At 56.3% G+C, this 69,897-nt stretch overlaps 2 protein-coding genes across 2 annotated transcripts; one reads left to right on the forward strand and one right to left on the reverse strand.

The window, feature by feature from the left end:
* The first annotated feature begins 8,071 nt into the window (after positions 1-8,071).
* LOC140843719 (oxidized purine nucleoside triphosphate hydrolase-like) lies at positions 8,072-17,176 on the forward strand. Its single transcript, XM_073214164.1, has 3 exons — positions 8,072-8,223; positions 16,542-16,687; positions 16,863-17,176. Exons 1-3 carry the CDS (start codon positions 8,072-8,074, stop codon positions 17,033-17,035), a joined length of 471 nt encoding a protein of 156 aa, XP_073070265.1. The 3' UTR covers positions 17,036-17,176.
* Positions 17,177-22,312: 5,136 nt separating this feature from the next.
* LOC140843072 (sorting nexin-8-like) lies at positions 22,313-28,677 on the reverse strand. Its single transcript, XM_073214255.1, has 7 exons — positions 28,613-28,677; positions 28,256-28,374; positions 27,796-27,889; positions 27,156-27,288; positions 24,197-24,265; positions 22,906-23,055; positions 22,313-22,576 (listed from the first exon to the last, which is right to left on the reverse strand). The coding sequence occupies exons 1-7, from the start codon at positions 28,675-28,677 to the stop codon at positions 22,313-22,315; spliced, it is 894 nt and encodes a 297-aa protein (XP_073070356.1).
* Between the last annotated feature and the right edge of the window lie 41,220 nt (positions 28,678-69,897).

The raw sequence follows: 69,897 nt of genomic DNA on the forward strand, positions 1-69,897 counted from the left end.
TGGTCAGTCTTGGGAGGTTGTATTTTTCTAGGAAGTTGTCCATTTCTTCTAGGTTTTCCAGCTTGTTGGCATATAGGTTTTCATAGTAGTCTTTAATAATTCTTTGTATTTCCTTGGGGTCTGTCGTGATTTTTCCATTCTCATTTCTGATTATGTTGATTTGTGTTGACTCTCTTTTTCTCTTAATAAGTTTGGCTAGAGGCTTATCTATTTTGTTGATTTTCTCAAAGAACCAGCTCTTGGTTTCGTTGATTTTTGCTATTGTTTTATTCTTCTCAATTTTGTTTATTTCTTCTCTGATCTTTATTATGTCCCTCCTTCTGCTGACTTTAGGCCTCATTTGTTCTTCTTTTTCCAGTTTTAATAATTGTGATGTTAGACTATTCATTTGGGATTGTTCTTCCTTCTTCAAGTGTGCCTGGATTGCTATATACTTTCCTCTTAAGACTGCTTTTGCTGCATCCCACAGAAGTTGGGGCTTAGTGTTGTTGTTGTCATTTGTTTCTATATATTCCTTGATCTCTATTTTGATTTGTTCATTGATCCATTGATTATTTAGTAGCATGTTGTTAAGCCTCCATGTGTTTGTGAGCCTTTTTGTTTTCTTTGTAGAATTTATTTCTACTTTCATACCTTTGTGGTCTGAAAAATTGGTTGGTAGAATTTCAATATTTTGGAATTTACTGAGGCTCTTTTTGTGAGCTAGTATGTGGTCTATTCTGGAGAATGTTCCATGTGCACTTCAGAAGAATGTATATCCTGTTGCTTTTGGATGTAGAGTTCTATAGATGTCTGTTAGGTCCATCTGTTCTAGTGTGTTGTTCAGTGCCTGTGTGTCTTTACTTATTTTCTGCCTGGTGGATCTATCCTTTGGGGTGAGTGGTGTGTTGAAGTCTCCTACAATGAATGCATTGCAGTCTATTTCCCTCTTTAGTTCTGTTAGTATGTGCTTCACATATGCTGGTGCTCCTGTATTGGGTGCATATATATTTAGAATGGTTATATCCTCTTGTTGGACTGAGCCCTTTATCATTATGTAGTATCCTTCTTTATCTCTTGTTACTTTCTTTGTTTTGAAGTCTATTTTGTCTGATATTAGTACTGCAACCCTTGCTTTCTTCTCACTGTTGTTTGCCTGAAATATGTTTTTCCATCCCTTGACTTTTAGTCTATGCTTATCTTTGGGTTTAAGGTGAGTTTCTTGTAAGCAGCATATAGATGGGTCTTGCTTTTTTATCCCTTCTATTACTCTTTGTCTTTTGATTGGTGCATTAAGTCCATTTACATTTAGAGTGACTATTGAGAGATATGTACTTATTGCCATTGCAGGCTTTAGATTCGTGGTTACCAAAGGTTCAAGGTTAGCTTCTTTAGTATCTTACTGCCTAACTTAGCTCACTTATTGAGCTGTTATATACACTGTCTGGAGATTCTTTTCTTCTCTCCCTTCTTATTCCTCCTCCTCCATTCTTCATATGTTGTGTGTTTTGTTCTGTGCTCTTTTTAGGGGTGCTCCCATCTAGAGCAGTCCCTGTAGGATGTCCTGTAGAGGTGGTTTGTGGGAAGCAAATTCCCTCAGCTTTTGCTTGTCTGGGAATTGTTTAATCCCGCCATCATATTTAAATGATAGTCGTGCTGGATACAGTATCCTTGGTTCAAGGCCCTTCTGTTTCATTGCATTAAGTATATCATGCCATTCTCTTGTGGCCTGTAGGGTTTCTGTCGAGAAGTCTGATGTTAGCCTGATGGGTTTTCCTTTATAGGTGTCCTTTTTCTCTCTAGCTGCCTTTAAAACTCTTTCCTTGTCCTTGATCCTTGCCATTTTAATTACTATGTGTCTTGGTGTTGTCCTCCTTGGATCCTTTCTGTTGGGAGTTCTGTGTATTTCCATGGTCTGTTCGATTATTTCCTCCCCCAGTTTGGGGAAGTTTTCAGGAATTATTTCTTCAAAGAGACTTTCTATCCCTTTTCCTCTTTCTTCTTCTTCTGGTATCCCTATAATACGAATTTTATTCCTTTTGTATTGGTCACATATTTCTCTTAGTGTTGTTTCATTCCTGGAGATCCTTTTATCTCTCTCTATGTCAGCTTCTATATGTTCCTGTTCTCTGGCTTCTATTCCTTCAATGGCCTCTTGCATCTTATCCATTGTGCTTATATCTCCTTCCTGACATCTGTGATCTCCTTCCCGACTTCATCCCACTGCTCTTGCATTTTTCTCTGCATCTCATCCCACTGCTCTTGCATTTTTCTCTGCATCTCATCCCATTGCTCTTGCATTTTTCTCTGCATCTCTGTCAGCATGTTCATGATTTTTACTTTGAATTCTTTTTCAGGAGGACTAGTTAGGTCTGTCTCCCTCTCATGTGTTGTCTCTGTGATCTTTGTCTGCCTGTAGTTTTGCCTTTTCATGGTGATAGAGATAGTTTGCAGAGCTGGTACAAGTGACCGCTGGAAGAGCTTCCCTTCTTTGTTGGTTTGTGGCCTTTTCCTGGGAGAATAGCGACCTCTAGTGGCTTGTGCTGGGCAGCTGTGCGCAGACAGGGCTTCTGCTTCCTGCCCAGTTGCTTTGGGGTTTATCTCCGCTGTTGCTGTGGGCTTGGCCTGGCTGGGGCTGTTCCTCCAAAATGGTGGAGCCCCGTTGGAGGGGGAGCGGCCGGGGGGCTATTTATCTCCGTAAGGGGCCTCTGTGCTCCCTGCTGCCCAGGGGGTTAGAGTGCCCAGAGATCCCCAGATTCCCTGCCTCTGGTCTAAGTGACCTGTCCTGCCCCTTTAAGACTTCCAAAAAGCACTCTCCAAACCAAAACAACAACAGCAACAATGAGAGAGGGAACAGAAAGAAAAAAAAAGGAAAAAACACGTGATTTTTTTTTTTTTTTTTTGTCCTCAGGTGCCAGTCCCAGGCACCCGCTCACTGGTCCCGCTGCCCTGCCTCCCTAGCACCGGGGTCCCTTTCCCTTTAAGGCTTCCAAAAAGAGAGAAAAAAAGGGGAAAAACGCACGATTTCCTCCGTCCTCAGGTGCCGGTCTCAGGCACCCGTCCACAGGGAAAAACGCGCGATATTCTTTGTCCTCAGGCGCCAGTCCCAGGCACCCGCTCACCAGTCCCACCGCCCTGCCTCCCTAGCACCGGGATCCCTGTCCCTTTTAGGCTTCCAAAAAGCACTCGCAAAAAAGAGAGAAAAAAAAGGGGAAAAACGTGCCGGTCTCAGGCACCTGCCCCCCGGTCCCACAGGGAAAAACGTGCGATATTCTTTGTCCTCAGGTGCCGGTCCCAGGCACCCACTCACCAGTCCCGCCACCCTGCCTCCCTAGCACCAGGGTCCCTGTCCCTTTAAGGCTTCCAAAAAGCGCTCACAAAAGAGAAAAAAAAAAGGGGAAAAACGTGCTATTTCCTCCGGTCTCAGGCACCCGCTCGCCGGTCCCGCAGGGAGAAACGCGGGATATTCTTTGTCCTCAGGCGCTGGTCCCAGGCACCTGCTCACCGGTCCCGCCACCCTGCCTCCCTAGCAACGGGGGCCCGTCCCTTTAAGGCTTCCAAAAAGCACTCGCCAAAAAAAACCGCTCCGGTTTCTTTCCACCCGCCAGGAGCCGGGGGGAGGGGCGCTCGGGTCCCACCGGGCCGGGGCTTGTATCTTACCCCCTTCGCAAGGCGCTGGGTTCTTGCAGGTGTGGATGTGGTCTGGATGTTGTCCTGTGTCCTGTGGTCTCTATTTTAGGAAGATTTTTCTTTGTTATATTTTCATAGCTCTATGTGTTTTGGGGAGGAGATTTCCACTGCTCTACTCACGCCGCCATCCTGGCTCCACCTCTACTTTCATATTTTATACTAAGTTCTGAAATCTTGTGTGCATTTTACCCTTGCCACACATCTCAGTTTGGACAAGCTCATTCCAAGTGGTCAAGACCACATGTGGTAAGTGACCACTGTACTGACAGTTTATCTCTGGGGGATAACCAGCCCATTTTCTATGTAGGATCCATGAAAAAGAGGAAAAGAGATTTTGCCACTGTTACTGCTAGTCAGTTACTGGCTTAGGCAAAGCTAAGTGTCTTATTCCTGTACTGCATGGCTAATACAACCCACTAGATGAACTGAAAAGATACTGTATTATCTCAACATATATTTCCACTGATGGAGTAAAAATATATTTTTAAAGATGTGAATTATTTAGCTCAGGATGTGCAGAAAATATGGCAACTGCTTTTGGAAGATACAAAGATATTTTATTTATAGGCAACTAAACACAAAATACCATATCATGAAGAGTTTTTTAGTGATAGATTTTAAATATAACATTTAACACGACACAAAGCCCCAACTTCTGTGGGACGCAGCGAAAGCAGTCTTAAGAGGAAAGTATATAGCGATCCAGGCACACTTGAAGAAGGAAGAACAGTCCCAAATGAATAGTCTGACATCACAATTATCAAAACTGGAAAAAGAAGAACAAATGAGGCCTAACGTCAGAAGAAGGAGGGACATAATAAAGATCAGAGAAGAAATAAACAAAATTGAGAAGAATAAAACAATAGCAAAAATCAACGAAACCAAGAGCTGGTTCTTTGAGAAAATCAACAAAATAGATAAGCCTCTAGCCAAACTTATTAAGAGAAATAGAGAATAAACACACATCAACAGAATCAGAAATGAGAATGGAAAAATCACGACAGACTACACAGAAATACAAAGAATTACTAAACCCTACTATGAAAATGTATATGCTAACAAGCTGGAAAACCTAGAAGAAATGGACAACTTCCTATAAAAATACAACCTTCCAAGACTGACCAAGGAAACACAAAAGATAAACAAACCAATTATGAGCAAAGAAATTGAAACGGTAATCAAAAAACTACCCAAGAACAAAACCCCTGGGCCAGACAGATTTACCTTAGAATTTTATCAGACACAGAGAAGACATAATACCCATTCTCCTTAAAGTTTTCCAAAAAATAGAAGAGGAGGGAATACTCCCAAAGTCATTCTAAGAAGCTAACATCACCCTAATACCAAAACCAGGCAAAGACCCCACCAAAAAAGAAAATTACAGACCAATATCCCTGATGAATGTAGATGCAAAAATACTCAATAAAATATTAGCAAACAGGATTCAACAGCATATCAAAAGGATCATACAACATGACCAAGTGGGATTCATCCCAGGGATGCAAGGATGGTACAACATTCGAAAAACCATCAACATCATCTACCATATCAACAAGAAGGACAAAAACCACATGATGATCTCCATAGATGCTGAAAATGCATTTGACAAAATTCAACATCCATTCATGATAAAAACTCTCAGCAAAATGGGAATAGAGGGCAAGTACCTCAACATAATAAAGGCCATATATGATAAACCCACAGCCAGCATTATACTGAACAGCGAGAAGCTGAAAACATTTCCTCTGAGATCGGGAACCAGACAGGGATGCCCACTCTCCCCACTGTTATTTAACATAGTACTGGAGGTCCTAGCCACGGCAATCAGACAAAACAAAGAAATACAAGGAATCCAGATTGGTAAAGAAGAAGTTAAACTGTCACTATTTGCAGATGATATGATACTGTACATAAAAAACCCTAAAGACTCCACTCCAAAACTACTAGACCTGATATTGGAATACAGCAAAGTTGCAGGATACAAAATTAACACACAGAAATCTGTAGCTTTCCTATACACTAACAACGAATCAATAGAAAGAGAAATCAGGAAAACAATTCCATTCAGCATTGCATCAAAAAGAATAAAATACCTAGGAATAAACCTAACCAAAGAAGTGAAAGACTTATACTCTGAAAACTACAAGTCACTCTGAAGAGAAATTAAAGGGGACACTAATAAATGGAAACTCATCCATTTAATTTTGACGAATTAATATCGTCAAAATGGCCATCCTGCCCAAAGCAATATACAGATTTGATGCAATCCCTCTCAAATTACCAGCAACATTCTTCAATGAATTGGAACAAATAATTCAAAAATTCATATGGAAACACCAAAGACCCCAAATAGCCAAAGCAATCCTGAAAAAGAAGAATAAAGTAGGGGGGATCTCACTCCCCAACTTCAAGCTCTACTACAAAGCCATAGTAATCAAGACAATTTGGTACTGGCACAAGAACAGAGCCACAGACCAGTGGAACAGATTAGAGACCCCAGAAATTAACCCAAACATATATGGTCAATTAATATTTGATAAAGGATCCATGGACATACAATGGCAAAATGACAGTCTCTTCAACAGATGGTGCTGGCAAAACTGGACAGCTACATGTTGGAGAATGAAACTGGACCATTGTCTAACCCCATATACAAAGGTAAACTCAAAATGGATCAAAGACCTGAATGTAAGTCATGAAACCATTAAACTCTTGGAAAAAAACATAGGCAAAAACCTCTTAGACATAAACATGAGTGGCTCTTCAAGCCGAACTTGATCACACGCTTGTCAACGCCCCCAATGTCGCCACAGTATTTACGTTAATAACAAAGCGACTTCCCCCTGGGAAAAGCAAACCACCTTCCTGCTTGGCTGACCTCCCGCGGTCTGTGAGCAGCGGGACCCCTGCAGAGGAAAGGCGCCTCCAAGCCCACTCGCCCGGGCATGGGGAGGGAGGCTGTAGGACCGGATGGTGGCGGGAGCAGGGCCCCTCCCAGGCGACCGCAGCCAGAGACAACAGGGGAAACCGCACTCCCGTCCGGAGCTTCACCAAGGCCTCGGGGCGCTGGACTAAGTGGACCCTGGTGGAGGTTCCCAAGAATCGGTAGTTTATATAAACTGTTTTTTGAGGGAGGAAATGGCCTTAAAGGAACCAATTTATTAAAAAACAAAAGCATGGAAATCCCTTAAATAATGTAATGTACATTTTTTTATAAGGCTGCATCAAATTCCTGGGAGAAGAGTAAAAGGAAATAAATGAGCACACCACACCGCTGCCTGCTGGCAATTAGCTTTACAGTCAGGGCCCTGGCTCTGTGTTTGACCTCAGGTCAGTCTTCACCTCTCTGAGCTTCATTTCCGCCTCTGAATATGGGGAAAGCAGGTCTTTGCGCACAGTTGTTGGGTCTGTGAAGTGGGGTGGATTTTGTAAAGAGGTGCTGAATAAGTGAGTGCTGATGTGCCTCGTATCGGCCTCCCTCTCGCCCTCACAGTTCACTTGGGAAGCCAGGGCCATGGGCATAAACAGTTTGGTGTCAGGACAAAGTCTGCAGGCCTAAAGGGCTTGACCCCCAGAGCCCGCCCCTTCCGCCTGACCTACCCCACCGCCAGGACCCCGCCACAGGTCCCGTTTATCAGAAACCGTAACTAAAATAAAGCATGGGGTCCCAGGCCCTCCACCCTGCATCTCCTCAGGTGTGGTCCCTGGAGCAGGAGACGTGTTCGGTGACCCCAGGCTGGGGTAGGGACGAGCGGGCACGGCACCTGGCCCTGGTCCTCCACTATCTCTCCAGCAGCAGCCCAGACATCATCCAGGCCAGGCAGCGTCTTTCTCTGGATCACTCAAGCTGGAGGCCTCTTGTGGTTCCAGTGCCCTCCCCAAGTGCCAGGTCCCAGAGCAACAATAGCTGTGGGCAAAATATGAACTGTGACAAGAGGGAGGGCCCAGGAGCCGTGCATTTCCTGGGACTCTGGAGGTCTGCTACTGCAGAGAGGCAGACACCAGACCCCAGTAGGCCAGGCCCCCATTCATGAAAGGCCAAGGGCAAGATCTGACCCAAGGACTGATGTATGAACTGCATGGTTTCCTTGGAGCCAGCTGGGCACAGGCTGACAGAGAAGCAAGAACAGCCCTGTGCCGAGGAAGGAAGGGGAAGATAGAGCCATCTCCTGACCTGCTGGCCAGCAAAGGGCCAGGACATTGAGGCCGCTGCGTTCTGAGAGTCAGGCCTCTGTTGTGCTAGATGATCATTTGTTCACTGACAGGCTTCCCCTCCCTGCCTTTCAGAAAATGTTTCTGACTTCCCTGCCCCCAGCCATCGCAACACGCCTATTCCATCCACGTCCTGCTCCCACCCAAACTGACCCAGCCCTCTTCTTTCCTCAAGGGGCCCCCAGGGACCATGGGTACCTCCAAGCTCTACACCCTGGTGCTAGTCCTTCAGCCTCAGCGAGTTCTCCTCGGCATGAAGAAACGAGCCTTCGGGGCCGGCCGGTGGAATGGCTTCGGGGGCAAAGTTGAGGATGGAGAGACCATCGAGGAGGGGGCCAAGAGGTGAGGGAGGTGGGCCTGAGCACAGAACCAGCTGCAGAGCCTGACCCGATTTCCCCACTTAGAGCTTGGGGCCTGGGGTGTGTACTGGGTCTGAGCCTGCAAAATGGGAATCTTAAAAGTCACAGTTCCTCTTAGGGTTGTCAGGAAGATCGAGGACATGACATGAGGACTTGGAAGAGTAGTCAGTGCTGAGGACAGGAGCTGTAGTCGGGGGCGGGAGCAGTTAGGATGCATTTGGGGAGTGTGTGTGGCTTGAGAAGTCCTGGTTTCCTCTCCAGTGAGGGGTGTGCCCAGCCCCTTGGCTCTTGTGCAGGGGAGCTGATGAGTGTTTTGACTGGATGCCTTTGCACGGTGTCAGGTAATCCTCAGCACAATCACAGCCTCCCATGGGAAGGAACCAAGGCCCCGAAGGTCAAGCAGCTTTGCTGAGATACCTCACCCCCCAGACATCATCCTGTGCCTTCCTCTCTCCTCACAGGCATGTGTGAAGGAGACTGGGGTCAACATAGCAAAGCGCTGCACAAACTGTAGCTCCTGTTAATGTCATTCTGGGAGCGTTGGCAGCCCATCAGGCCACCTTCCCGAGAGAAGAGAACAGCTCCCCAAATGCATATTAAGGAAGTTTCTTTAAGACAGGAATGCTGGCAACGTTGCAGCCCAGTGGCTTTCAAGTTTGGGTTTTTTTTTAAAAGTCAGAAGTCACAGTAAAAAATGTTTATACTCTGATAACAGCAAAACCCTTCCTATGTGAAAGTATTCCAGTGTAGTCCCCATGCTTTATTTGAATCACCAGTCACAGTCCACTAAGCGACTTCACAGTGCACAGCAGGCCATGGCCCACAGTTTGAAAGCCCTGCATGGTGTTCCCACCGTGCACCTCAACTCCTCGGCCTGGAACCCAGGGCTGCAGCCATTTATGCCCTTAGTCATCTGTTTTTACAAGTACTGGGACACAGCTGGGAGAAGCCCAGTCTTGTGAGACTCCGGCACTTAGCCCTGTGAGCCATACCTGGGTTGGGACAGGCTGCAGGAGAAACGGAGTGGAGAATGGACAGCAATGGGGGCCCTGGTGGTCACTTTGCCAACCGCAAATGTGTCCTTCCAAGACTGGTCCTTGGGTCACTGGCTTATGTAATGCCCACCACCACTGCTCAGTGTCAGGCACAGAGGAGCAGGTCCCAGCCACTGCCCCTAGTCGCTGCTGGGCCCTGGGGGTGTGCAGAGAGCAGGTCTAGTGGACACCCAGTGGTCCAGGGCATCCGGAGTAGAGGGAGAGCAGGTAAGGGCGCAGAACTCCCAAAGGGCCTGCCATTCGGTCCCAGCAAGTGGAAGGTGGAGGGGCACCATGCCCCAAAGCACCGGGGGCTAAGGAGACTCCTTGGGAGGGGCCGCAGATGTCTTCACCTCAGCCCCTTGCCATGCTGGTGACAAGAAAACCCCCATGGTCCCTGAAGCAGCCCACGGTTATGAACTTTCCCTCCTGTCCTCCCAACAGTGTTCATGCACAGAATGGGAAACGGACAGAAGGACCCTCAGTAAAGAGTACTGAGTGGGCTTGAGGTTAGGTAGGAAACCTCTTTCCACACAAGCATGTGGTTTCTGTCCCTGAATGTATCTTGAATGTATCTGGGTGTCACCCTCTGCTGCGGCATCCAGACCATCCCCTCTCACGTTGACAGGTGGAGGAACCTCCTACCTGGAACCCCAATCCACAGTCTGTTCTCCACATGACTGCCAGGTGACCCTCCTGATTAAGGCTGGGTTGGGGTTGAGCTCTGGGGCTGGGTCCAGGTCTGGAGGTCTGGGTAGGGGTCTGGGGGTGTAGATCTGGGTCCGAGTCTCTCTGACTCATGCATTAAGTGCCTCTATCAGCTCCCAGTGCACTAAACGACCTGTCATTCACTGAGCCCCCAAGTGCAGCGCCCAGCTGCCCCTCATGTTGGCTCCCATCCCCCTCCTCCCGGCTCCCCATGTTGGGCCCCTCCAGGCCTTCCAGTTAGGAAAGCTAAGTGGCCTACACCCCTGTGCAGATCACACTGTGCACTGAACGACTCTCTTCTGTCTCTTCTGTCTGTGTTCCCCCACAAGCACACCCTGAGGCCACGACTGGGGGCTTTTTCTCAGTTTGTTTTGAAGTCAACGTGCCCAAATCATCAGGGGGTTTTCAAGAAATAGGTTGGTCTTTTAGCCTGTACGCGAATCAAGAAACAGAAATGGAGCCAGATGCTGCCCTCTGGTGGGCAGCCTCACTGGGCCGCCGGCACCGCTGGAGAGCCAGCCGCCCGTCCAGAGTGGCATAGGTGGAACCCCGCCACAGGCCCTCCGTGCCTGGCTACTCCCCTCGCGGTGTCTGTGGGCGCCTGGGTGCTCTACCGTGGGGCTGGGAGTGTGTTCTCGTGGTGGATGTCCCCCCTGGGGAATAGAGGGGTCTGGCCTTAATAAGCATTGCTCGTTTAGCAAAGCAGCTGGGCTCTGACTCCGCAGAGCTGAGTGCGCTTCCTCCAGACCCGTGGACGCAATGGACACATTGCATGTGGACCGCCGGCAGCTGTGTATGATGCCTCGCTGAGGCTTGCCCTGCGTTGCCCTGAGGACTCAGATGGCCTCCTGGGTGTCCTCGTTTGTGAAGTGTCTGCTCATCTTTTGCCCATTTTTTTTACCCAGTTGCCTTTTTCTTACTGATCTGTAGTTTCTCATACGTTTTACTATGTCCTTGTTGAGTTTCTGACCTCACAGTTTGATGGTGTTTTTAGGCATATACATGTTAAGTATTGTCTTGGGAACTGGCCCTTTTCCCACCATGGGGTGCCCCCAATCGCTTCCCTTCCTCTGCAGGCGGCTCCATCTGAATGCAGGAGAGCTACTCCTGCCTGCCTGTCAGTGCTGGCCTGGCATGTTTTCTCCATCCATTCACTTTCATCTACATTTTTAACCTTTGTGCTTTTATACTTTTAATCTTTATTTGTAAAGTGGGATCCTCATGGACACCACATAGCCTGGTCTTTTTTTGATCCTGATGATGTCTCCTTTGAGAGCATTTGGGCCCTCGGTGTGCATGACGGTGGATAAAGCCAGGCTGGTGTCAGCACATTCATTGGTTCTCTGTGCCCCTGTTCTTCATAATGTGCTCATGTGGACTTGCAGAACTTCCACTCTTCTCCTGTCTTGTGTGGTTCTCAGTGGGCATTTTACATGATCTATTCTCTCTCCTTATCTTAACTGTTTTTTATCTGTTTTGTTCTGTTTTGATCTGTTTTAGTGGTTGCTCATGTTTGCAGTGAACATCACAGCTAAGCCAGGTCCACCCCCAGACAGCTTGAGAGCACCTTATAAATAAAGGGATCCAACTCCTGCCGCCTGCTCCATCCCCTGGCTGTCACACAAATGCCAGGCAGGATAGACAGCAACCAAGCCCATCATCGCTGTTAAACTGAACAAACCCTTACCTGTTAGGGCAACTAAGAAAACAAACTCTTGACCCTTCCGTCCTCTCCCTTTGATGCTTTCCCTTTCTTTATGCAACCCAGGCTTCTGACCTGCCTGGTCCTTCTCTCTAAAGAACTTCTTTAAATATTTCTGCAGGTTGAGCCCCTCCATTTTTGTTTTGAGAAGTCATTTTGCCATCCGTTTTGAAGGGTGATTTCAGAGACGTGACTGTGGGCTGGTGGTTTTTCTCTCAGCACTTTGCATATTCACTCTAATCCTTGCTTCCATGATTTCTGAGCAGTCAGGGGTGTTCGTTCCATTTGCCCCTCTGTGGGCCATGGACCTTTTCCTCCCACTTCTTTCAGCATGCTTTATCCCTGAGTCTGTAGTTTGGAGACAGTGCACCTGGGTGTTGTTTTTTGAATATTTATCCTGCTTGGTGTCCCCTGAGTTTCCTGAATCTGTGGTTTGGTGCCTGACATTAATTTGGGGAAACTGAGTCATTGTTGTCTGAACATTTCTCTGCTCCTTTCTCTCCCTCGCCTGTGTTCCCACCTGGTGTCTCTCACGGCTATTTCGGTAGTCCCAGAGCCCTCAGTGTTCTGGTTTTTCAGTCTTCCCTCTTTGCTTTTCGTCTTTGAGCATTCCATCAAGAGGGCCTCGTGCCCAGAGGTTTGCTCCTCAGCTGCATGCAGCCTGCTAACAAGCCCCTCAGAGGTGCTGGTCATCTCTGTGGCCGCTTGGGGCTGCAGGACTCCAGGTCCGTCCTTAGGTTACGCCTCTGCACTCACTGCCGGTCTGTTCCCACACCCCATCCACCTCGCCCGCCCTTGGTGGAGCAGCCCTACTTGCTGTAAAGCACGGGTCTGAGGACTCCAGCACCCCTGCCTGCTGCTCTGGCTCTCATGGCTCTCTCTTCACATAACCTTTTCTGGCCATTTAGTGTGCTTGTAATTCTTCCTCTATACCCAGACCCAGTGCACCAGGTGAAAGGAACTGTCAGCTGGCCTCGGGACCACAGTGAGGTGGTGGCATGAGCACTGGCCCCATGGCTAGCAGGTGTGTTCGTGGGTCTGTGTCCCTGGACTGTGACCCTCACAAGTGAGTCTCCATCTCTCTCTCTCCCCTTCAGGGGGACAGAGTGGCTGGGGAGGGCAGGAGCTGACGGTTTTCTTCCCCATGTCAGTCAGGCTGTGGGTGCCTAACATCTCCCAGGGGAGGCCCCTGGCAAGAGCAGAGCCAGGGAGCAGGGGGGTTGGTTCACGGCGGCTTCTGGCCTTGTCGGTCCTGGGGTAGGTCTTCCTCGAGGACACAGCTCCCCTGTGCTCATCCCCCTCGTGGATCCAAGAAGACATGGAAGTTTTTCCAGTCTGTTCAGCTTTACTTTTGTTAGGATGGAGGGGTGATGTGCAGGCTCCTTACAGCTGAAGGAGAAGCCAGAAGCATCTGTAGATGTTCTAGACTGACTTGTTGGATAAATTGCACGTTATCTTCTCTCTCTGGCTTGTCTTTCTACTCTTAGTGATGTTTTGATAAACAGAGAAGCTTGTCATTTTAATGCAGCCCCACATACAGCTTTTCTTCACAGTCACCCTTTTTTACACCCTTTTAAAGAAATATTTGCCTGTGCTGAGTTCTTCTAAGGAGATACTCACCTGTCTTCTCTTCTAAAACTCTCAGGAGCATTACACCTTAAATCTATCAGGAATTGAGTTTCAAGTATGGCATAAGGTCAGGATCCTTCCATTCCATACAGACATCCAGCTGACAGGACCATTTACTGAAAAGACCATGCTTCCCACGGTGCTGCATGGCCACCTTCTAACATGTCAGCAGGGACGTGGAGCCACGAAGCCACTTTCCTCTGACACCGTCTCCAGGGCCTGCACAGGGCCAGCCTTGGGGCATTAGATGGCTCAGTGGAAAAACCCGGTTGGCCCAGTTGCCCAGGCACCACGGGACCCTCCAGGCTCTCCCTGGACAACCAGATGCCACTGGAGCTGCAGTCCCCCGCCCGCACCTCACTCCTTCCTCATGGCCTCATCGCAGATCACAGAGCCATTGTGAAATTGAAGACTTGTGCTCAGATTCAGCTTTCTTGTGGAGGACTCCCTTACCTCCCAGGCTCATGATTCTGCACACTTTAGGGCCCTGCTGTGGCAGACAGCGCAGAGGACGCCTCTCCCAGCTGCACCTTGCTCCTGAGTGACACCCGGGTGTCCACAAGAGCAGGCCCTGACCCTGCAGGCTGCATGCTCCCTGGAGAGCCTGCTCCCTGTGGCCATGGGGCACTCATGGTTCCCACACCGACAAGCAGCAAGCAGGAGCACCAGGTCATCACCCTGACTGTGTTCTTCAGTGGGGCAGGAGAGGCCTCACCCTGACGCGGGGGCAGAGTTTCAGCATCCAGGGCCCCCCTGCCACCCCAGTTTGCCTGTGGACCACATGGCTCCCGTGGCGGCCTCTCCTCTCCCCTGGTGGCAGCCTAGAGTGCAGGGTGTGTAGGACACCCTTTGACAGAGGACTGCCCCTGCCAGCTGATGGAATGCTCTGATGCTGACAAGGAGCAGGCCGAGATGAGGCCCAGGGCCTGCCAGTCTCAGGGATGGCTGCCCGTACGTGTGCATGCAGCTGATCCTTAGGCCCATTGCCCTGGCATCTGATGTGCATGTGACTCACAGTAGCCCCGGAGTCCAGCCTGGTGCATGCTTTACCCACTGCACTGTCCTTTTGCCCTTTGGGCTTCCAAAGCAGGCCCCAATTCAAGAAGAGGTTCACACGCCCACAGGCTCAGAGGGCCATGTCTGGTCATCCCTTCCTCTGTGCCAGTGTCCCTGTCGGGGAGGCCCTCGGAGCTTCAGGGAGATGATTCTCTTGGGGGGAGGGGGACCTGGGAGCCCCCAGAGTTGAGGTTGGGCTGTAGGCGGGTGGAGTGTGCCGACCTTTCTGGCCAGCATCCCTGATGGCCCCCAACGCAGTGGGGATTCAGAGCTCCATGTTCAAAGGACTCCAGGAGGCAGTGCAGGACGAGGACTGGTGGTGGGACCCCCAGGCCACACAGGCCTGGGAATGCAGGTGCCTTGCTCCCAGGTGCTTGGCTGCCCAATTTAGTGTCACGTGTCACTCGTCCTGTCCTCCACCTGCCATGTGGGGACCAGCAGATAGAATCACAGGTTGACAGAGCTGTGTCATCTCCATCTGCCTCGTCATTCCCACCCGAGAAACAGAGCCTCCACTCTGTCACCAAAGAGAGAGATTTCATACACTGCCATGCGCCTAGGAAACATTAACCAAAACTGCTGAAAATGGTAAATCAGTGGGTGAAGCTTGTAAAAATGAGACGAGTCAGCCTGCTGCCAGAGCGCCTCCGTTACGTCTAACTGGGGAGCCACTAGCACCCCCCAAGGGCAACACACATTCGTCTTTTTAGGTCAAGTCTGATTTTAATTAACCATCTCAATGAATAAATCCCAGCTTTCAAAAGAGCAGCTGGCCTGCATCTAAAGGCAGCAGATAAGGGTCCCGACCAGGGCTGAGGAAGGGCAGGGCAGGCCCACACCAGGAAGGCGTCTGTTCATAGAGGCATTTCACCAGCATGATACGTCTAGCGAGCAGAGTGGGGTTCCTGACTCCTCGGTACTGGCACAGAAAGTAATGATGCCTTGTGTTCCTAACAGGTCAAAGCAAAAACACTCCACGCACATCTATAAACGGCCAGACATAATTAGAGCATTTTTATGGAACAAAAATAAACATAAGGCAGTGGGGGAGTGAGGGTCTCTAAAGGGAGGAGATGGAGCCCTGTGGCTGCAGTGGCTCTGGCCCAGAATCCTGAGCACATCCCCTCCAGAGAGCGCTGCTGAGGAGCGGGGAACAGCCTGTGGGCCGAGGACCAAGGGGCCTGGCACCTGTGCATGGTTGGAGCTTCTCAGTATACAACACAAGAGTTGAAAAACTAGTTGAATTCCTTAAGGTGTAGCGTGTCACTCTCCTGCATGAAAAGCACACGACATGCCAGCAGTTGTTCACAGGGAAGCACGGAGGGAACGGGCCCAGAGGGGAGCACCAGAGCTGTCCCCGGGGTCCTGGGCGATGAGGCCATGGGTCTCTGCCAGTCTGTCTCCAGTGAACGTGCCAATTGGAAATGCTTTCAAGAGGCAACAGCATTGGCCTGTGGGGGGCACCCTGGTTCCACTGGTGTGAGCCACACCTGCCTGCTCAGCGGCTGAGACCACAGCCCAGGGAGCCGGTGGGGAGGGGCCCTGAGACGGGGGACACAGCGGGCATGAGCTCTGTCCACTGGGACCACTGCACATCTTGGCCGGGGCGGGGGCGTCTCCTTAGTGGAACAGAAGTTACAGCAACTCCTCCTCCATTAGAGACTGGGGACCTACAGGGCGATCCCGTGCTCTCAGCACGGCTGTGAGGAAGGATGGTGCCTCGGCAGGACGCTTGTGGTTTGTGGTCTGCAGCCCTCATGGGGTGGCAGCCTGCAGGGAGGGCTGGATCTGAAGGACCAGCCAGGCTCTACCCCCAGCCTCCTGGGAGACCTCTGGGCCTGCCGTGGCGCAGTACAGAGGGTGCTGACCAGGTCGGCTTGCGCACCCTGAACTGGCTCCTCACAATCTTGACCCCTTTCCAGAATCTCTGAACCAAATCAGAGTTTTTAAAGTTGTCGGCTGGCTGCCAAGTTCTGCCAGACTGAGAAAAACGCACACACTCCAGATGACGCCCCAGGATTCCAGCCCATGCTTCCCGTCGGCAGCCCCAGGCCCTCGGGGCACCTGCCCAGACATGCTCCTCATGCTCCACCGCTGTCAGCTCTGCGCAAACGTGGGTGCCTTGCTTACTGTCACCTTCTTTCTGTCTGTCTGCCCTCCCTCCGCCCACAGGGAGCTGCAGGAGGAGAGTGGTCTGACGGTGGACACGCTGCAGAAGGTGGGCCAGATCATGTTCGAGTTCGTGGGTGAGCCTGAGCTCATGGACGTGCACATCTTCTGCACAGACAGTGTCCAGGGGACACCCATGGAGAGCGATGGTGAGCCCGGGTGGGCAGGGGAGTCAGGCCAGAGCTGGGGGCAGCCTGCCTCCCTCTGCCTTCAAGGCAGGCACAAGGAGACGGCGTGCGTTCCCACCCAGGACTGCTTAAGTAACTCCTCCTGAAGCTCAGTTTAAGTCTGGCTGGACATCAGTCCTTCCTTTTCACCCTGCAGAAATGTGCCCTCAATGGTTCCAGCTGGACCAAATACCCTTCAACAACATGTGGCCAGATGACAGCTACTGGTTTCCCCTTCTGCTTCAGGGGAAGAAATTCCATGGGTACTTCAAGTTCCAGGGTCCAGACGCCATCCTGGACTACACACTACGTGAGGTGGACAAAGTCTAGGAACCTGCTTGCTCTCCGGCCACGGGAATTGCTGCCCCACAGCGACGACTGGCCCTCTGGGCTGTGGGCAGTTGGAACTTAGGGTTTCTGTTTGCAGAGTGATTGGATGGGAAGGTATAAAATAAATGTCTTTTATGTTTTCACCATTCTCCACAAGCCCAGCAGAGCCAGCCCAGTTGCGTCCTCAGGAAGCCACCAGGCATGTGGGCTGTGGCCCACGCCACAGGACAGAGATGGGAGATGCAGACCTGAGGGGCAGAGGGGACAGCTCTTCTGTCCCCATGGCGGACAGCTGGGGAAGTAGGGCTGGGCACTGGCTGGTGCAGCACCACAGGCTCTTGTTGGGATCAGAAGGGTGGGCTGTATGATGGGTCCTCTCATCAAACACCCTGAAAGTTTCCCTTTCAAGGGGAAACAGGCAACATCAGGGCCCAGGGCTAAAATTCCAGTCTAATGAGTCACAGGCTAGTCACCCTCCCTGACCTAGGAGCACCAGGCCACCTTCATCCTGATTTCTGCCTGCCAGGAAGTTACGGGGTCACTACCACTTACGGAAAGAACACACAATGGTACTATTATCAATAGGTTTAATAGTTTATTGGTAAGAATCCCAGAAGGTAGGTCATTTGTAAACAATTCCAGTTTACTGGGTATAATAACTGATTCCTGCTGCTTATAAAGTGCTTCATACATGAACTGACTTGACTCATGCACAGTGATAGGGAAGCCCTCAGATACTGGCCCATCCTGAACTAAGCCAGACGAGAGGCCCATGTGTCCCCATGCTAGGCTGCCTGATCACATCTTCCCGTAATGAGAACACATCTGTGGGTCTCCACTAAGCAGAATGCAGCGGGGTCCCAGTGAAGGTCTGCTCCCATGGCCAGACCAAAGCAGCACTGGGGACCAGCCTTCCTAGGGCAGGAGGGCCAGGGTTTCTCTGAAAGGCCTCGGGACCGTGGAATGAGATGTCCTTTCAATGGGGCTGTAGCAAGGCAGGCTCCCCAGCCAGCCAGGAAAGCTGAGCTGCAAAGGTGAGCAGGTCCCCCAGGACAATATCGAGCACCAAATCCCAGGCCCCATGCCTGGGTACCCACCAGCAGCCCAGATACAGGGCTGACACGGAAGCTTCATGAGAAGATGGCCCTCTGCTGTCCCACTGCAGGCACTCTGCTGTCCCACTGCAGGCACCAGGGTGAAGGGACCTGCCCTAGGTCACTCCCAGGAAGTCAGCCCAGCAAGCCTCTCTTCCCATCAGCCCCCTACAGTGCCCAGGGCTGGGAGGACACTGAGGGCCAAGCACCCCTCCTAATGAGCCTCCACAAACAAGGAAAGGGCTCCAACCCAGAGCTTCTCATTCCCACCACGGGAATAAGATGCTACCAGGAATAAGGAATCCATGGCAGAAAGTATGCAAGGCTTGTCCTGGAACTCTGCTCAGCGACCTGTGAAAGCACCCAAATGTGCAGTGGGCACAGCCTCCTGCCTGCCTACCACTGGCCCCACGTGCAAGGTGTGTCCACCCCACCCAGCCTGCCTGCATGTGTCCAGCTCCACCATCCTGTGGTCACTCGTCCCTCACCCCACAGGCAGGCCCCTGGTGGTGGGGTGAGCAGCCGCCGCCACAGAGACAGGACAGGAGGCCTGGAGGCTGTGTTCTGCCTTGGGACTGTGTCGGGGGGCCCAGCCCTCCAGGCAGCAAAGTCCTCTAAAAGCAAGGCCCATTTGTACAGAGGGAAGGAGATCAGAAGGCTAAGACAGCCCAGAAACCCAGGCCAGTGGTCCAACAGTCCCCCTTCTCCACACTCGGGGGGATACTGACAGCCCGGGGAAGCGCATCACCATCACCATCTTGGGCCCAGGCTGGGGTGGCATGCAGCATGGCAGACCTTCCCACATCCCCAGGCTGAAGCCACTCACAGTGAGTCTGCAGCCCAGCCAATGCTGCTGTCTGGCCAAACCTGAGACACTTTGCCCTGGACTGAAGTCATGCATCAGCTCATCGGGGTTGCCTGCCAGTCTGCAGGCATCCAAATTTATCCCAAGGCCTCCACCTGCTTCTGGGTCCTGTGCACTGGGTGACGATATGCGTAAGGTGAAATATCAGATCTGAGACAAGGAGAAGTCCATTGCATCAGGCACTCACCCCTGCAAAGCAGGAACCTCAGGATGCCTGGGTGGCTAGGACCCCCACCTACCACCACCCAGGCCTGTGGCACAGTGAACTTGAAGGCGGCCCGAAGGCCAGGGGGCCTGTCTGGCTCCAGGCCTCCATGCGATGACACAAAAGGGATTCTGAACAGGAAACTGCCAGGGCTGGGAACATCATCCCTGCAGAGGGCCAGGAACACGAGCTGGGCTGGCAGTGCACAGGAAGCCTGGGAGGGTTCTGGTTGCCCAGTGGAGAGGTTAGTTTAAGAGGGGGTTGGCTGCAGCAAGGCACAGCCCTCCTCCGGAGTCCAGCTGGAATGCTTCTACCCCCCCCCCTCTGCCCTTCCAGCCTCTGTTGTCTCTGTGCAATGAGGAGAGCAGCCCTTCCTGGTCCGCAGAGCAGAAGCACCAGCCCACCATACCACTGCCAGGCACATGGCATGGTCACACAGCAAGTGTGCACATTTGAACACACATGTGGTGGGACGCAGGACCCTTTACCCTCAAGGCCAGGCCCCAGGGTGCTTGCTCAACTCATCCCCAGAAGTCAACACAACACCCAGCGACCCCCAGTGCCAGCCTTCTCTGCTGGGCCCCGCTGCCGGCTCAAGTGTGCCTGCACCGCCCCTCCACCCCCAAGCCAGGCCATCTGCTAGCTGTGACTGGCTGCCCTCTCGCTGACCAGCTACACATGAGACAGCCACCTCCTTGTCCCGTGGCGGCATGCTGCTGCAGGACAGTCCTGCCCTCTCTGTATTTCAGCTCCTCTCTCCCTGCTCAGCTAATCCAGACCCTTCCTGACCTTTCTAGCAGGTGAGGCCCCCTGCACACAGCCCCAGGTACCATCTGCCGTGAAAACCTTCATTGCTGCCCTCCCCCTGGGCATCCGTTCCAGGGAACCTCAGACTAACAGGCAGAGTGCAGGCGTCAGGGCTGCGGGTGACAGGAACCCATCATGGCTGCACAGGCCCTGTGTGGCCTCAGCCTCCATGGATGCTCAGAGACCTGAAGTGGTGTCCTCGGCCCTGCTCCCCACATGGGGAGGAGAGCCATGCCACCTGGCCCCACTCAAGGGCATCAGCCCAAGGCTAGGGGCCCAGTGGGGTGGGGGGCAGCCGCTGTCTAAGGGAACTGAACAGGGACACAGCATTTGGAAAGAGGCTTTAGTGAGGCCCCGGAAGCACTTGGCACTAGTGAGGAGACACACCGTCCTGCAGGGACCTCAGGGGGGGCGGTGCTGCTGTTCTATCCCATGGAGAAGCAAGGCAGCTTGGACCTCAGGTCATTCCACACCTTACTCATCTGTGGGGGTAGAGGGCACAGTGCCCTGTGAGGGCTGGTGCCAGCTCCACAGCCCAATGCACAACCCCGGTGGCCTCCCTGAGAGCCACCAGATCTGACTGCACTGGCCCTTCCCTCCAAGTTCCAGGGCCCCAGCCTCCATGGCTGAACACCCAGTGAGGCACAGGCCAGACCAGGAGACTGGGGGCTGGTCCCCATCCCCTGCAGGCATGGCTGAAGGGGCCTGAGTCTGCTCAATGCAGAATGAGTGAGCACTGCTGTGTGGGTCCAGCACATCCTAACAGCTCCGAGGCACTGGCCTTCTGCTCAGCAGGCCAGACACCAGGACAACATCCACCACAAAAACAAAACGAGGTGGAGTAAGACACGGCCACCAGCACTCACAAGCACTCTGGCATCCAGGGTGAGGCCCGTGAGCACGAGGAGCAGAGAGGCTGGGGGTGCCCACGATCAGTGGTGAACAGTGGCCCGCGTGACAGCAAAAGCACACTGTGACCCTGGGAACGTGCAGCACACGTCACCCAACCAGGGGACTCACTGCACCACCTGCACCTGAGAAGTCTGGGGCCAGGCTCACGGCACCTAAGCCAGGTGGCACCAGCCTCGCCTGGGCGTCCTCCCTTAGTTCTCCCTCACTGAACAGTTTAGTCTGGATCCTGGCCCCCAGATTCTGGCTCAGGAGGTCTGAGACCTGTACCCTGTGATCCACATGTTGAACAAACACTGCGCATGGTTTGGCACAACAGGCCTCAGAGCAGGGTCTAGACTGGCCACTGGCCCCGTCACCACTGCTTCCCACCTGGATTGACAGCCCCCTTCTACCCATTAACTACCCTCCAAGCCATCGCCAATGACCTTCCTGAACCACAGGTCTGAGGTCATCCTATGCATTGCATACAGAAAGCTGCTCGGCCCCCATAAAAAGTGCCAGCATCCTGGACTGTACCCCTGACCCTGGGCTCTGCACAGGCCTCCATCGGACTGAGAGGCACCCAGTCCTCTGGCTGGCTGACCCCTCTGGACCCTCTTCCAAGTCTGTGCAGTCTCTGGTGACAGAACAGCTATGGTCCAACTATGTGCCCAGCACAGCCACAGAACCTACCCAGAGTGGCTGCTTGCAGCCCTTTACCCACCAAACCCCCAGGCCAATCTTGGAAAGCTGAGAGTCACATTTCATGCCATCTTTCAGACATGGCAGCTGGGGCCAGGGGTTAAATGTTCCAGCCAAGGGCATATGAGCACATGACAGTCACAGGGCTGGGATCTGAGACAGGGCTTCAGGCCCCGCCCACCACCAGGTTATCAGGAGCTGGGGCGCCACCAGCAGACGCACCCCTCAGATGACTGTGCTCCCAGTGCCAACAGGAGGCACCAGAGGAGCAGGGCAGAGAGCAGTGGGGTACAGGCCACACAGAGGCCAGCTCAGGTGTGACCCTGAGGCAGGACCCTTTCTCAAGGACCTCTTCAGCCCTGCAGTTTCTAGGCTGTCTGGAGATGGACACGTGTGAGCAGAGACGCTAGCTAGAGTTACACAGCTCTAAGTAATTCAGAGAGCGTCCCTGCAGCGACAAAGGTCCAGGACAACCAGAAAGGCTGCGGAGCCACCTGCAGGGGACGCTGACTGGGCTGTGCCCCACCTCCTCAGATTGCTCCCACCGCCTCCTCTCTCCACTGCTCTCAGTCTCCTGTGTCTACATGCTTCACTGCTGACCTCCAGAACTCCCCCAGGAGCCAAGGAGCTGCTCCTTCAGTCTCACTCTGCTCCCACCCCCTCCCAAGAGTCACAGGGACAAGGCTACAGTTGTCACTTGCTCCCGTCACAGGTCAAGAGAGTGGGAGCTGCTTTAAGGCCCGACACTCGCCCCAATCTGCTAACTCTGCTAAGCAGTCCTCCGTGGCAGCTGCGAGGGGAGGCAGACCTTCAGGCAGGGGACCCACCTCCTTGTGCCCTGGGATCTGAGAGTTGACGAAGGCCCCGAGGATGTGGGAGGTGAGGGGCAGGTAGGCGTGCACCAGCTGCATCTCCTGGTGCAGGCAGTACAGGGAGAAGCAGTTCCGCAGCTCCATCGTCTGAATCGCGTTCTCCTGCTGCACAGAAAGCACCCTTGCACCTGGCCCGCTAGAAGGGCAGGAGCGCACAGCGCCTGAGCCGGGGCTCGAGCCTCTCCTGCGTGTAACCACTGAGGCACAGTGCAGCCCACGCAGCTCAGCCAGAGGTGCCAAGGGAGGAGGGGACCCCCGTGGTGGCCTGTGCCCCCGCACTGTTTTGACCAGCTATCGCTTACATGTGTGCCACATTCTGGAAGCTCATTAAGCCAACAGGGACTGCCGGGAAGTCCTGCTGGGGGCCCAGCGGGCCAGGCAGAAAGGCTCTGCAAGTCTCCCACCCTTGCACCCCTGCACCCTGCCACACCCACCTCCACAATGTGGATCTCCAGCTGCTCCACGTCCTTGGGCTCACAGCTCTGCACGGCAGCGTGCATCATTTGCCTCTTCATCAGGCTGTACTTGTGCAGGGCCCGCTGGTGCCTGTGTAGCATGCCCTTCTCATGCCGCTCACACAGGTCCTGTGGGAGAGGGGGCGCTTGGTGCCCTCAGCCTCCAGCCTCAGGGACCACAGTCAGCAGTGCCACCTCCCTGCAGGAGGGCCGGAATGCAGATGGCAAGGGGGCACCATAGAGGCAACACTAATGCTGGGTGCCCGCCCTCAGAAACTACCCCAAGCAGGCAGGCAGGCCAGGGTCCAGCCACAGGGGGCACGGTGCAAACCAGTGCCACACACAAACCCTGTGCAAAACAGGCTCTGTTTAGTGGTGCCGTGAGCAAGGAGCACGAGCCGCCCCAGGCAGGTGGGAATGGGAACACTGCCCACCAGACCACCCACCAGGGTCACCCCAGCAGCAGGAGGACCACGTGCCTCCAAAGGCAGCAGCACTGGCATTTCCCCAGGGGCCCCAGGAATCATCCCAACTAGAAAGAAATCTTGTGAGAAATACTAGCCCCAGAACCAGGGGCTGAGATGTTCCAGACTACCTGCCACCACAGCACTCAACAAAGAAATTCCCTCTGGAACACTCTGCACAGCACTGAGCTAGCTCTCCCGGAGCTCAGCACGCAGGAGTCACAGGCACTGCAACTGGCACACCAGTGGTTAGAAGGCCACCTGCAGCAGCGGAGGTCCAACTGCCCATGGGAAGAGGCAGCTCGCTTCTCCAGGCAGCCCCACATGCTTGTCCACGGCCAGGATGCCCCCACACTGACATGACACACACACACCCCTGGACACACTTGCTCAGACACACACATGGCCATGCTCATGTTCATTGTCCTTCTCAGACATACCCAGACACGCTCACAAGGACACACTCATGTTCACTCTTGACTCGCTCAGACATACCCACACACTCTCAGACATACTCATACACATATACTCATACACGCTCACATGCTGACACACTCACACACACCCAGATGCTCTACACAGGCTTGCACCCCATCTCTGTTCTCAGATCCAGGGAAGCTAGAGGCCCATCTGTCCACCTGTTGGGCCGCACGCAGCCCAGAGCCCACCACAGGGAGCAGAAGGCCTACAGTCCCTCCATGGCCGGCTTCTCAGGTCTTTCTCCACCCCCTGGAGTCACACCCCTCCAAGGTCACAGGACCCTTCTCAAAAGCTCTGTCCCTGACCACAGAGCAGCTGAGACTCACCTTATAGGACTGGAGCAAATCCAAGAAGAGGTTCAGTTTCTCCACCACATTGTTCTCCTCCTGTTTGCCCTGGGAGACGGGGTTTACCCTACACTGAGACCTGGCCAGGCACCCCCTCACAGGCCAGGAAGACCCTTCCCCAGGCACACACACACCCCTGGACACACTCAGACATACCCACAGACATGCTCACATTCAGCTCTGCCAGCTCTGCAGAGGCACACCCTTCCCACACGGCAGCCCAGCCAACACCAGGTGGAGAGCAAGGGCCTGAGTCCCATCCACCTGCCCGCTGCACTCACTGTCCAACATCATGTCCTCCCAGCATTCCAAGCCATGTCCCTATCTTCCCAGCATGCGCCTTTCCTGCACACTCCTTCCTGGCATGCACGGGAAGAGCGGGCACCTCAAATGCCCTCCCCCAGCAGCTTTTCCATGTGAGCTTTGAGGGATGCTGAGAAAGGGAGTAAATGGGAGGGGAGGCAGGGCGGCCTCAGTGGAGGGAAAAGGAGCCCAGGGCGAGGAGAGGCGGGGGCTTCTGAAGCCTCAAGCTGAGACAAGCAACCAGAGCTGGGTTAGCTGATTCGGGCCAGAGAGGCACCCAGTTCTGGCTCTCACGCAGGCCTCCACACCTGGACCACATGGTGTACCTAGGCAAACTGACGGGTGAGCCACAGAGCTCATTTCCAAAGCACAGAGACCCATGGAGGCCTGGAGGGCAGCCCTGGAAGAATGGGTGTCCCTGATAACAGCAGGGAGCCCGGCATCCTGGGGCATGAGTACGACTGAATGCCCTCGGCCTGGGCGTTCGGTCATACTTTGCTCCAAGCACAGACAGGCCACCGTATGCATGGCCTGCCCAGCACCGATGCTCAGAGAACCAGTTGGATGGGGACACAAGCACTGGGTTGCGGGCCCTGGGACCCCTGGATCCACTGAGCACAAAGGCTGCAGGTCCCTGAATTGCACACACACAGCCAAGGTTCCATCCAGTAAGGTTTCTGGGAAGTAACGGCCTGTCACAAGTTTTTAAAACTTACCAGGTGGCCACAGGCGCCCTGTTTGTTCCTGACGGCAGGGCAGGGGCATGGAGGCTCCCTACCTCCAGTCCACAGCAGGGACTCAGGGGACCCTCCTGGTCATTTCATTTGTCACCAAGTCCCATTCTTGGCCCAACGAGAGATCCTGAACACCAATGCCTGTGCCTTTACAGGAAGTACACATCCTGTCACCGTGGCCATGACAGCCACCAGGAGTCCCACTTGTGTACCCAGGTCTCCTAACAGGCCGGAAACAGTAAAGCTGAGGACGTGAGTGGGGTTAGGGAACCAGCCCTCGCTGTCTGGGCTGCATGAGTGACGTGCTACAGCTGCGCAGCGAGCGGGGTTAGGGAACCAGCCATTGCTGTTCTGGCTGCGAGTGCCACACTGAGACTGTGCGAATCCAAGTCCTGAGCGGTCATCTGTCTCCTCCAATTTCCTATTCAAACTCTTAATTTCACTTCAACATGGAAACCATCGAGGACAGTGAGGAATATTCTGGAAACAGTACCTCTCCAGACCTTAAATTTCAGAGCCACATTCATGAGACAGCAGAGAATCCCAGAGCGGGGAAGTCCAAGCCACAAACATGTCGCCCACATGGGAAGCCTGGCCTTCCCTCCCTCCTCAAAGCAGAAACACAGCACCCATGCCTGACTCAGAAAAGACTGGAAATGACCTCGATCGGGATTCCCCACCCTACACTCCACAAGGCCCCACTGTTGAAGAGGCAGCCATGTGGACCGAGGGCCCTGTTACCAGGGCAGCTTCATTTTTGTTTCACAGACAATGTTTCTGATGAGCTCTGAGTAAGGGTCAACAGGTCACATAAAAAGTTTATAACAATCGAGCCCCACCCCTTGCTTTTAATTGGTGGGTGTAACAGACCTGGGGACCAAAGTAACCTGAACAGGGGCCTGAGAGGCCCCAGCAGGCACAGAGCAGGCTGCCCAGAGCTCACCTGCCAGGCCACGACCCCAACACAACGTTCATGGTCCTCCCCACCGTGGACGTGTGGGCGCTTCACAGACCTGGAGATGGACTGGATCCCAGAGATGTGAACCCCGCCCCACACTCAGTTTCTAAAGGAACACACAGGCACCAGGCCTGGAGGAGGAAAACCCAGGACTTCCCATACACGCCACAAGATCGGATTCCCTCCTCAGAATGTGGAGGCGTGCTGGATGCCCAAGCACCCCTCCTCAGGTGCAGAGTCCCCCAGTTCCAAACTCAGCAGACCTGCTGCTGTCACTGAGGCCTCTGACCTGCTTCTAAGGAGTTCCAGGTCTCAGGTAGGCAGCGAGGCTTTCACAACTACATGGATTTAATTTATTATTTACTAGCAGCCTGAAGACCACTTCCCCAAAAACTAGGCAGCACCTCTCACCCTCCAAGTCATGTAACAGGTTCAGAGCATAAAAGCACCCAGACACCCCTGTCCCTTTGGCAGTAAACACTGGTATCTTCAAATTCACCAACGACTACAGGGTGCAGCCTTCCACAGAAAGCACCTGTGTGTACAGGAGCATTTCCTGAGGGCATCAGGGGTGAGAGAGGGAGCCTCTTGGGGTGCAGGAACTTAGCTGTTTTTCTGATGAGTTATCAAAGGACCAAGGACAGCAAATGGGGACATCTGGTCCACTCGGATATCCTGGTGTAAGTCCAGGACACACTTTCAAGAACAGATTGTATCTTCTACTCTCAGCCGAGTCAACTCCCAAGAGTTTTCTTGTCATGAGAACCACCTTGAGTGTATAAATGGGCAGCAAGAAGAACCGATGGGGACGTGCAGTCTGGCCCAAGACAGCTCTCCACACACTTAAGACTCAGAGCCCTGAGAAGCGTCTGAGGAGGAGATGCTCCATGTCCAGGCACAGACTGTCCTCTGGGGCGGGTGCCACCAGGACAAACTCACTCACCTGCTGCACAGCCCTGTCAGCGAGCAGTGCAAATTCAACAGACAGGCCCTTCAGCACCTGCTTAAGGGACGCCCATGTGCTACTGCTGAGAGGGGCCCAGGAGGGGAGCGGGGTTGTGTCAGATCCCAGAGCACTAGGGAAAACAAGACACGGGGAGAGACACTCAAGGCCTTGAAGCCCCCAGGGCAGCCTGCACACCTCCTGACCCAGCCCCTTGTGATCAGGTGGGACCTCAGCCCCCCTCCCCAGGTGACTGTGCACACAAGCATGTTGAGAAGGTGGAGTCCCGCCTGGAGGTCTTGCCTCCCCCAGTGCAGAGGAAGCAAGAGCAGCCATGGCGTCCTCTCCCCACTCCGTGGGTCAAATGAATTGTTTAGTCTAATCCGGACAATGGGGACCATGTGCTGTGAGATGCGAGCAAGCACTCGGGTGTGGAGGAATCCACACTCCTTTGCCTAAATTCTCCACCTTTTTCTTCCAAATATGATCTCCCATTTCCCCAAACTGCTTCTTCCCACTCTGGAGTGAAACAGGCCAGAATGAGGGTCATGATGGCAAACGTACTCTGCTCCAAGCTGCCACCCAAGTCTGACCATCCCTTCCCCCAACCAGCCCCTGCAGAACCGAACAGGGTCCCTGCCTTAATTCCTTCCCAAATATGAGAAGGTCAGCAGCATTGTCGATGGCCCTTGACGCAATCTGCTCAGCCCGATCGCGGAGCTTGTAAACTGAGTCTGGATGTCAGCCGGCAGGAAGTCCTGACAGGTGAGGAGGGAGAGACTGCGTTACCACACGTGGCGTGATGTGCTCAGTGAAGACGAGAAGCCAGGGCTGGAACGCCTCCCTCTGCTGGGCACGTCAGTGAGCCTGGTCACGTAGGAGCCGACCGGCGAGCCCACTGCCCCTCCTGCAGGGCTGCACTGCACCTCCCTTTTCGTGGGTGACCCCGGGGAGGACGCTGCCCTGGGATTCTGGGGAAGGAGGGCTGGTGGCAGAATCCATTCAGTAAATGCTGGCTGAGGTCCCTGTTCTGGGCATGGGTGGTTCCCTTGGGATCTGGCAGGGAGGGCACAGGGAGGCTCAGTACTGCTGGTACCCACAGGGCCAAACTCCCAGCTGAGCTGGGCATGGGGATCCTGGCCCTCCACAGTGGTCAGCAGCCCCTGCCATCCAGACCAGCATGGGAGGCGTCTGGGGCCTATGACTGGTGCCGAGGGGCCTACAGTGGGGCAGAGCAGGCAGGGGGAGCACCCAGCTGGGCCCCGAGAGCTCTGTCAGGAGCCGGCCTAGGCCCATCCCCACAAAATACCAGGTTCACAATGACAGGCAAGTGTTCAGGTGCCTTCTGCAGAGTGTAATCCTCAGCGTGGTCATGGGGTGCCCATGCATTTACCCACTTTGTCCCCTGGCCGGCTGAAGCCACGTCACCCACAGCCCTGCCCCACCCCCCTGGTCACCTTGGAGGCCGCGCACTGCAGCAGTCATAGTGCTCTGTGGGCACCGCCAGGTGGGTGCTCACCATGGTGCATTTGGTGAATCTTGCCCCAGGCCCCTCAACTCTTCTCAACTCACACTGAAGGGACGGACCCACAGGACCCCGGCCCTCAACTCACCGATTCCAGCCTGCTGGCAGGTGTCATAACACAGGCAGCTCTGGGTGACTGCTGCGAAGGGGCGATGGAGCCCAGCTCCCACAGGGGCCCGACCCTGCCTCCAGCCCACCCCTGCCCACAGTCCCTCCCCTGCAGTGTCTGGTGCCCAGACCAGGGTAGGAGAGGAGGGCCTGCTCCCAGAAGATGGTTGGCACCCCCAGGATGGGAATCATGATGGATAACCCTGAGAAGCAGCGTCACGGACCTGCCATGGCCTAGACGTAGAGGCAGAGGGTAGATGAGAGCGAGACCTCCGCTCGCCTGTGCAGGACGCCCTGGTGCAGTGCTGGAGGTGCTGTCCTGGGACAGGGCCGGGCACAGATGCCTGCTCAGCACCCCTGCGGGGGGCCCCTCTCTCATCAGCCCAGAGTGGCAGTGGTGTCCAGGACCTGCAGGTCTGGGACCGGCTCCTCTGATCACACAGACCGAGGATGGCCGCCCTGCTCTGCACCTGCGCTGGACCCAGCGGCCCTGCAGAGCCCAAACTTCTCTCCCCTCATATGTTAGTTTTGACGGGGTAAACAACCGCGCTTTGAAAATCGCATGTTTTTTTGTGATTGCTTCTAATTGGTTGGTTTAACATTTGAAATCTGATTTAATTCCAACTCAATTTTCCTCACCATGGGGTCAGGCTCAGAGCTGGGGATTGTTACTGAAGTGACCATCTCTAACAGCAGGGACCGGGGAGCACGCATCCCTGGTCCCTGGGCACCACAGCCCATGTCCTGGCCCAGGGGGCAGCACACTGAGGAAGGGCAGCTGCAGGGATGTGACCCCACTCCAGACTTCAGGCTCCCAGTGGGTGGGAGGCTGGGCTGCGGCAGCCTAGCCAGACCCATATGCAAGCTGACCAGGGGCACTGGGCCTCGCAGGGCCTGGGTGCAGCCTAGGCAGGCCATTTCTAAGAGCCCCTTGCAGGTGATGGGAGGTCCGATGGGACGGGCTCCTGTGCGGGGACAGCCTCCTGGCCTGCCTGCTGTCTCGTGGTGAGGTGACACACAAGACGAGGCAACTGCTGGTGGTCTCGACTGGAACAGGTGAGCAGTGTGGCTGGCAGCCTGGTCCTCAACCCTCCCGGACAAGTGCCCCCCTCCAAGCCTGTTTCCCCTTGTGCAGAACAGGGACAGCATCCAGCTCAGAGCCCTCTGAGTGGACAGGAGAAGGGAACCCTGAGCTGAAAACGGGGGCTGGTGTGAGAACTCAGCCAAAGCAGACCTTGCTAAAGGGCTCTCAGATGTGAGCCGGCCTCCCAGGCCCCCCCTACCCATCCCCAGACAAGCCAGCTGGAGAGGTGTGACTGTCTCCAAGATTTTCTGTGCCTCAGAAAGCCCGATGTACAGCTGTCCTGGGTGCCCACCAGAACTCCCAGGGGCAGGCCGCCCCCAGCACCGTGGATGCTGGGGACCACCCCATGCACTGTGGGGGGCGGACCAGCATTCCCGGCCTCCACCACTTGATTCCAGCCACGCTGTCCCAGCCACGCTGCCCCAGCCAGGGCACCAAGGAGCCTCTCAGCAGTGCCACCATCCCTGGGAGGGAGCCTTCTTACCACACCCTGTCTGAGGGAGTTTGGCCAGGCCCACCCCAAAGCTAAGAGCTGGATGTTTTGCCAGACAGCTCTGGATCTGCAGGACAGCCTGCGCTTCTGGGCTTTGCCTCTCCAGCTGTGTGGGTTCTTGGTCTTTCTGAATGGCAGCAACACTTGCTGTGGGATGAAGTGAACGCCACTGCTCTGCAGGCCCTGCTGACATGAGGAGCAGGCCCACGCCAGTTTCCAAGCGGCAGTCAGCAACAAGGCACTGCCTGCCAAGTCTGCTGTTTACTAAATGTTTTTCTTTAAATCAGCTATTCTTATTAACTTAAACTTGGCTTAAAAAGAAGCTCTAAGGCAATCCTGAGAAGGAAGAATAAAGCAGGGGGCATCTTGCTTCCCAACTTCAATCAAGACAATTTGGTACTGGCACAAGAACAGAGCCAAAGACCAGTGGAACAGAATAAAGAGTCCAGATATTAACCCAAACATATATGGTCAATTAATATATGATAAAGGAACCATGGACATACAATGGGGAAATGACAGCATCTTCAACAGCTTGTATTGGCAAAACTGAACAGCTACATGTAAGAGAATGAAACTGAATCATTGTCTAACCCCATACACAAAAGTAAATTTGAAATAGATCAAAGACCTGAATGTAAGTCATGAAACCATAAAACTCTTAGAAAAAAACATAGGCAAAAATCTCTTGGACATAAACATGAGTGGCTTCTTCATGAGCATATCTCTCTGGGCAAGGGAAACAAAAGCAAAAATGAAGAAGTGGGACTATATCAAGCTGAAAAGCTTCTGTACAGCAAAGGACACCACCAATAGAACAAAAAGGCATCCTACAGTATGGGAGAATATATTCATAAATGACAGATCCGATAAAGGGTTGACATCCAAGATATATAAAGAGCTCACGCACATCAACAAACAAAAAGCAAATAATCCAATGAAAAAATGGGCAGACGAGCTGAACAGACAGTTCTCCAAAGAAGAAATTCAGATGGCCAACAGACACATGAAAGATGCTCCATATCGCTAGTCAACAGAGAAATGTAAAGTAAAACCACAATGAGATACCACCTCACACCAGTAAGGATCGCCACCATGCAAAAGACAAACAACAACAAATGTTGGCGAGGTTGTGGAGAAACTGAAACCCTCCTACACTGCTGGTGGGAATGTAAACTAGTTAAACCATTGTGGAAAGCAGTATGGAGGTTCCTCAAAAAACTCAAAATAGAAATACCATTTGACCCAGGAATTCCACTTCTAGGAATTTGCCCTAAGAATGCAGCAGCCCAGTTTGAAAAAGACAGATGCACCCCTATGTTTATTGCAGCACTATTTACAACAGCTAAGAAATGGAAGCAGCCTAAGTGTCCATCAGTAGATGAATGGATAAAGAAGATGTGGTACATATACACAATGGAATATTATTCAGCCATAAGAAGAAAACAAATCCTACCATTTGCAACAACATGGATGGAGCTAGAGGGTATTATGCTCAGTGAAATAAGCCAGGCAGAGAAAGACAAGTACCAAATGATTTCACTCATCTGTGGAGTATAAGAACAAAGCAAAAACTGAAGGAACAAAACAGCAGCAGAATCACAGAACCCAAGAATGGACTAACAGTTACCAAAGGGAAAGGGACTGGGAAGGACAGGTGGGAAGGGAGGGATAAGGTGGGGGAAAAAGAAAGGGGGCATTACAATTAGCATGTATAATGTAGCGGGGAGCATGGGGAGGGCTGTGCAACACAGAGAAGACAAGTAGTGATTCTACAGCATCTTACTACGCTGATAGACAGTGACTGTGATGGGGTATGTGGGGGGGACTTGGTGATGGGAAGAGTCTAGAAAACGTAATGTTCCTCATGTAACTGTAGATGAATGATACCAAAAAAAAAAAAAAAAGAAGCTCTGTACCACGCAACACAAAAACAAACGCTGCTTGCTCAAAGAATCCAACAGAAACAAGACAGTGGCACTGAGCCCTCGCCTCCTGCTTGAGGCGGGCTGAACCGGGGCCCGTCTGTGGTGGGGCAGGGATCAGCTGCGCTGTGGGGCAGCCCCATTATTCTGGGGCTACAATGCTCAGAATGGATTCTGGCTGAGACAGAAAGTGCCTCAAATCGCCCAAGGGCCATGAAGGCAGCTCCCCAGCAGGGGAGGCATTATGGGCAGTGCTGGGCCCAAAGGTGCCCACTGTCACCACAATGGGTGTCACAGAGCCCAGGCTGCTATTGGAAGTGACGAGCATGGCTGACTGGCTGCAGACGAGGAAGGGAGAAAGGGACACCCAGGGCCTGGTAAAAACCAGGCAGGGGCCCATCGGAGCAGCCGAGGCCAGCCAGACGCCCGGCCAGACCCAGTGCCAACCCTGGAATGGGGAAGCAGGCTGGCCGGTCAGGACCAGTGATGGCACCACCAGGCCCAGGGACATGAGCCCCGCCCTCTATCCAGGGCAGGCACTCCTAGGAGGACAGCAAGGCATGTGCTCAGACCCAGTACATGGGAGGCCTGCAGCTCAGCTGTCCACACAGCTTCATCCTGCACAGGCATCTGTGTGCTCCCTTCCTCCCTCACTGCCACTTTCCAAGGCCTGGACAGGTGTGGCCTGTCACCAGTTTACGGATGAGACTCAGGCTTGGAGTGGGTCCCACGCCCCAGCCTGCCCCATGTTTCCACCCCCTTCACTATGCCATACTGAGGGCACCGCTGTGCAGAGGGCAATGGGGCTGCAGGGTCCCAGGCCCTGCCCCTGCAGCCCCCGAGGCCCTGCTCTCTGCGGCCCTGCCTTGACTACATTTGGCTGAGCCCATGCAGGCACTGGGGAGGCCAGCTGGGGGACTGGAGTAAGGACCCCAGGAAGAGGGTCTCTGGGAGGCCCAGACAATGGCAGAGGACCCGTTGTTCTGATCTCTGGAGTAGTGGACAAACACCGAGAGAAGAGGGAAGGGGCTGTGGGGCTGCAGCTCACCTCACCCCTCAGCAGTGCCCTGAGCAGTGCTGTCTTGGACCCCAGGGTACCTGTCCTCAGCTGGAGCCCCCAGGAACTGAGGACCTTAGGCTGGCCCCTGCCTCTAATTGGCAAGCTCGGAAAGTGTCATTACCCACACATCTCACTGCTGAATATCCTTTGCTGGTAGTCTTACAGAATTGAAAATCCCTGACATAGTCCAGGAAGGGCAGTTTGTGAGGCAGAAGAAACACTTGTTAACAACCAAAATCGTCAACTGGTGTGATTCCTGAGAACCAGGAGGCCCGAGGGGCGGGGTCTCCAGTGCCCTGTGTGTCCCGTTTACCAGCCATACCTTCCCAGGCCCGGGCCCCTGCCTGCCACTGGGCTCAGCCCACATGTCCCTGCCTCAGCTTGACCACAAGGACGAGCTGCCTCCCTGCTGGGCCTGACCGCTTGCTCCCGCTGCTCTCCCCTACTTGCCCGGCTGGGCCCTGGTTTAGCCTAAAAGGTGTGTGTTGGGGAGACCAGCTCTTGCAAACCACGTGTCCCGTCCTCCAGGTTCCCTCTGGCCCGCCTGTGCTCTCTGCGGTGGCACATTCGCGGGGGTGGGGCTGCCTGTCCTGTTCTCCGCTGTGTGGCCACTGCCCAAGCATGGGCCCAGCTCAGAGGAGGCGCTCCATGAGCGTCCCCCTCCAGACTCACAGCAGTATTTCACAAGGGAAGGGGTGCCCCCACCCCATGGGCACCAATGCCCCCACAGCACCCCACCCACATGACTGTCAAGCGCACACCTGTTTATCTCACCCCAGCATCAGCCCTGTCCCGTGATCCTTGGGCCTAGTGCCCTGCCCGATGGCCTCCTCGCTCAGCGGGGTCTGCCTGGTCCATACCCTGATGCACTCACCACCCTCTGCCCATCATCTCAGTGGCCTCCTCTGCCTGCCTCCCCTCAACCTTCCCACTTCCCATGTCACCCTGTCCTGCCCATACCCCTGGTGCCCAGAACCAGCTCAGACACTGCCTGTGAGCCAGTTTCCCATGGGCCTCGTGTGCTGTCCCCCACCCACCCTGAGGCAGGGACTGTGCCCATCCATTGCTGTGGCCTTGGGGGCTGGCCTGGAGCAGGTGTTCACAAATGTCTATGGGAACAGACCGCCATCATAAGGAGGATTCCCACGTCCTCGGGGGGCCTGCTGGGTGCTCTGTCCCACCCCTGACTGAATCTCCCAGCCCGTGCCAAGCGACTCCAGTGAGAACTCACTACCTCCAGCAGCTGGCCGCCATCTTGGAGGAAGGGAGGCCACTGGGTGGGAGTAGAGCTCGGAGGGCCGGGCCAGCCCCGGAGCCACAGCTGTGTCGCTGTGATTCCTTCCCTCCCAGGAGCTAGCCAAGAGACGGACAGTAGTCATACACAGACGTGCACATGGACGGTTCCCGCAGCTCTGTTCACAATGGCCCCAAGTCCGCCAGTGGGCAAACAGACAAAACGTGGTCGCATGCTCGAAGGAATGTTGCTTCTGCAGAGACCTGAGTGCAAACACGCGCAAGGCGGAAGATCCTCCGGCAGCAAGAGCCACGCAAAGGCGCACACTGTGAGCTGCAAATCCTCACAGAACGTCAGGAGCAGGGAACTGGGGACCGTGAGCTGGCAGGGGCTGCTACGGGGCTCCGGGTTCCCATAGGGGGCGAGGAAAGTGTCCTGGGATTAGGCAGACAAGCTGGATGTCCAGCACTGTGAATGTGCTGAGAACAGCCACTGTGCCATAAGCTTAAGGAAAGATATCCCGGTGAGTGAGTTATACCACAAAGACATACACTAGATGACTTGTTAACAAGGGCTTGTGGGGGCTGTTGTGGCCACACTGGGTGAAGACTCCCATCTCCTAGAGTGGGGCAGCAAAACTAGCTCACAGGCCAAAGCTGCTGTCTGCTCTGTAAATAAAGTTTTATTGGCGCACAGCTGTGCCCTGCTGGTCACATGCCATCCACAGCTGTTAGGCCTGCTTGTGGTGGGCGCTGTGCTCTGCAACCTGCGTTCATACCCGCTTTACTGGAGCCAGGGTGGAGGCAGGAGGCACCTGTGGCCAGCAGAGGCACCATGGAGAAGCCACCAGAAACCCAACAAGGTGCCTTCATGGCTGTTCCCCGCAGCAGGGCAAGCAGGCCACTCCTCTTCCACAACCTGGGCCCCATGGGCATGGCTGAGCATCACGTGTGGGGTGGAGGCAGGACACCGAGGGGTGCTGGCCTGCACCCGGCTCCCTGGGCCATGGTGGCTGGTCTTGCGGGCAATGGGGGTGCAGTGGGGGCTGTGTCCAGGCCTGCTGAGAGGAAGACTGAGTTCACCCTGAGGCCACAGCAGGCTCTGGGGAAACTGAGCTGGGGCTTCAGGGACAGAAAATGCCACCAGCCTGAGACAGATCTCTGGGGACGGCCTCAGACCAATTCAAACCAGCACGGGATGGGAGCTGGAAGGGGTTGTGGAACAAGTGGCCCAGGCAGCTGGATGGGCCAATGCCCAGCATGGTCCGGCCACACACGAGGCCTGGGGCAGAGCCCTCTGTCTGTGCTGGCAGGGCCAGGGAAGAGCGGCCCCAGGGCAGTGCTGGCCTGGGGGCAGCCCTGGGAGCAAGGACCCATGCTTTCTGGCCCAGCTTGCTGGTGGGGAAGCATCTGTACCAGCCACGGCTCTGGGGTCGTGGGAGGGGCAGAGCATCCTTCTGCAGGGCCATCAAGCCCAGACCACCGCCAGGCTCCCAGCATGTGGCTTCTCCCACTAGGTGGCCCTCCCAGGCCCCAGCTCCATGTGGCGGCGGGAGTCCTGGACATATGCTCGCAAAGCCCCCTGCCCCTCATGTCATGGCTGCCCCTCCCGCACAGAGACCAGAGCCAGGCCCTGCCCTCCCTCACAGTCCCTTTGGTCCTTGGGGAACATGGTTTCAATCCTGCAACAGCGATTGGTGGGGCACAGCAGAAAAGGGAGTTTCTTTACAACACCGGGAGGGACTAGAACTCCAGGACAGGTTCCACGTAGCGGCTGTCACCTCAGTGAGGAGTCCAGTGTGTGTGGTAACTGCAGGCTGTTCGCTCAAGCTCCTGGAAGAGCGCCTTCCAAACTTTGATGTGAACTAATTAAGTTTGCGCAGTTAATCAGGACCGGCTGCCCCGGAGACCCAGCTCCAGCGACTGCTGGCTCACATCAGCCCTCCAGCTGCTGCGCAGAAGCACAGGCCCCGGCCCACGGCCCTGGGGAGAGGTGGCCCCGGGAGCTGGACAGTGGCTGCCAGTGACCCATGGGCCTCAGCACCTGTGTTCTAGCCCAGCAGTGGGTGGGCCTCACAGGATGGGGAAGGCGCCTGAGACAGGCATCCCAATACAGGTGAAGGGGCAGCCCTGGTCCAGGGGAACAAGCAGGCTCAGGGTCCTCTGAGCCTCTGGGTGAGGCCAGGGAGTCCCCATGCCAGGGACCAAGCATGCAGCTCGGATGTGAGGCAGCGGGTCCCAGGAGTCCTGTCCCCCAGGAGATAGCTGGGGCTTCCCCCAGGGCCCACTTGGGATCCTGGCTGAGATCCTACAGCTTTCCACGCACCCATGGCTGCCTGGGCCCTGGACCGTGCTCTACAGAGAACAGAGTGGAAAAGCCGTGAGAACAGGCTCCACCCTCCAGAGGCTTCCAGTCTGAGAGAGTGTGGCCCTGCTGTAGGAGGCAAGCAGGACAAGGTGGCAGCTGGGCAAAGGGCCGAGATGCTGTGTGGAGGGGCTCTGAGAGCCCACGCACCCAAGGCTGTGGTGACAGGCGGGTGCGGAGCCTGAGAGAACCGACCACATCCACTGCACAGGCGACAGGTTCCAAGGGGCTGTGGTTGGGATACTGTGGCCAGGCCTTGGCTCGAGGGAGAACAGGGCTCCAGGTGTGGATACCTGCATGGCCCTGGCCCCAGGTCCTTTATCCATGTGTGCAAATGCCTCTGCGTTCTTGCAACAGCATGGTGAAGCAGGCAGGGGTGGGCAGCAGCGGGTGGCAGCTGCTGTGCAGTGGGGTGGGAGTGCCGTGACCACCGTGGTTGAAGCGTGAAAGCTAGGAGCCCTCTCTAGGCGGGGTTGGGGGAGCAGGTCGTGTCACCAGGCCAGGTCTGGGACACACAGACAGCTGGTGCCAGTGTGTGGTGCCCACAGGCCCTCAGGAACCACGGGAGAGGCAGGCAGTGAGACAGGACCAACAGGGGAAGCGGCCCCTGTCTGAGTCCAAGGCGGGAGGCAAGGAGCAGGAGGCTGGGGAGCAGCTGCACCACTTTCTCAGGAAAATATCAGCCATGATCCCCAGTGGGGCCCTGGAAGGAAGCCCCTCCGGCTGCCCATCTCCTAGGGCAGGTGCCCTGGCTCTGATGCCCCTGATGGGTCCTGGAGCTGGGGCCCACCCACCTGTCCCATGGTGCTCAGTTAAGTCACCTGAACTGAAGCAGGACCCTGGGTATGAGGCCCCCATTCTGTGATCCCCAGCTCACCTCCATGGCACCCTCATGCCCGGTACGTAGGCAGGAACTCAAGGGCTGGCAAGGCTGTGGTCCCTATCCTGGGAAACCAGGCCTCTCAAAGGGCCCCTTGTCAAAGGACAGGGTCTGAGGACAGGGCCAGCTCTTGGCTCTGGCTCTGAAATAACCTGGAGCTGTGTGAGCTCCAGTTGCTTATTGCATAGAGGCCCTTCCCCGTTCTGTTGTCCTCGAGGTGCCCTGCCTGTGGTGTTGTTAGGAGTCCAAACAAATCGTCTAGGCCCAGATGCCCGTGGGGACTTCTGTGTATCACCTGCGACCCCCTGCAAATGCCATGCTGAGACGGCCCTGCGCTCTCCATCACTGTGGGCTGCTGCCCTCGACACACGCTCCCAGGCTCCTGAGGGCAGGAGCCACGTGTGGGGCCGTCCTTCCTTCCTGGGGACTCTGGACTCTAGCCAGGACCAGTACGCTGGTGCACACGAGCTGGTCCACCACAGGGGAGAGCATGTGGCCAGCTCGAGGCCTTGTCTTCCCATAGCTAGGACAACCCCTTCTCTCCAGCCCTCAGCACAGGGCCCTGACGGCCACCAGACACTGCGGCAGAGGACACGTAGTCATGTCCCAGCCTGGTTGTGCCATTAGCCTCCCGGCCACCAACAGCTGGTCCAATTAGAGGGGGTCTGTAATGAGCTCCTGTCAATTAGCCCCATGGAAGTGGGGGGTGCTGGGGGCCAGGAACCAGCAGAGTGAGGCAAGTGCTAGGCCAGCCTGGCCCAGACCCAAGCTGGACTCCGCCAGGTCACCCCAGTCAGATGGCAGGTTCGGAGTGGGCAGCCGACGGCGGAGCTGGGGGTCAGCCCAGCTGCCTGACTGGCAGGTGCTGGCGAAAGGGCTGGCTGCCAATACCAAAGAGGGTGCCCCCTGCCCTGCCGCTTTGCCCTTCCCCGGGCCACCCGGCAGTGTGTGGGCATACCTGGAGCCCATGCTTGGCTGGTGAAGTGGAGGCCCAGCCAGTTGGGGTCTTCAGGATGAGGAGCCAGCTGGCTGTGCAGCTGGGAGAAGGGGAGGTTTCTGGTTTGAGGGGCTTAGTAAACACCAGTAAGAACCCAGGCCTGGCGACACTAAGCTGACCTTCGCTGCAGCCCTCGCTGTCCCCCCGACCCCAGGACAGGTTCCACGCTTCTCCAGCTCAGCGATCCCTTCTGGCCTAAAAAGAATCAGGGCCGTGAGAATCTCTCCGCCTCACCCCGCCTCATCCTAGGGAGCCCTTCGGGGTGTGAGCACCAGTGGCATGCTTGATTCCCAGGGATTCTTGCTCCAGCACCACTGCTAGTGCCGACAGACTCCAAGCCAAGCCTCCCCAGTGACAGTGTTGAGGGGGGGCATGTGACACCAGGTTTAGGGCCAGGCCGCCCCCTCTGAGCACCCCACACACATGGGGCTGTGCCTGGCAGGGGGCCGTGGGGACAGAGAGCCAGGACCTGGAGGGCCTCCTGTGCCCAGGCCTGCTGTCCAGCAGGCAGGGAGGTGAGACAGCCATAGTCCTCAGCATCCTGGGCTGGTGTAAGCCTGGGGCCCCTGCCTGTGGGGGTAATGGTGCCAGGAAAGGAAGGCCCAGCAGACCTGGGTTAGTGCTGGGCATTGGGGGCCATGCGGTGCAGCATCACTGTACATGGTGTGGGGGACTATGCACCTGAGGTGCTTACATATGGGGGCTGGGGCAAGCAGATCCCCGAGTTCTCACTGGAGGGAGAGTAGGTGCTCCCCAGTTCAGAACGGGGAGTGGGCAAGCAGATCCCTGAGTTCTCACTGGAGGGAGAGTAGGTGCTCCCCAGGTCAGAATGGGGAGCCAGAGCTGCAGCCCCCACCACACAGCCAGAGTGCATCTTGCGGGGGCAGACCTGGGCATGAAGCAGAAGCGGCAGCAGAGGGCCCGGCCCTTTGACCTTGGTAATCCAAGGGCACCCACATGGCATGTGGTTTCCTTAAAAGCATAGAAGGGGTACTGAGCTACTCTCACAAACCAGCATCATTCAGGGACAGAGGGCTGTTCGTCAATCGCCTGGTGGGCTCCGCACTGACCGCCGAAGGGAAAACACCTCGTGACACCACCTGCTGTCTGTTCAACTGCTGGAGGGAGAGGCCTGGGATGGATGAAGGGGCAGGATGAAGAGGCAGGATGGGGGAAGGGGGTGGAGCTCTCAAACCCCTGCAGCCAGCTCCCCATCGACCAAACCCCAGCCAAGTGAGCGACCTGCATCCGCCATGGGCTGCCCACTGGGGTGACACACAGGCTGGGCCTGGGCTCCAGCAGGGTGCAAGGGGGCTAACCCAGTCCCCTGCTTTCTGCTCCAGTGGGAGATGGCTAACAAGCAGCTCCCACGTGGGGGGGGTCTCTTCCTCAGTTCCACTCCCCACCTGCCGCCCCCACTCAGAGCAACACCACACGCCTGCCCAGGTCTGCACTCTGGAGCCCAGCAGAGCTCCCCATTGGGAGCTGGGCCAAGAGGCCAAGGGGAAAACTCCCCTCTGCCTGCTGAGAGTCTGTCCCTTCTCTGGGCTGAAAACGCCGCTGAGAACAACTCAGTTTGCGGGTATTGCAGGTATGTCTGAGCCAGGCAGACTCTGGGCCCCTCTCCAGCTTCTCACTGATTCCTGTTGCAGACGAGCATGGAGCAGGTGCTTCCATGGGCTGGGGGCAGGTCACAGCATGAGGTCTTCCCAGGAAACCCCAGCAGGCGTGCCGCAGTCTCGTCCACAGAGAACTGCCTGTGCTCCGTGCAGCATACAGGTCACACACGCATGTGGGTCATGTGAATATCTCACGTGTATCAAGTAAAGTGAGCAACGTGCTCCACGAGCTGTTACAGACGGAACTGTGTCCCCAGTTCCTACGCGGACACCCTAGCCCCCATGACTGTATTTGGGGATGGGTCTTTAGCACTGTAGTTAAGGTAAAATGAGGCCATCAGGGCGGGCCCTGATCCAACAGGACTGGTGTCTGCATGAGAAGGGACCCCAGTGCACTCTCCCTGTCCCTGCCCCTGGCATATGCACCACGGACACGTCCAGAAGGCGACCATCTGTGTGCCAGCCTGGATGAGAGTCCTCACCAGGAACTGACCGTAGGCTCCCGGCCTCCAGACTGAGGATGCGCTGGGGCCACCCGGTATGTGGTGTCACTGTGGCAGTTTGAGGTGCCCAATGCCTGAGATGGTCTTATTTTGACAAACTCCCTATAAAGTGTTTGTGCTCTCTCTGTGAGGGGAGGGTGTGGGCAGCACCCGGGGCGATCGGCATGGCCCTTACACGAACAAGGGCACCAGGCTTTTGTAAGCATGGGCCTGCTCAGGCAGCTGTGCCCAGGACCCCAAGTCCTCCATGGGCTCCTGCACTGAGTGGTCACCTGCACAGCCCTGCCCCTGTCTCTACCTACCCAAACCCTGTGCTGTGTCATGGGGGCTCTCAGAGGTCAACATTGCTGTCCAAACACTCAAAGTGACAAGATACCTGCAATCTGCTTCAGAATAATGGAGGGTGGGAGGAGGCTCAGGGGGGCACAGGGGACTTCCAATGCTGTTTTCTATGCTTTCATAGATGTTTAGGAATTTCTATATAAAAAAAATGAAAATAACCACTCAAAAAAGCCTGGAAAACCAAAACCACTGTTCACCTCACCCAAGTCAGTGACCCGGAGTACTTGGGAGGACCTTGTGGGATCAGCGCCCTGGCGGGAGCACCTCTCTTTCTGGCCCACAACACGGAGGCCATGCACAGAAGCCCAGGACCCATGAGTTAATGGAGTAACACGTGAGGGCAGAGCATCCACCCCAAAGGCCGTCCTGTGTCCTCCGGTGTGCCATGGTGCACCAGCACTGCCGAGGACATGAGACCAGGACCTCTGCCAGGGGTCTGCGCACAAGGAAGGCCGTGCTTCCCACTCAACTCCAGGGATTGCGGGAGTCCCCTGGAGCCCCAGAGTCTCTAGTGCAGCCCACCCTGTGCAGGTGCAGTGCTCTTCAGGGACTTGTTCTGGGAAACAGGGACAGGACCTACCTTCACCTTGTAGAAACTCAGAAGAATGGACAAAATGTACACATGAACTGTTCACAGACACTGAACAAGTGGCTGTGGTGGTCCCTGAGGAAGAAGACAAGTTGTGGGCCCGTGAGCATCCTGCTGACACTGTGCATCTCCCACAGGATGGCAGTCTTGCCATGAGTTGAGGACAGAGGGCTGGACTCTGGGGGCAGACAAGCCCCACACTCTGGAGGCCGGCCCTTGAACAGCAAAGGGCACACAGGGTGTGTGCAGCTCCATGGGTGTAGGGGCGTGGCCAGCAAACGACCCCAAAGCTCCCATGGGCCATGAGGAGTTTCTGGAGAGCACCCAGGGCATTTACCAGAGGCCCCAGAGGGAGAGAGTCAGCCTGGCAGTGGAGTCCAGCCCTAAGACAATCCAGATCAGCTCTGACCAAGCCTAGAAACAAGCCCTGAAAGGACGCAGCCGACCCATGACAACTCAGCTCTCTGCCAGAGGCTTGGAAGTGTTCTGAGACTCAACAGCACCATATCCATGATGTCCAGCACACAACCACAGATGACTAAGCACTCAAAAAGGGAAAATGAGACCCAAAACCAAGGGAAAAATCAGCCACTAGAAGTAGGTCCAGAAATGAGGGAATTAGCAGACTCGGACTTTAAAACAACAATGAAAATCATGCTCAAGGATTTAAAAGACAACATGAACACAATGAGGTGCATGACAGTCACTTTCCAAGACAGCCTGTAACTACCTTCCAAGATGGATCCACACCCTATGTGGTCTTCTCCTGCACCACGTGAGGGCTGATTTGTGTGAGCAACAGACAGCAGAAGAAACAGTAGTTACTTCTAAGATGAAGCTTCCACCTTGCACTGGCTCCTCCATCTCTCTCAACACTCAGTCTAGGGGGACCCAGCCACCATGCAGAGACAACACTCAGGCAGCCCTATGAGAGGCCCCTGTGGTAAAGACAACAGTCATGGAGTGAGTTTGAGAACAGATGCCCTGGACCTCATCAAGCCTGCAGAAGCCTACAGTCCAGGCCAGCAGCCCAGCTGCATCTTCAGGAGAGACCCTGAGGCAGAACCTAACCATCTAAACTTCACCCAGGTTCCTGACTTACAAAAACTGAGGTAACAGATGTTCATTGTTTTAAGATGTTAAGTTTTGTGGTAATTTGTTACACAGCAATAGACAACTAAAATGAAGGGGAAATTAAGATACAAAAAGAATCAAGTGGACCTTTTAGACATGGATGAGACTAACAGCAGATTAGACATGCTAGAAGAAAAGGTCAGTGAACTTAATGACACAGCAACAGAAACTATCCAAACTGAAGCACAGAAAAGACATTCTCACATTGACACAATGTGAGTATCAGTAGCCAACAGGATAAAACCAAGCAATTTTACATGTGTGACTGGAGTCCCAGAAAAGACGGGAGGAATAGAGAAACAATATTTAAGGGAATGATACAAATTTTCCACATTTGATAAGTCACACCCACAAATCCAAGAGGCACCATGAACACATCAGGATAAACACAAAGAAAATCTACAAATCAGCTGGAGGAAAACAGACTTTGTGTACATGAAGGACAAGGTCAGCTTGCTAACCTGGTAGCCTCCAAATCTTGCTGAGCACAGACTGAGCACAGCCCTGGCCTGGGCATTTGCAGAGCTTCAAGGGCCTTGTGCTTGGCAGTCATGTGCCATCCCCCTCGGGCTCAGCCTCCTGCTCTGCCCCTTCTGCCATCAGGCCTCTCCTCTGCCAGGGCACTCGGCCCTGGCCTGACCCTGGGCTCCCAAGTTGAGGGCAGGCTGGAGGGCTGTTGAGGGTAAGGGAAATGCAGACAGTGCTGAAGGGAAAAGGTGGTGTTTCTGGGGGCTGTGCAGAGGAAGAGGGAAGCCACGTTGATGTGGCGGGCAGGGTCTCCCCAGGAAGCAGAAATAGCACTGCTGACTGTGGGACCTGGGCCCCAGTCTGCTCACCTTCAGGTGGGTGGCGGGAGCTGCCCCTGCATTCCTGTGGGTGCAACACCATGAGGGTACTCTGTGCTACCCCAGGCCTGTGGCACCAGGACTTCCACCGGGAGCCACACTCAGCTCCGTGAAGTCCTACTGGTTTGAGCAGATTCAGAACAACTCAAATAGGAGCTGGAAAATGGTCATACCTGGAATTGGATTAAACTAATAATAATCAGTCTACTAGGAACGTAGTCTGAGGATATATTCAGAGGTGCAAAGAGTGATTTGTGTGAATGCATTATCACCACAATACTGTTTTATAATAGGAAGTAAGTAAAAAACAAATAGAGGAACTAGTTGAATGTGTGACCAAGAGGAAATATATTAAATAGATTATGGCCCCACCACAAAATTGCACATTATGGAACCATTGGCAGAGAGTGCTCATGATCTAGTGTCAAAGAAGCAGAAAGAAACTACACATTCCAGCCTCTATTTGACCAGAAAATAAGTGTGAACATGGAAACCCATGGGGACACTGGCCAGAAACCATCAGTGCTAACAGGGCAGTGACATCAAGAGGAGATGGGGTCATGAGTGATTTCAGTTTTATTCTATACGCTTCATTATACTCTGATGTATTTTCTTTTATTATTAGGATGCTACGGATACTAGTAACTCTGTGTTTGGTCAGCAGGTAAGTGGCTGGCAGCAAGGAAGGTGACTGAGCCCCAGGCTTGCTCACAGTCCTTGGATTTCCTGCACTGGAGCCTCTGCCTGCCTATACCTGGCACTGGGGAGACATGCCCCCAATGTGCACCAGCCCCCTCAACCCCCAACTACGAAGGTCAGGAAGAGGGTCTGCAGCTGCAGGGCCAAGCCAAGGTGGTGGCCAGGGGACAGCAGGCCCCACTCACCACCCCTCCCCCCTAAGCCCACCTCTACCCAGAATCTCCAGATACCAGCTTGAGGCCCTAACTTCCTTTCTCAGAAACTCCTTAATGAGCTCCCGCTGCTCTTAGGAAAAAGACGCAGCTCTCTGCCCCATGCTTCAAGGCCCTGAGTGCCCCAGGCCCTGCCCCCTCACCAGCCTTCCCTTAGACCATGCTTCTCCACAATCCCTGGGGTTTATCCCCACCCACCATTTCAGTTCAGAGGACTCCCTCACCACAGGGCCTTTGCACCAGCTGCTGGAATTGGAATCAGCTCTTTCCACTGTACTGTATTGTTCACACTGTCAGGAGCCCACTGACTGCTGGGAGGAGATGCCTCATATTCTTGGGAAGAAGCTGCTGTCTAGTTCATCCCTGGTTTCACTCCTTGTTTTTGCCCAGAAGTCATGGGCCTCTTCCCAAAGGCTTCCGGTGACAGGGAATGCAGCACTCACTACATGCCAGTTGGCTTTGTGAATTTTCTCCTGAGGTTGGTAAGCCTTATGCTGAGCTGAAGGCTGTGTCCTGGGATCCCCCTGCTCTCCAATCCTACCTCCAGATCCCCAAACAGTCAGGCCCAGCAATATATACCACAAAGCAGTGACTCTGGGGTGTCCTCCAGATAACACAGCCCTGGCCTCTCTCACCCTTGTCCCCAGAGGCTGGTGTGTCTGGGCAGAGAGGAACCTGGGCCACGACTCATTTTATGTGGCTGCTTGGACATCCTGAGTCTTTCTAATTCCAATGCCTGCTCAGCCTGGCTTCCTCAGTTGGAAAAATGAAAGGTTTTGAAGTCAGCATGCATTCAAAGCAGCTCTGTTTGAAATTCAGGAGACCCAAAAAAGGCAAATTCAAATTAAAGCGTGTACCTAGATCTCATTGTTACGGCTGGAGATTGGAATGCGCTCCCGGCCAGCTTCTTCTGAAAGGTACCTGTGCAGTCCTGACTACCTGTCAAGGGAGGAGGTGAAGGAGGACGTGCTCAGGTCCCCCCGGCTCCCCTGTGGAAGCCCTCAGACCTCCAGTTCCAGCTCACTTGCCTCCCTCGGCCAGGCCTCGGACCTGGGACCATGCAGCCCCCATGAGCGGCAAACAACAGAGCAGAGCAGAGACGGGCTGGGGCTGGAGAGACGGTGGCTCCAGCTGGGCCCTGCCAGGCTTGCTGAGTGACCCTGACCCTTCCCGGCATCGGGCATCCACCCAGGCCCACCAAACGGGCTGTGCAGCCTCCTCTCAGGCTCGCTGCTCGCAGGCTGCCCCAAGTAGCTCCTGCCTCAGCTTTGTGCTGCATAGAAAGAGGAAGGCAACTTGTTGTGGGGCTGGGTGCTCGACAATGGCCGTGCACTCAGACGAGGAGCCATGGTCGCTGTCAGTGCCCCAGAGGACACGCAGGGCTGCAGGTGTCAGACGAGTGGGTTCCAGGTCAACAGTTGACAAGGGATGCTGCCCCGGGGAGATGGAGGAGACGGCTGCTGCTCTTGGAAGCTGTCCAGCAGGGCTGGGCCTCCAGAGCCCCTAATTCCTCCCTCCTTCAGCCAAGAACCGTTGCCATGGCAACCCCGGGGCACCCACTCCTGGCTTCGTGCTCTGGCTCCAGCCCTGCGCCTGCAAGACAGGGCCACCGCGGACTCCTGGGCCAGGCTGCACGGACCTCTCTCCCACAGCCCGAGGCTTTCTTTTCCTCTTGGCCTTGTCTGAGCCCTTTCTCTTGCTCCAGCCCTACCCTGGGGCATCCCTGGTCAGAGCGGCTCCTCTGCACGAGGCGTGCTGGGGGGCAGACGACACCCTGGGAAGGCCCTCCCAGGCCTTGGTCTCTGGCCCCTCCTGCCTCTGCTGCCCCATGGCAACTCTTCCAAGAAGCTACTCTGCATAGGGCTGTCCTCTCGGCCTTCACATGCCCTGTCCCGTGAGCCCCCGAGGCTGGTGGCCTGCCATGCCCATTAGACAGAAGCCCTGAGGGCAGGGGCTTGTTCTGGGTCTCTGGGGCCAGTGCAGAGCCTACAAGATGGCAGGGCCATGGCCAAGGATGCTGAAGGAGTCTGTGCTCTGTGGTGATGAACGCACAGGGAGGGTGAGCTGGCAGGTCTGCTCTGCTAAAGTACAAGGTTGCTTTAAAAGGAAAGACCCAGAAAGCTGGAAGGACAGCAAAGCAGACACTTCTTCAGGGAGTGAACCAACCTGTGCAGAGCTTGGCTGGTGTCAACATGCTCAGTTGGCCACCAGGTGCCCCAGCAAAGGCCATATGGCATGAGGGGAGCAGGAACACGGCCATGAGAGGCTCGGAGAGAATGGCTATGAGGGGCAGGGGTGGGTTCCCTTCCACTACAGGAGGGCAGCAGTGGGGCTGTGGGAAAGCCAGGTGTACTTGGGGGTCCTCAGCCTGAACCTCTGTCCTGAGAGCTTGGGCAGGGGCCCAGCACGAAGGGATCTGCAGGAAGAGGCCAGAGAGGGAGCAGGGCCGAAGTTCGTGGTGACACGGGGAGGCTGGCCATGGTCCCTCCTGTCTCAGGCCAGAGCCTCCCAGGGACTGAGTGGGCTTGCAGCCATAGACCTCCCAGGCAAGCAAAGGTTCCAGGAGGTGACACCATACATCTATCTCCCACAGCCTGCCCATGCGTCTGCTCAGGAGGCTCCACTGACCAGGGAAGGGGCTGCCAGAGTGGAGCAGGTGCCGGGCCACCTGCAGGCAGGCTGGATAGCAGGATGGCATACCAGGGCCCTCCCAGATGCTTCTCTGACCTGCTCTGTGCATGTACGAGGCCTTTGCAGCCTTTGAAATATCCTCAGACTGTTCCTCTTGGGAAAAACAGGGCCCCTGCAGGCTCTATAGCACAGCATCCCACCACTGCAGGGAGTCCCTGGAGCATGTGTGAGCTTCTCAAGGCCAAGCCCCAAGAGCCACTCTGTCTCAGATGCCAGGTCCCATCATGACCCAGGAGGCCATCCCCAAGATGCATGCTGGGAAGCCACATGAAGGTCCCACGGCTCAGTGAGGGCAGGTGACAGTCATGCCTCGGCAGCTCTGGCCCAAGGTCCGGCACCTTTCCACAACTCAAGAGGGACCATCCTTGCAGCAAGGCCGGCCCCAAAAGTGTCTCAGGCAGCAGATGCCCCCCAGATGCTCTGGGCTTGCCCAAGACACCATGGGGCTGTGGGCTGGGCCGTGGGCCAGGACTGGGGAGGAATGAGCCCCGAGGAGCAGCTTCACCGCCACGACAGCCCACGGCAGGCTCCCGCTCGTCCCGCCACCTGACTCGTCTCCCACTCCTGCCCGCTGTGGGCCCCAGGATAGGCCCCAACAAGATGGGCTCCCTGCCCAGGTGCTTGGGGTGGCCTGGCTCAGGAAGGACTCCCATCAGGGCCCAGCTGGGAAGCACGCCCTGAGGAGAAGTGGTCCCATGAGGCCGGGCAGAGGAAGCTGCCCCAGGGCTGGGCTGTGAGCTCAGCTGGCTATGCAAGATGCAGGAAAGGAGCAGGACCCCCCAGCAGGAGCGGCCCATGGGGACGGTGGTCCAGGGTCAACGTGCCCCCAACCCACCCAACCCACAACAAGCAGAGCCCCGGCGTCAGGCTGGCCTCACATGGGTCAGACTCTCCCATGGGCAAGGGAGTCCATGCTGCCTGTCACGGGCTTGATGCCAGAGCCCATGGCCCTCACTAGTGAGAACCTCCCCAAGGCTCAGGGCTCAGGACTGAGGAGCTCCAGCACTTCCTGAGGCCTAGGGGGTGGGGGTGGGGCCAGGTGCAGGCCCTGCCACAGCATGTGCATTTACAGGGTCACAGGTTACACGTACACACAGCTCCCCTCACCCATAGAGGACTATCCTACAGTGCTGCTGCCCTGGGGAGTGGATGTTACCACCTCCTCAGTTTACAGGGGTGGAAACTCAGGCTCAATAGCAAGGATCACGGTGGCCATGCCAGACACATGCGTGGTTTGTCTAATTCGAGGATCTGTGTCCTGTTGCCTTGCCTGCTGTGTTTGAAGGCGTCTGTGCACGTGGCTCTGACTCCAGGATTCAACTGCCTGTTCCTGTAGCCAGTTTTTTCCTGGGTGCGGGAGCATCCCTTCCCTGGTCTTCAGGAAGGAGGGGAGGAAATTCCTCATGACCTACGGTGACACAGCATGACAGGGAGGAGGAACAGGGCTACGAATATGGTCCTGCCCACACGGAGCGCCTGGAAGTTCTGTCCACCTGCATGGCCCAGTGGGCATCCCCTGCTGCATGTGTGCGGCAGGACAAACCTTTCCAAGAAAACTTTGAAGGCTTTGGGCCTATTTCTCCTCTCAGGAGTAGCTGGGCAGCAGGCCAGGCCCTTGCTGCGATAAGCTGGAGCTGAGTTCCTATTTCTCCTCAGAGTGGCACCCCCAGGGCAGGCGCCCTCCCCCCCAGGCCCATCTCCTGGAGCAGAGCTGTGGGCTGAGCCCAAACCCTCTATTACCGGGAGCACATCTGCAGAGCCGCTCAGCCGGAACAGCACGCCGCTATTTCTAACTCTGTCTTCAGCCCCCTTCCTGCCTGAAAAATCATCTCTGGGAAATAAAATCACCTAAATTGAAGTGGCCAGGTGGCTGCCCTTCACTGCGACCCTTCCCATCCTGATTCAGCCACCACTAAGCCCATCTGTGCGCTGGTGGCCAGGCCGTGACATGGCTGGGGGACTGGTGGGTCCCCAGATCCTGGGCCTTGGGGCTGGTCTCCGAGCCCGTTCAGGACCAGCAGCTCAGCTTGAGCTGAGATCCTCCCTCAGGGCCCCACAAGGGCCTGGCTTGCCGGGGAAGCCCTTCTGACCCCAGAAGGCCAGAGTAAAGGGGACCCAAAGAGCATTGGGACAAGCTCATCACAGGGGGGAGACTGAGCCCTCAGAGAGTGGCCTGCCCAAAGTGAGATGACTCCAGGGTGCCCCACACCCCTCCCGGGCCCTCTGTACAGTGCTGAGGGAGATGCTCCCTCTGCCTAGGTCCCTGAAGGTGGAGACAGTCTGGAGGCAAGGTGGGACTAAGGCAGTGGCCACCTGGTCCCTGTGGCCAGCCGGCCACCATCTCTTTTCCTCTTCAGAGCTCCCTGTCCGTGGTGCACCCACAAGTCTTTAGTAGCGTTCTTCACCTGCTAGGCCTTGATTAGGCGGTGGCCGCAGGCAGTATGACCCCTCCTGGGCAGAGCCCAGCTCTCTCAGGGCCAATGAACAGGAGGATGGCAGGGGGCTCTGCTGGCAGTCGGTCCTGCCTTCTAGAACTCCCAGCCCTGGGGGTTGGGGGGAAGCCACAAAAGGCCACTTGGCCTGGTTCCTTGGATGGCCCCCCAACCTGCAGGCATAGAGCTAGGCTCCCTCCCCTTCCTTCTGCTGCTATCCAGCCGCACGCCTTGGAGAATAAGGACACCACGAGTCAGTGGTCTTGTCCAACAGCCACTGCGGCTGGAGAAGGTCAGGCACTTGGGGGAGGGATGTCTGGGCTCTGTGCCAGGCATCGGGGGGCTTCCGGGCACTGGGGGAGGGGACTAGGCCTAGGTGCCAGGGATCAGCCCACCTTGTGCCTGGTCCTAGATGTTCTCTGACATCTAGGGAAGCTGGTGCTGCCGGCCCAGTAACACGGAACCTGCTCCTGATTCTCCGAGGGACACAGAAACAGCTCCTGCTTCCCCACTGCAGTGCCCGCTGCTCCCACAGCTGGCAGGGGCCCTGGCTGGTGGGTGGTTGGCACTAAGGCACTAAGAGCAGGAAGGGTCCAGAGGCTCTGAGGTGCTGCCTACACTCAGGCAGGGTGACCACAGGAGGATGCAGGACAGGCATCTACGCGCACCCTTGCTGTCCCCACCCTGCTCTTCCCAGGACTTGGCAACATCTCTCCCCCAAGGCTCTGTCCACTCGCCTTTTGAACCAGGCCCTGGCCAGGGGCTGAGCAGGGTGCCTGTGGCCAGGCAAGATCCTGGCTACTGTGCAGCCTCTGGTCAGCCTCGGGAATTCAGACCTGACAAAGAGGGGGTGACTGCAATGCATGCCGGGGTCTGGGATAGTGGGGTCTGACTTAGGAGGGACTCACTGCATTGCATTTGGGGTCTCCCACAGGCGGGCGGTAGGCAGGGCCCCCTGAGGTCAGACAGGGTGGTTCCCACCTCCAAGGGACAGCTCATCCAGCGAACAAAAGCCACCTGTGTAACTAGCCATCGGGGGGGCAGGGCTCCCAGATCTGGGGGGCACCTGCAACCTGACCCAGGCCTCATCACTGGGGTGGGACAATCTGACCAGGGGGACCAGAGACAGGCGTCCTGTGGGCAAACGTGGGCCCAGATGAGCAGCTGTGTCTGTCGAGGGTTCACTGCTCAGAGAAAGAGTTCTGACGTGCCCCAAACCCTGGTGGGGACCCCCATGCCGCTGCTGGTGCCGCTGCATTAGGCACTGTGGTGGGTACACACATGGGAGCTCTTTCACTGCTGACCCCTGACCTGCAGATGAAGAGACTGTGGCACAGCAGCATCTGGTGGCAGAGGCAGCGGCGGCACCAATGCTCATGCACCAAGTCCAGCCCGTCCCCAGCGTCACCACCTCCACATCCACAATGCCCGCCAACTCCTGAGAACACAGCTCTTTACAACAGGCAAAGTCCTTCTGTTGCTTCACCTGAGCCTCCCGACAGCCCTGCAGAGTGTGGGGAATGAGCAGCCTCAGAGCTGGTCACTGTTCGGAGTCATGCATCCAGAGGTGGCAGGCTGCATGGTGTGCTGGGGTCACCTGGGCAGGGCTGGTGGCCCAGCAGGGCAGGCGGGGGGAGACCACATGGACATCCACGGACGGCTCATCAATCAGCCTTCCACTGTTGTCCCCCCGGGGGTCAGTCGGCACACCCACTCCTCATAGCCGGGGGCCGGGCCTGCAGCTGATGGCAGGTGGCAAGGACCCCGGGACAGGCAGCTGCAGGGGAACCCGAGAGGGAGCTGAGGGTCAGAGGGCCGGCGGGGGTGTGAAGCAGGATGTACAGGGCCCCCGAGAGCGTCCCCAGGTGGGATGGCACCAGTGTTACTGCACCAACACGCAGCCAGGCCTGGTGTGAGCCTAGTGTGCTGATGCACTCCTGGGGCGTGAGGGCCTGAGCAGAGCCAGGCCGGGGAGAGCCTGGGGGTCTGATGGTTCCCCCCACCCCTCACTGCCGGCCTCTCTGACAGAAAAAGAAGGGTGGCTCCCCTGAGCTGTGTAGCTTGTGGCCTCTGCATCACTTGCTCCCCCTCCTGGGCCCCCTCCCTGCCCTCCTGGCCTCCAGAGCTTGCAGGGCCACACGGGCTCAAAGGTGAAGGGGAGCTGGTGTTTCCGCCAAACTGTACATGCTGGAGGGCCAGGCAGGGACAGCCCTTGAGGAGCTGGAGGTGGCCCAGGTCATCTGTTCTCAAGGGGACGGGGAGCAGTGCTTGGCAAAGACGAGCCACAGCAGAGCAGGATGAACACTGACCATGGCTGTGTAAACATAACCAACATGCCCGTGCCTGTGTGCAGGAAACACTGAAGGGGGGCATCTGCAGGTTGGAAGCAGTGGGTTTCCTGTAAGTGGGATTATAAGCAAATTGTGTTCTTTGGGACTTTCAACAACCCTTACACACTAATGCTTTGGAATGTCCCCCAGGCTTTTGTAAGATCAGCCATGTCAGCTGACCAATACGCAAGGACCTCATTGAAACTGGGCCTAGTAATCTATAAACATAGGTGAGCGATATATTAAATAGCAGCTGGAGAATCGCACATCCCCATTCACTGAACCTTAAACCCCATGGGGTCACTGCAGCTTGCTGGGCACCTGTCAGTAATACCAATTCACTCAAGCATGTGTAGAATTATGCAAAAGAGAAGCACATTTCTGACGGTTCACTGACAGAATGCTGTTCTGAATGTTTGGGTATTATATTTGAAGTCCTAAGGGCTCCAAGGAGTTCAAACTGGAGAATGTGACTTGAGAAGCCAGAAACCTAGAAGAGACTCTGTGTTGTGCCAGGGAGCAGATGCGGGGCTGAGCCAGAGGCCGCCGGGAAGGAGGGAGGCTGAAGGGGGAGGCCCTGGCAGCACAGAGCCAGCCACAAGCCTTCCAAGTGTGGCTTCCTTTAAGGGGGAACCCAGGGGACCACCTCCCTCTGTGAGGGGACCCAGGGCCCACAAACTTGGGCCTGGCCAGCCCCTCAGCTGGAAAGCAGCAGGTGGGCATGGGGGCCCATGAGGAAATTCATGACTGCACACAGAACACCTCTGCCCACCAAGCTCTGCATGAGACGTACAGGTCACACTGGCTTTAACTTCTTTACAAAAAGGAAAAAGGTTGGTTCCTTGTTTGTACAACAGGCAGAGTCAGCAGACGGCCCGTTCTGCACAGTGGCCTTGCTGCACGGAGGCCTCCCCGCTGGCCCTCAGCACCCCTCCTGAATGGTCGAGCACCAGACTGGCACCACAGCAAAAGGGGAGGTCAGGCTGGTGGGTCTCCTGGGCCTCTGGTTCATGCTGCCGGCCTCCTGGCCCCTCCAGTCAGGTGCCAGTCGCACCTGCCACAGGGCCCCACCAGCCGTGCACACTGTGGGTGCTCCACCGCCAGGGCCTCCCCAGACCTTAGCTTGCACACGATTCCACAGGCCCAGGGTTACCCCCGACTCGGGCCCGGCCCTGCCCAGCACTACACATGACAATACTTCCCGGAGGCACTTTGGGGCCAGCACAGCAGAGAAGCCCCTGCCCTCCCGACTGCCTGCAGATCCAGCCCCAGCCTCTCAAGCAAGCCCGAAAAGTACGCGCTGGAGAGCATGTCCTGTCTGCACACATCAAGGCCCCTGGCTGGGGTTTCTGGGCCTGCTGGCACCGCCTGGCCCAGCACTGGCCTCTCCTCATTTATGCGGGCCTCCCTTGAGCACCGTGGACACCAAAGGTCACCACTTCCCCTGCCAGAGGGCTGGGCCCACGTGGCAGTGGGACGGCAGACGCCTAGCAAGGCCGGCTCGGGGCCTGGCTGGTATGGCTTATGGGAGGCCCAGGGCTGCAGTAAAGCTGGTGGCCGTGGGCCAGCAGAGCCCCTACCCGAGCTATCCTGCCTTCCTGAGGCTGTCTGGCTGAAACAGATCATGCAGGGGGCTCATGACCTGGCCCCCTCCACGCGCTGCAGGCTGCCACGAGGGCCCTACCTTGAAAATGAGGCAGTCAGCCTTGTGCTCGGCGTACATGGACGTCAGCCGGTACTGGCTCTCCGTGGTGACGTCTATCTGGTAGCCTGTGAGTGCGTAGCACACTTTGCGGAACTCCTGTATCTTGGTCTGGAACACCTCCTTGAGCCTCTGGTTTTTTAGCTCAGCACTTTCCACCTGCTTCTTCAGCTCTGAGGGAGGAAGGGGGGAAGGAGGTGAGTTACTGGCCAGGCTGGAGGCGAAGGGACAGTGCTGGGGTCACCAACCCAGATGCCAGGGTCAGAGGTCACAGACTGAGGGACAAGGAAGAGACAGGGTCCAACCTCGAGCCACATCTGCCCCAGGGTGGGCAGGCCGCACGCCATCAAGTCTTGAAGTGTGCGCTTAGATACCAGCATGAAAAGAACCGGCTAACAACAGCCTGACCTTCACGGTAATAATGAGGAAGTTATTCTGTTCAAAACCCTAACTAAAGAAACTGGTGACTCTGAAGGCCAGATACCTTCCCAGCTCTGAAGTCCGGCTCCTTTCAAAAGGGTGGGCTCTTGGTTGGTAGCACAACCACGGCCGTCCCAGGTCAGCAGGTGATGGGTTGAAATGATGGGGGGTGCTGGACCTAAGCCCTCACTGGCAGACATCAGGCAAGAAGGCCAGGGGGCACTGACTAGGAACCCAGATCCTGGACTCTGCTCCTGGGCCTGCACCCCTCACCTGAGGGCTGACCAGCATTCCCCTGTCTGTAGCCGAGTCCCTGCTGGGGACCAGATGCCCACATCCATGGACCAGCATCAACAAGTGGCAGGAGGAGGGTGCTCGGAGGCAGAAACTGTTGGAGATTCCCCATCACACTGCCCTGGGGGCTCCCCTGCCTTCCACCCGGTGATGAGGCCCCTGGGTGTAGACAGGCCCCCTGGGCAGCAGGGCATGGGCAGCCACCTGGGCCCGCCCACCACTGGCCTGCCTGCCAAGGGTTATGGCCAGGCAGGGAGAAGCCAGGGGCGCAAAGCCACATCAGTAGGGTACACAGCTATCACTGCGAGCCCTTCACCCAAGGTGCCTTCCACATAATCAGGCTCCATTTCCTGTGCATCAGTAAGGCTGGCTCTGCTTGAGGACATGCAGCCGTCTTCTGCCTCCAGGGCCTGGGGTTACCCTGGGAGGGGGGGACCCCAGGCAGCCAGGGTTTGTGAGTCCCAGGAACCCCCACCCACAACCACCACCACAGTGACAAAGATGGTGGTCTCCCTCCTCATGGTGTGTCCTGTGCCAGTGTGGATGCCCTGTGCAGGCCTGGGGCCCACTAGCTCCCTGCTGGAGCTGAGGATAAGAAGCACCAAGACAGCCAGTTGACATGAGCAGATGCAGCCAGGAGGTGAGAGGGACAGGGAGCCTGCATGTGGACAGAAACCTCCCCCAACCCTCCCAGCAGGCATGCAGCTGCCTTCAGAGGCTGCAGCAAGGCTCAAGCTAGATCCTGGGGCTGGGCCCATGCTTACTGATGGCAGGAGATAGCCAGCTACACGAGGGGGCCAAAGCACCTTGCAGCCACTACATGGCTGTGAGGTGGGCACAGGTTCTCTCCCCATTTCACAAAGGGATACGTGAGATTGACCGCTGGCTGCAGATACACGGCAGAGGGAAGGCCATCCACTCCACACCAAACTCCCCACCACCTCACTGCCTCTCACAAGCTCTGGAATGCTGAGCACACATTCTGGATTTTGTCTATACTGTCTGCAGCTCTGCGGGAAGCCTGTGACTGGCCATGATCCGGTTCTGAACAAGGAATCCTGATGCCAGGCCACAACTCCTTCCCAGCTTTCCACAGCACACAGAGGGACCAAACTCAGTGCCTGTGTACCCAGACACGTCCGTATGGCCAGGCGCCTGCCCCTGCCACTACCCAGCTCCGAGGGCCTGGAGGACACTGTCACTCTGGAACTGAGAGCCTCTCCACTGAGGCCACGATGCGGAGCCCTTGATTAATTGAGTAATCAGACTATGAAACCAAAGGGTAATTGGCAGCTCTGACCCCAGTGCTCCTCCCTGCATCTGTCAGCAGGTGCAAAGCCTACCCTAGAAGGAATGACGCACGGACTGAGCTTCTGCAGTGGTATCTCATCCCCGCCAGGGATAGCGCTGCCTTTGACAGGCCTCAGAAGTCCAGGGGGAAGGACCACATTTTGGTAATGAATGCAGCGTGACCTCGGAGAAGGAAACAGCCTCTCTGCCTAGAGGTGATACCACAATGCTGCCTGTTACCCAGTTCATGGGGTCTGCAAGCACCCGGGGGTTCAGGTCAGTGAGTGAGGTGAGACACGTTACCTGCCAGCCTCACCTGGTGGGTCATGAGGCGTGTCTCTCAGCTGGAGCCCAGCCAGCACGGCTCAGCAGGGAGACCGTGGGTGCTGCTCGGACTCTGCGCACAGCAGTGTTCTGACCTCCTGCCCAGCCTCATGGTTCAGTCACTTATATAAACGTGAATGAATAATTCACACAATGGTTTGGATTAAATAAGTAAAAGATGGGCCTTCTGCCTTGGAAATGTCACTGCTCATGTAGCCTCTTCCCTGAGTGAGCTGAGGCTTCCTCTGTTGGGGCTGGTGGCAGGGGCATGTGGCGCCCACTAGATGCTCCTCTGGAGCCCCAGAGGCCAAGGACCAGAGACCCCTGGGGTCTGTGGTGACCCTGCTCTGAACCCACCTGCAGGCAGTAATAGCTGCACCACCAGGGCCTGGCAGCCGCTCTCAGGCCTGACCTGCCAGGGATGACCATCTGCAGGCAGAGAGCCCAGCAGAGCAAGCTGGGGGCCCTGCCAGGTCTGTTGAGCACTCTGCAGAGCCTCTAGGCCAGCCACCCCAGGCTTCACCCTGCCTGTGCACAGCCAGGGCCTCAGCCCTGGGCCAGGTCCACACACTGGCAAACACTGCTGAGCCCATGTCCCTGGCTGGGACCTGCGATCGGTCCTTTCTTGTCTTTCCTGTGCTTTGACTCTGGCCCCCACCATGCCGGCCGGGGAAGCTGCTCACAACTGTCTTCCCCTGCCATGCCAACACCCTCCTCTCACCCATGCCACCTTGCCCCGGGCCATCCTCCCTCTCCAGCCCTTTGCAAGGGCTCTGTGCAGGAACAGGGGACAGGGAGGGATGCCGGAGAGATGGCCAGGACCCAGGTGTGGGGGTGGGGGTGGGGCGCGGAGGCTGGGGCCTCTGAGCAGCGCTATCTGCTCCAGCCCAGCAAATGGGCCAGCCCAGACCCACTGGCTGCCTCCAGCCACATCCCCAGGGCCACATGATGCTCTGATCTCCAGCCCCCTCCACCACCCATCTCCAACACCTGGCTCCTCCTGGAATTGCAGAAAGCAGCTGTGTGAGCTCTGTGTGAAGGACACAGAACAAAAATAAACCACATGCTATTATATAAAGGCTGGCGGGAGAAGAGATGTCAGGATGAAGGAGCGTGTATGGGCACATCTCTCTGGAGATCCAGTTCATAGCCTGAAATCTGGAGAATGAGGTGGGGAGAGCAAGCAAAAGGCAGGTGCGCAGAGGCAGGGGAAGTCCACGCAGCTGCACCGGCCAGCAGAGCCCGGCTGTGCCCGTGAGCATGCAGGCTCTGCCATGGCTGACCCATGCCCTGGGATGGTCCAGTCCTCTGGGAGCCGCCAGCACCCAGCACTTCCCTCTGATTGCCCTTCCTGGGAGTGCCGAGAAGCACAAGCAAACAAGACAGCAGCAGAAACACTCTTAAAGATGTGAACGGCTCTTGGGGGGAGGCCCCAGGGGCCTGTGAGCCTCCTTTCCTGCGCCTGCTCTGTGCCTACACATGAGCCAGGGCCACATGGCCTCTGGGCACAGGGTGCTGCCCTGCCAGAGACCCTAACGGGGCCTGACCCTGCATTCTGTGGGACAGACGCAGCTCCAGCACCCCGATGCACTTGGGGTGCCGCGGCCTCTGCCTGTTCCCTGGGGGCAGGCTGAGTCCAGAAGGGCTCTAGCAGCAGAGCTGCCCACCACCCACTGGGGACCTAGCCATACTGGGGGAAGCCAGCCCCTTCACAGTGGAGGCAGCTAGCATTGAAGGGTGGCCCCACAGAGGGCAGAGCTGGGACCAGGATGTGGGTCGCAGGACCCCAAGATCCCCCCCAGGGCCACTGAGCTCTGAGTGGCCTCGCCCTGGGTCCTCTGTTCCTGGGGTTCCTGCTCCTCTTCTGTCCTGTGTGAGGGCTCAGGTTGTCTGCACAGAACTCTCAGCTCCTAAGGGAAGATGTGGTCAGAAGAAAGTCTCCTGTGACCGCCAGGCCTCTGCTGAGTGACCTGGCCCACCACCTCTCCAGTTCACTTGCATGGCTTTACTTTACGCCCAGGAGGCACTGCTGTCCTGCCTGCCTTGGGGCCTTTGAACACACCTGGAGGAGCCTCTGCCCTGAGCTCACTCACCCATGCTGACTTCAAAGTCGCTTCCCTGGAACAGAGGCAGTCGCTGCCCTGTATTCCCAGCAGGCACTGCACTTCCTGCACAGCGTTTATCATCACACAACAGGGTATTTAAAAGAATTCTTTGGTCAATGCTTACTTCCCTCACAAGAGCGTACACTCAGTGGAGGTGAGGACAAGGCCTCTGTCACATCGTGTCTCCAGTGCATGTCAACAACCAAGCACAGAAACTGTGACTGCCATTTCTCCACGACCCTAAACCACACCCACCAGCAGAGCTGTGAAGGCAGTTTAAACAAAGTAAACACCCATGCGGGGGGTCTCCCTGCAGATGGCAAGTGGAACGTGTGTTCATCCTGCTGCCTCCTGGAACACGGTGAGACGGAGGAGAGGCAGCAGCAGATGACGGGCGGGCAAAATTTCAGAAGATGGACGGCAGCCGGGCAGAGGAAGCTGACTCGGCAGAGCTGGTGCTGAGGCTGCAGCAGTACAGCGGTGGCCGCGGCTGGGGGCCCAGGAGGCAGGGGCACAGGTGGGGCGGCTCCAGTGGTGTCCACGGGCAGTCCCGCTCCTCCCAGATCCCAGGTGGCAGCTCTTGCTGAAGAGCATGGGGCCGTGGTTCTCATGCACAACAGACCAGTCCCAGAGGTCCGGCCCCAGCACTGAGGCCCGGGAATTGCCGGCCAACCGCCCCACCCAGAGAATGGCCACGTGGGGGCCTTGCTGGCTCCTATGCAGAGACACAGGGGAGGCCCACCGGGCACTAGGGCACTCCTCCTGTGGACAGAGTTAAGAGCATGTTGAGAAAAAGCAACTTGGAGAAAGTGGCATAAAAGGATCAGCAGTGAGAACTCCTGAGCGGCAGGCAAGGAGACGGCCTGCGCAGCCTGGAAGGGGGCTCCCAGTGCTGAACCCGTCACAGACATCCCGGCAGAGCTGGCAGACGGCATGCTGCCTCCCAGGAAGTGCCCGTTCAAATGAATCGGGGATGGATATAGTAAAACAAGAGATTTTGCCCAATATCAACTAACGGATTTTACATAAAGAGATGACAGAACATGGGAAGGGGGAAGTTTCTGTGGAGTCACACAGGACAGACACCCAGAAGTAAAGGACAGGTCTCTCCAGCACCACAGAAGGCAGGCATCTGATTCTCAGGGACACCACCCACGGCAGGTCACAGGACTGCCTGGAGGAGGGCCCCACCACGCTCCCACCTGGAAGGCTGCCCTTGGTCAGCACCCATCAGTGTGAGAGCAGACAAGGGCCATTCCCACACATGCAGGGCCTGGAGACGAGCCCCTTCTCCTTCTCAGCTCCTGAAAGATGTGCCCTGGATGCAGTCAAAGACCAGATCAGGAAATGGGACCCAGCTTCAGGAGGTGCAGAGCCACCCTGGGAAGGCAGGTGAGGTGAGTGCTCGGCAGGTGGCTGAGGGTGCAGGCAGAAGCAGGTCCGCAGGGGGGCAGGCACTGGGTGCGGGACACAGCCAGGGAAAGAAAGCGATCCCAGCACCAACGGAGGGCCTGCTGCCTCTTGAAGCTCCGCAAAAGGTGTGGCCACTCCACCAGAGGGTCGAAGAGCAACCAGGCACGCCAGATGGAGAGCCAGGACGCGGGAGGAGGAGCACAGCAGGTGTGGGACTGAACAGCCCCAACCCATGGGAAACACAGCCGCAAACCCTGACAGCTGCAGACACGGGCGTCACGGGGTGCGAGTACCCAGCACAGGTCAGGCCGAAGCTGAGGCACAGCCAGAGAGGAGTGGGGGCAGGAAGGCAGGCAGCGCGCCCACAATCCCATGGCACCAGAAGGCGGAAGGCTGGCCCGCGCCTCAAACCGGAGAACGTCTGCCTCGGCACAGGCTGTCCAGAAACGCTCCTGGGCACATCCTTGTCCTTACGAGCACGTGCTGACCACAGAGCTCCAAGGGGTTTCAACCCAAGATGACGGGGGTCAGAGCCCAGGCAGAGGGGGCACTGGCACCCCCAAAAGCATCTGGTGCTGAGACTGAACCCCAGGAATGGCCCCTCCCCCACAGCGGACAGAAGTCGGGGAGGGGAGCTGAGGGGAGGCCTGCCCAGGCTCTGAAGGGGGTCCCTGGCAGCCGAGGGGGGTGGGCCCAGGCCGGCTCCTGGGGCAGTTGTTAAAAATTCCCTTTGGGGACTCAGGCCAGAGTCATTTTTCTTTCTGAAAACTGAATAAAAAATACTTAGCTGGTACTAAAACTTTCAGGCTTTGAAAACCAGCAAAAATGACTGGTATTTCACCATCAGAAAAAGCCCTGTGAGCCCAGGCTGACAGGGGGGCAGCTGTTCCCAAGCCGGGTCCGTGGCAGGGACACCAGCGGGGGCGGCACAGGAAGCCTGAGATGGGCCAGCCACGAGCCACGGGGGGGTCCAGGGCATCGAAGCAGGGGTGTCGCAGGGGCAGGGGTGCCACCACGGCCTCAGCGTTGCCTAGGCCTGCCGGCGGTAGACATCCTCTGCCCCTGGCCCCACCCGGCTCAGGTGCCCTACACTCAGGAGGGATCCTCGGGGCAGAGAGCTGGGCATGCCTCTCCCCAGCGGCGGGCTCGCCCACCTCTCCGCTGCTTGCCGAGCTGGTTCCATGGGTGTTTCCTCAGCACGGCCGTGAGGTGGGAGAGGGCCTGGCTCCACGATGGGGTCAGGCTGAGAAGGGGGTGCACCGGCTCTCACGGTGGCTGTTTGCTCCCAAAGGGAGCTGTCTCTGCTGGCACTGAGCAGCGGTGACATGGCTGGATCTGAGCACCAAGGCTGAAGCACTGCAGGCCCCTGGGGTCAGGGGAGGCCACGCAGCTAAGGGGTGCTCCCCCAGGGTGGTAGCAGCTGACAGCCCACCGACAGCTGCCCCCTGGGACCTCTTGGTGCCCGGGTTCTGTATCTTCTGCAGGTCGGAGAGGGCAAACCGGAGCCAAACTGGCCACTGGATGCGGGGATGAGCAAGTGGTAGGGCCAATGCCCGCACTCTGCTGAGCTTTGTTTCTGAGTAGGCCCTGGAAGCTCTGTGGCCTAGGGTCAAGGTCCTCAGCTGGTCTGACCCCTGGGTCAGAGGTGCTGGCAATGGAGCCCAGGGAAGCACGTGCTTGGTGAGCAGGTCTGGAGGGAAGACATATTATGGGTGCGGCAGCCCCACAGGTGGGAGCCCAGGCCTCGGGGAGCACACGGGAGCAACTGTGGGGCGGACCATCGGGTCTGGAGATAGGAGAGGGCAAACATGGTCCCACAGTTTGGTTGCTCGGTTAGTGCCCCGCCTCTGCAAGGGGCACATCCCTGGCACGGCTGAGTACTGGGCTTTGCCGAGGCCAGGCCACAAAATCACGCTCACGTAGACAGGAAGCCCACATGAGGATGGAGCTGCTAGCATTCTCATCCGCGCTCTTCCACGTGCGAGGCCCGGCTGCGGAGCTTGGCTGGGGTCCTAGTGCCCCACAGGAAGGGCTCCGAGCCTCCCGGCAAGTGGCGACACCCCCTGGCTCTGCTCAGGCCCAAAGCTGGGCCATGTCCAGGGTTGAATTATTCGTATCTCGTAACTTCTAAACTATTTGAGTTTTACATTTTTAAATATTTAATAATTAAACATCAAATATTTATGTGATTTTATTAGCACCAGTGGGAGCCAGCTCTGCAAAGTTGGGACTGTAGGTCTGCATCCATGGGCCAGTGGCGGAGGGAGATGAGCCCTTGACTGGACCGAGGCCCTTGGCAGGCCTTCCGTAGGACACCACATGTGGAAGAGCAGGGCCACTGCCTGCCCTGGTACCTGCATCCTGCCCGCTGCTCTCGGAGGCTGCCTGCCTAACCCAGATCCAAGTGCCAGGAGAGGAGCATGGTTGTCAGCATGTGCAGGGGGCACCCGGATGGTCTGCAGATCTGTGGGCCGCACCAGCCAGGCAGCGTAAGGGCACTGGGCTCCTTGCACAACAGGCAGGGTGGGAGGCCTTCCCAAGGGGCGTGCGGAGTGCCACTGTCCACAGCTGCTGGATTCTGTGACAGGCGGACAGGAGCCTCCCGCCCACCAGCCACAGCCCTCTGCTACCCAAGCTGGTGGTTTTGCTTGGGGTGCCTGAAGCCAGGGGGCCCTGGCAACCAGGGCTCTCCATTCTGAGCCCATAGTTCCCTGCTGGGCCCGAAATTGCACGTTTTACATGACAGAGAGAGAGAGAGAGGGAGAGGGAGAGAGGGAGAGAGAGAGACACTCACCCTGGAATTACATGGAGATGAGCAGCCTGCACCCACCGCCAGGCTGCCTGGCAGACACTGCCTTGGGTAAGCACAGTGCTGGCTTTCAAATGGGGCATCTCTGTGATTAATGGCTCACTTTGGCAAACAGCCTGTCACCTTGCACAAAAATGATCTGAAAAGACACCAGCAATTAGAGCCCACCAGATTATGGGGTGGGCAAGTCCTGGTGACAGGCGGGTGCTGATGTGGCATCATATTCTCAGGAAACCTCCCTCCCTGCACCGAGAGCAGAGAGCAGTTGAAGCCTCAGGGGACGGCCGTCCCCAAGCTACTCAGGTACCAGGTGCCCACCCGCTGACTCTTCAGGTCCGGAGGATCTGCGGAGCCTGGTGGGAGGTCTCCACCTGCCCCTCGTCTGGCCTTTGGAGTGGCCCCAGCGGGAACACCCACCTGACGGATGCGGGGCAGACCCAGAGGAGGTTGGCGCCCTGCTCAGCATCACACAGCCTGGTGATGGAGAAGCTGGAATTTGGCCAGGCCACCAGAGTGGGGTGGGTCCCCCGGAGGCCATGGGCAGGGCTGCATGACTGGAGGAGCCACTCCTGAGTGGCAGGTGCTGCCTAGCTCAGGAGGGCTGGCCTTGGTGGGACGTTGGGGCCTTCCTGACCATGCCACCCCCAGGTGCCCCTCCAGGTATCTTCACAGAAGCCACTGGGCCCTGACCCTATTGTACTTACTTATCTGTTCAGTTGTTTACCACCCATTTCTTCCAAATGAAGCACCCTCCCCATGAGGGTGGGGACCTTGGCTGTAGTGCTCATGGGGTCCAGGCAGTGGGACCCAGGAAATGCACACCCACTAACTCATGTCATGTGCACTGGCTCATCTCAAGCTTTAGATCCACCTGCCAAGTATCACCACATTCATCCCCACAGACAGGGAACCGAGGACAGTCAGAAGCAAAATGCCTGGGGCATGCACTCACGCACACGCACGCACGCAGACAGTCATAGGCAATGCTCACATACATCACAAGCATGCACACGCTCACACCCACCCACCAGAGGTAGAACCATTCAGGACAGAGCAGCACCCAGTAGCTACGTGACATGACAAACCCCAGACATGGACCGACAACACCGCTGAACTCCTTTGAGCAACTGCCTGCATGTGTGCCCTGGCAGATGGCCTGCAGGGGCTGCTGGGCTGGATGGCGTGGGAGCCCTGCTCAGGTATGCCGGCAGCTGCACGGCCACCCCGAGGGGCATCTGCACAAGCCTGTGGCTCTCTGTCCACTCTGCGTGCCGATGTGTCAGTGATTTCTGACGACAGCTCATGGAAACCGATTCCCCAGAAGGCGGGCTCTCTCAGGAGAGGGAAGCCTTTTCAGAGCTCATCTTTTATTGACTGAGTCATTTTTGAGTCAATCTGTCTGCTTTCAGGAAGACAAGATTTTAAATCTTCTCTCTCTGCCTCCTTTGGAGCGTGGCAATCCCTGAAAGCCTGCTACCGCAGCCAGGCCTCAGATCTGACATGTGATGACTGCTTTAGGTAGTGGGAGATCAAGGAGGAGGACCCCAGAATCGGTTCGGTGGCTGAGCAGCCCACAGAGAAAAGGCTTGAAAGGAGGCCAGGCTGAGGGGTGGCAGACAGGCAGCAAGCCAGCCCTCCAGGGACAGGGAGGCGGCCCTAAGGGACTCTGAGGGACAAGGACGAGGCCTTCGAGGCAGAGCCATGCCTGGGGAAAACCCGCCGGAGACACCTGTGTGCAAGCGGCTTGGCTCTGCCTGTCAGAAGGGATGCAGCAGGTGCACACATGCAGGACCGGGTGGGGAGGCAGCAGCCTGCGGGTGTCCTCTCTGCGGGGAGAGGAACTCAATCAAGGTCCCTGGTGTTCCCGGTAGCTTGGGGACCAGTGTCCTTGGGCCGCGTGCCAGAGCCACACCACTAGCTATGGCACATACAACTCCATCTCACCATTCACAGCGGTGCAGCGTGGCCAGCAGTGCCAGCTCTGACAGTCTCTGCCAACACGGGGAAGAGGCTTAGATAGATGAAGGCTTTGTCTGAGGACATACAGGACGAGGTGGCGGAGCCAGGCCTGGAACCCAGCTCGGCTGAATTCTGCCATGTGGAGCAGAGTGTGACTCCCCTGGACAAGCAATGATGAGCATGGCATGGCCCCATCATTGGGGTTCAGAGGACAAGGCCACCGGTGTAGCGGCCCTGTCCTGCCTGCATTCTGCCCTGGGAAGCCCTTCTCCTTCCAGCCTTTGCTGAGCTGCGCTATCCAGCAGCCTACTGTGACCTACAGCATGTCACTCCCCACCCCTGCAGACACCATGGCAGGGCAGGAAGGGGCCAGGGCATGGCAGGGTGAGAGCAGGGTATGTACAGGGTGAGAGCAGGGCAGGGCCGGGCAGGGTGAAGGCAGGGCAGGAGAGAAGCAGCCAGGGTGTCCCTCCCATAACTGTTGGGGCTTTCAGGGCCCCCCTGGTGCCTGCCTCCCCCTCAGGGTGGCCCCTGTGCCCTGGCCCGCCCACCTCCATCCAGGGCTGGGAGTCCTGCTATGCCCGTGGACATGGGCTCTGCCTGATCCTACTCGTCCAGTCCTGACTGTCTGTCGGTCAGAGAGGAAATCAGTATTCCAGTGGATGGAGGGGCAACCAAGACAGGCCAGAATCCAGAACTATTTCCTCATTTGGCAAAAGGACTTTGCAAATGTAAGGCAGCTGAGATCACGCAGGTGGGCCCCACATGATCACCAGGGTCCCAGTCAGGGGAGGGGGTAGGTCAGCAGAGGATGAGGCAGGTCCCCAAGCCAAGGAGCACAGCTGCCTCTATGCGCTTCTAGATGCTGAAATGACAATGAAACACAGTAATATGAAACAAAAAAAAAAAACAATGAAAAGCTGGGGCTCTGAAAGATTGATAAAATGGGTGTGTCTCCAGCAAGTGACAAAGAGAAAAAGGGCCAAGGCACTAACTGCCAAAGCAGAGAAGGAACAGGGGTCTCACACAGACTCAATGGAGATTATAAAATGATAAAGAGGTTCGTCTATGCCATAACTGTGACAAGTTAGACCAATTCCTCAAACAAAACACAAACTACCAAAATTCACCAGAGAAAAAATAGCCCGATATTCCTATTGTCTTAGTCAGTCTCGGTTGCTGTAACAATCCCACAGCTAGGGTGGCTTACAAACAACAGACATTTCTCTCTCACAGTTCTGAAAGCTGGAAGTCCAAGATCGAGGTATCAGAAGACTCCGTGTCTGGTAAGAGCCCGATTCTCAGTCCTGGAGACGGTCTTCTTGCTGTGTCCCCCACAGGCAGAAGGGATGAGTGAGCTCTCCCGGGTGTCTGACATGAGGGCATGGATCCTCCCAAAGGCCCCACCTCCAAGTGCCATCACTCCGGAGACTAGGGGCTGGGTGGGGTGGCTGGAGGGGGGATCGGGGAACACACACACACACACACACACACACACACACACACACACACACACACACATTCAGTCCATTCCTCTTGTAAATATTAAGAACCTTCCACAACCCAAATCTACAGGCACAGATGGCATCACAGAGAATTCTACAAACCACTGAAAGAAAAAAACACCAATTCTACACAATCTCCTCCAGGAAACAGAAGAGGAAGGTATGCTTTCCAGCTCATTCCATCCACTGTGCAGACACCAACATCAGACAAGGACAGAGCAGAAAGCTGTAGACCAGCACGGCCAAAGATACAAGAATCACTGACAAAGAGTCGGCAAGTTGAAGCCGGCAACATTACATATACAAAGAATATACCACAACCAAGGGGAACTTAGTCCAGAAATGCAAGGTGAGCTCGATACTGAAAAACTGCACAGGCGTCAGTGCCACACTGACGGTGTAAGGAAGAGCAGCGTCTGACTGCATCAATCGATGCACAACTATTTGATGCATTGAACAGCCAACACAGAGAACACTCTCGGCAAACTAAGACTGGACTGGCACAGGGTGAAAGGTACCTACAAATCGCCCACGCTGGAATCACACTGAGCCACAGAGCACTGCCCCCCAAGATAAGGCACATGGCTGGGTGCCCACACACACACCCCCACCCAGCACTGTGCTGAAGTCCTCACTGGCACTGCAAGACAAGAACATGGAATTCAAGGCACCCAGGTTATAAAGAAATCAATAAAACCATCCCCACTCACGACGACAAACTGCAAAGAGTGAGTTAACAAAATCCTTCTAGAACAAACAAGTGAGTCCAGCAAGGTTGCAGGATCCAAAACCAACACAAAGCCAGTCATATTTACATACATAAGAAAGAACAAACAGAAACAGTGGTAGCGAACACTTAAAACACCCACACCCCCAGCAGCAGTGAAGTACCGAAGTGTAATTCTAACGGGACATGCAGTGGGTGTGTGCACTGACACTCACGAAATGCTGATGGGAGAAATCAAAGACCAGCTGAATGAATGGAGGAGAGCCCTAGACTCAGCACATTAAAGACAGGATTCTCCCCACACTGGCCTATAGATTTAACGAAGTCCCATAAAAACCTCAGCAGAATTTCTGCGGATACAGACAAGCCAGTGTGAAAGGTATATGGAAAGACAGCAGAGCTAGACTTGCCCACATGGCCTTGAGAAAGTGCCAGAAGTCAGTAGACCTGTGCTGCTGACTTCAAGACTCACCACCGGGCCGCGGTCACCAGGATGGCATGGTGCCCAGACACGCAGCCGGCGGACAGAGGAGCAGAAGGAAAGCCCGCCCCAAAGGCCGCCAAATGGACGGGGGAAAGGGCGGGGGTCACACAGTGGAGGCACGGCGCTCTCCTCAGCAAACGACAGGAACACACCAGGTGGTTTGGCCTAAAGCGCATGTGGCAAAAATCAACTCAAAATGGATCCCAGATTTACATGTAAAATGAGAAAACTTTTGGTAGAAAACTGAAACATCTACCAGTGCCCTGACCTCGGGTTATGTGAAGTTCTTAGGTCTGACTTCTAAGGAAAGACAGACCACCAGGGAGCATCCGCTCTGAGAAAGATGATGTAAGAAATGCAGTACAAAGAGCACAGTCCTGTCCAAAAATGGGCAGAAACTGGAACAGAGAGTCACCCGAGAGGATGTAGGGAGGCCAAGTGCCACAAAAGGCGCCCATCTTCAGACACCAGGGACATGCGAGTGGAAACGTGGCACTCCTCACGGGGTGCTCACAGGCCGGGGCTACAGGGGTTCACAGCCCTCTGGGCAGCATGCGTTCTCACAAGCTTATCCACACAACAGGTCCACTGGCAGGACCCGCTGCCCTGAGCAAGGGCGCCCTGCCCCGTGACAGCAGCCGCCTCTCGGTGAGAGTTTCCAGCCATCTGAGGATGGGTGTCTACATGTGCCCCACCACCTCTGGAGCTTCACTTCCACTGTCAGCTCAGGTTTGGAGCCTCTGAGAGGCTTTTCAGACTGAAACCCCGGCGACCGCAGAGACCCAACGAGTACCTAAGCCGCCCATCACTCCCTTCCTACTTGCTGCCAGGCTTGAGGTGGGGAAGGGTGTCGCTGTGCTGCCCTGCAAGGCCACAGGAGAGGGCACCAGAAAGAGACACCGGCACCCCTGCTCCAGCATTGGAGGGACATTCCCCGAGCCCAGAGGCCCACGCTGGTCTCTTCCTGCCACCTGGGGGTCACCCGGCTGGTGGGAGCCAGGGCCAAAGTGGCAGCATGACTTTCCTCTGCAGGCTGGGGGAGCAGGCAGGGGCTCCCCCAGTTGTTAGAGGCAAGGTCCTCAGCTGAGTGCGGCCCCTCATCTAAGCGTTACAGCCACCTAGGCCTCAGCCAGACCAGGTGGCCACCACAAACCCTGGCTCCACCACCTTACAGGAAGCACTGAGCCACGTGAAGCCTCAGGGTCCCACGTGGGGCCTGTGGCCAGAGCTCCTTTCCCCTCACTCCGCCTGCGTCCTGCCTGGTGTGTGCTTGGGCCCGAGCCCCAGGAGGCACCACCACCAACCTGGGGCACTAGTGGGGCTCACCTGCCACTCTTCCTCCACTTGGCTCAAAGCAGGGCTGTAGCCCAAGCATGGTGCCCAGCCACCAGTCTTCCCTCTGTGCCTCCTGCACACCGACCCCACACCCAGGGTCATGCTGAGGCCGCCCGATTGCCATGGCCCTTCCCTCGCTGAAGACCTGAGGGCAGGGACCAGGGCCTGCCAAGCCCCCGAGTTCAGCGTAGGCCCTGGTGGCTGCTCACAGGTACACATGTGCTGCTCTGGGGGTCCCAGCAAGGCTCCTCCGTGTGCCCCCCAGCACCACACCTCACCTGAGGACAAGCAGGCGGAGGCCTGGGGTGGCTGCCGTGCCCGGGGACACCGGGACAGCAGGAATGCAGGCAGGCCTGTGCCAAGTTAGAGCCCATGGGTGGGTTTCGGCCATCCCACCTGCACACAGAAGGCCCAGCCTCCTCGGCGCCCACGATGCGTGGCCCTTCTCTCTAGCCCTGGCTGAACCAGGGTGGCTGAAGGGGAAGGAAGTGAGTCGCAGCCTGCAGCGGGGCAGGTGGGGAGAGGAGAGGCAGAAGGCCTGCCCTGGGGCTCAGCCCCCGCGATGTGAGCTGAGCACCCAGCCTGCCTCCAGGGAGAGCCTGGCCCACTGCCCCACTCCCACTCCCACTCCCCACTCCTCCGATCAGCTGTACCCAGTCAGGCGGACACAACTTCCATCACCTTCCACGTGCTTTTCTGACAAGATTAGATTATTTTAATATTAATGTGTTACCTAATTAAACTGCAATTAATAATCTCCCTGGCCCAGGTTGGCCTCAGAGGGGGGCCTATGATGAGCCAAGAGCCAGCTGGGAGAGGCTGAGGTTTCAGGCTTCTGCCCACCCAGCAGGCTGTGCTTTTGGGAAGGGCTGGTAAGCAACTCCTTTGTCAAACAGCCAGGAAAACCTGATGAGCTTTTCCGGCCACATGGTCAGAGTGCAGTGACTGGAGGATGGGTGGCTCCTCCACCTCCAGCTCAGGGCAGCCCCCGGTGAGTGGCACTGAATCCTGCTCTGCAGTGATTTTCCCTGGAGACGGCACCCCTGCTGCTAACCAGGCCCCCACCCCCGCCCACCCCAGCTTGGGTGCGAGCCTGGATGCACTGCTCTGCAGCCACCTCCTGGGCAGTCCTACAGGGCTCAGCTCCAAGCCCACGTCCTGTGACAGCAGACAGGAACCCTGTCGGACCCTGCAGTCTTGTCAGGGGCTGCCCACTGCATGCGGCCTGTTGCTCTGTGCTAGTCCCAGGTGCTGAGGGCAGGGGCTGCTCTGTTTCCACGCTTCTGCCCCTCAGCCCAGGCTCAGAGCA

This window comes from Manis javanica, chromosome 10 (genome assembly GCF_040802235.1).
Source record: "Manis javanica isolate MJ-LG chromosome 10, MJ_LKY, whole genome shotgun sequence".
NCBI classification, from domain to species: Eukaryota; Metazoa; Chordata; class Mammalia; order Pholidota; family Manidae; genus Manis; species Manis javanica.

Excerpts from the sequence above, each read along its gene's own strand:
- LOC140843719 (XM_073214164.1), top strand. The coding sequence starts at position 8,072 with ATGGGTACCTCCAAGCTCTACACCCTGGTGCTAGTCCTTCAGCCTCAG. Across the intron at positions 8,224-16,541 it reads ATCGAGGAGGGGGCCAAGAG|GGAGCTGCAGGAGGAGAGTG; the intron begins GTGAGGGAGGTG and ends CTCCGCCCACAG. Across the intron at positions 16,688-16,862 it reads GACACCCATGGAGAGCGATG|AAATGTGCCCTCAATGGTTC; the intron begins GTGAGCCCGGGT and ends TTCACCCTGCAG.
- LOC140843072 (XM_073214255.1), bottom strand. The coding sequence starts at position 28,677 with ATGGTGAGCACCCACCTGGCGGTGCCCACAGAGCACTATGACTGCTGC. Across the intron at positions 24,266-27,155 it reads CTGACAGGGCTGTGCAGCAG|GGCAAACAGGAGGAGAACAA; the intron begins GTGAGTGAGTTT and ends CCCGTCTCCCAG. Across the intron at positions 23,056-24,196 it reads ATTTGCTCCAGTCCTATAAG|GACCTGTGTGAGCGGCATGA; the intron begins GTGAGTCTCAGC and ends CCTCTCCCACAG.